The sequence below is a fragment of the Gadus chalcogrammus genome, chromosome 4 (assembly GCF_026213295.1).
Source record: "Gadus chalcogrammus isolate NIFS_2021 chromosome 4, NIFS_Gcha_1.0, whole genome shotgun sequence".
Lineage (NCBI taxonomy): Eukaryota > Metazoa > Chordata > Actinopteri > Gadiformes > Gadidae > Gadus > Gadus chalcogrammus.
In genome coordinates this window covers 19,295,543-19,367,631 of record NC_079415.1, presented here as the reverse complement: position 1 = coordinate 19,367,631, position 72,089 = coordinate 19,295,543, and the positions used below count along the sequence as shown (strand labels likewise).

Genomic DNA, 72,089 nt, shown 5'->3' with positions numbered 1-72,089 from the left:
GTGAGCCCTGTAACCCAAGTACTCTCCTCTCCCAAACAAACCCAAGGTATACAGACCTCCTCTCCTAGACAAACCCAAAGTATGCAGACTACAACACAATCACAGGACGGTGAAAGTAAAGACAACGTATGCAGTATTCTCCAAAGGCAAAATTATATAACGAGTATTCTTGTTAGACAGCAACAACTCTCTTTATTGCCCCAAAAGGACATTGCTATTTTTGATTGGGACGTATTACAGTTCCAGTCTTTTATACTGTCATTCGAACATGCTATTGAGTCTAAAACTGATAACAACAGAGACAGGCTGCATTTCCTCCAACAGTACACTAAAGGTCCGGCACAAGAACTTGTGAGAAGCTGCCAACTTATGAGTGAACAGAGGGGATATCCTAAAGCAAAAGGTCTGCTGCATGAACATTATGGTAATGAGTACAAAGTTGCCAGTGCCTATATTGACAAGGCGCTCTCATGGTCTAACATCAAGTCTGAAGACCCAAAGGCACTGCAAACATTCACTTTATTCCTCAGAAGTTGCTGCAATGTCATGGAAGAAATAAACTTTATGGAAGAACTTAATCTCAGCTCAAATATAAAAGCAATAATCATGAAACTTCCGTACAAAATGCGGGAAAGATGGAGAAACATAGTATGTGAGCTACAAGAGAAGCGGTGCAGTAGAGCAACACTAATGGATCTGGTCAAATTCCTGGAGAAGCAAGTGAGAATATCCACTGATCCAGTGTTTGGCAACATTCAAGATCAAACCGTCTACGGAGCTAAAAGAAAAGTAACCCCCCCCCCTCAAGTTAAAAGCAACAGGTAGTTTTGCAACAAATACTGACACCATTGAACCAAAATTCACATCCAAAATCCCCAACCAGTCACAAGGCCTTTGTCTCTTTTGCAACCGAGGTGGCCACACATTAGAGTCATGCTACGCTCTGAAGAAAAAGCCACACAGAGACAAAATTGACTTCTTAAAGGAAAAAGGAATATGTTTTGGCTGTCTTATGAAAGGACATATGAGTAAAGATTGCAAAAGGCGTCTAATCTGTAACGTATGTGACAAAACCCACCCTGGACTCCTCCACATTACAAGAGAAGAAAATGGCAAACCAAGAGAGCAGTCGTCAGAGGAAATGGTGAGCTCTCTTCAGGCATGTGGTCATATTGGGGCCGGTAGTGATGAATGCAGACTTTCTATTGTGCCAGTCAAAATCAAAAGTAACACCAGTGACAAGACCATAGAGACATATGCCTTCCTTGATAATGGAAGTACTGCCACATTTTGTACCGAAGGGTTAATGGAACAACTCAACATCAATGGCAAGAGGACTCGCATTCTACTTCGCACCATGGGCCAAGATAAGTGAATGTTTCCATCACATATCAAGACAGGACTAGAAGTCTCAGGACTTGAACAAGACAATTCATCCCCCTGCCAAAAGTATTCACACAGAAAACTATACCGGTGACAAAGGAATAACATTCCAAACAGGAGGACTTGGCAAAATGGCCTCACATGGATAAGTACATATTCCAGCTATTGAGGCTGAAGTGGAGCTGCTGATTGGGACCAATGTTCCAAAGGCTATGGGAGGCCCTGGGAAGTGATCCATAGCTCTAAAGAGGGACCCTATGCTGTGAAAACCATGTTGGGCTGGGTAATTAATGGTCCACTAGGTGTCAGCGACAACAGCGACAAGGAACAGCTGTCCCACTGCCACTGTGAATAGAATATCTCCTCATAGATGTTAATGTAATGTTAGATCAATCAATACAATCATGATTTCAAAGAGATATCACAGATGACACGCCAGAGATGTCACATAAGATAACGATTCATGAAAATTGCAAATGAATCAATTGTACTTAAAAATGGCCATTACCACACTAGACTTGCCATTTAGAAAGAAAACACTTTAATGCCAAATAACAAAGTGATCGCAGAACAGCGTCTGGTGAATCTGAAAGAAAATTAAAAAAGAATGAACACTTTCAAAAGTGAGTACACTGATTTCCTTTCAGATTAATTGGATAATGGATATGCTGAAGTGGGGCCGCAAGAGCACTGAAAGGAAAGATGGAAGAGTGTGTAGATCCCACACCATGGGGTTTATCACCCACAAATAAATCACTAAGAGTTGTGTTTTGACTGCAGTGCAACTTACCCAAGGAATGTCATTAAACACAGACTGCTACAAGGACCAGATCTGACAATGGACTTGTCGGGGGTCATTTCCAGATTCCGTCAGGAGCCAGATCCGCAGTCATGACTGATATAAAGGCAATGTTTCACCAAGTAAGAGTGTCCCCCAAATGACGTGATTTTCTTAGGTTCTTATGGTGGCCTAAAGGTGATGTGAACTGTAAACCAGTTGAGCATCGTATGCTTGTGCACCTGTTTGGAGCCACGTCCTCCCCCAGTTGTTCAAATTTTGCATTGAAAAGAGTTGCAGAGGACAATAAGAACAATTTTCCCCATGCAATAACTGACATTGTCAAAATAAATTTCTATGTCGATGACATAGAAATGTCTAAAAGCCCTACCCTCTGATCAGGAGGCCATAAAGCTTGTCACTGATCTCTCAACTATATGCCACAAGGGAGGATTTCACCTCACAAAATGGATGAGCAACAGCCGAGCAGTGCTCTCCGTCATTCCAGAACAAAACAGGGCAAAAGGAGTAAAACAACTGGATTTAGACAAAGATAAACTTCCCACAGAAGAGCACTTGGTTTGCAGTGGTGTGTTGAAAACGATGCATTTAAGCTTAACATCAAAGTCAAAGAAAAGCCACAAACCCGAAGAGGAATGCTATCTGTAGTGAGCTCAATCTACGACCCTCTTGGGCAACTTTGCAAACAAAATCATGGCTGGGATCAACTTATACCTAAAGCGACATCTGAGAAATGGCTAAAATGGACTTCTGATCTTGTCAAGCTGGCAGTCTTAAAGTAGACCGCTGCATTAAGCCAATACACTTTGGGAAACCAGTTCATGCCCAACTACATCATTTTTCAGATGCAAGTGACTATGGCTATGGTACAGTTAGCTACCTCGGTTAACTAACAAAAGAGGAGAGGTCTCTCTGGCCTTTATGATGGGAAGAGCCAGAGTTGCGCCGCTGAAAAATATCACTATCCCAAGAATGGAATTGACAGCTGCTATGTTGTCAGTCAAAGTGGACAAAATGCTCAGAGCAGAATTGCAGTTGCTACTGGAAAATTCTGTTTTTTGGACTGATAGTCAAGCAGTAATCAAGTACATTGCAAACGAGCATACCCAATTCCATACTTTCATTGCAAATCGAGTGTCAACAATCAGAGATAACACAAAGGTATCACAATGGAAGTATGTGGAGACAAAGTTAAATCCAGCCGACGGGCGTTCTAGAGGACTTAGTGCTGGAAGACTTGTGGATGGAAAAAGATGGATACAGGGACCAACTTTCCTGTTGAGGCAATGAGTGAATGGCCAAGTGCAACCCTGAAATCCCATGCACTTAATCCAGATGATCCTGAAGTCAAAGTAAGGTTGGTTGTGCATAATATTGTTTTGAAGGAAACGGAAAACCCTACCAACCAACTGCAATTATTTCTCCTGTTGGCTGAAGTTAAGAAAGGCTGTGGCATGGATATTAAAGTTAAAAGGTGTCTTGCAATCTCTAGTAAAACAGAGAAAAGAAAAGGAATCCTGTGTCAATCGCCCATACACACGATCACAAAGTAAAGTGACTCACTCACAGCAGATGGGAAGGAAGGCTATAAGTGAACAACACATAAATATCGATGATCTTGAAACGGCAGAAAAATGTATCATCTGTTTCTGCCAAAGACAAATATTCCCAGAAGAGATGACCAGATTGGAAATGGCGCCATCTGGGGTCAAAAGGTCAGGTCCCCTTTACAAGTTGGACCCAGTATTGGAGGATGGGATTTTGAGAGTGGGAGGTAGACTTGACAGATCAGCTATGCCTCAACAAAGCAAACATCCTATTATTCTGTCAAAGAAACATGCATATTTCCTCTCTTATCCTTCGCCAAATCCATGAAAATGTTGGTCATAATGGAAGGAACCATGTTCTCTCGGCAGCTGCGCCAGAAATACTGGATTACAGGTGCAAATGCCGCTGTAAGAAAGATCATCTCAAAATGTGTTGAATGCAGGCGCGTAAGAGGAAGACCAGGAGAACAGAAAATGGCAGGTTTACCTGTTGAAAGACTAATACCAGATAACCCTCCATTTACAAACGTTGGACTTGATTATTTTGGGCCCATCGAGGTAAAGAAAGCAAGGAGCCTCGTGAAAAGATACGGTGTCATATTCACCTGAATGTAAAGCAGAGCAGTGCATTTGGAGGTCGCTCACTCACTTGATACAGACTCCTCTATAAATGCAATAAGGAGATTTATCTCCAGAAGAGGACAAGTGGAACATCTAAGATCAGATAATGGAACCAATCTGGTTGGAGCGGAGAGAGAGTTAAAGAAAGCTCTTTTAACACTGAATCAACACCAAGTCCAAGAATCCCTGCTACAACATGGAGTGAAGTGGAGTTTCAACCCCCCTGCTGCCTCTCATCACGGTGGAGTGTGGGAGCGACTTATCAGAATGGTGAGATGCATACTCTGTTCAGTTTTGCATAAACAAACTCTCGATGATGAAGGCCTGTGTACTGTGTTTTGCGAAGTGGAAGCAATTCTTAACAGTCGGCCTATAACAACTGTCTCAGCTGATCGACACGATCTTGAAGCACTGACACCTAATCACATTCTTCTCCTGAACACCAAGCCTGCTTTGCCCCCAGGACTCAGATCCAGTACATAGCAGAACTGTTTTGGAAGCGCTGGACGAAAGAGTACCTGCCCTTACTGCAGGAGAGACAAAAGTGGTGTGCAGTAAGAAGGAACTTTCAAGTTGGAGATGTGGTGATGATAGTGGATTCAACAGCACCCCGTGGCTCTTGGTTGCTTGCCAGGATAAAGGAAACCATTGCTGACTCAAAGGGTCTCGTTCGCTCTGTCAAACTACAGATGAGGACAAGTGTTCTTGAGCGGCCTATAACCAAGATCTGCCTGCTGTTGGAGACAGAAGATTGAAATGAACTTGAAATAATTTATTAATTTTGATGTATTTCGGCACATATAGTAGCTCCTTCTTATTTAGATTGATATAATTGTAATTGTTACACACCTATACAATTAGGGGCCGGTGTGTAGGAGCCATATTCAGTTTAGTATTATTTGTGTGCAATGGTTGTTTTTGGTGACCTCTACAGGTCTTGAGTGCCTGTGTGCATATAATAGGAGATCGATAGAGTGCCAGGTGTGGCTGATTACACAGCAAAAAGTTTTTCTACAATGGCTTGGCCCGCATCCTGCTCTTTGTTTGTTTTAAGTATTCTCAGTCAGTTTTCTTTGATTTTTGTACATAATAAACCACAAGACCTTTTTTGCAAACCCAACAAACTTCTGGACATTATCGTTTTTGGACTCAAGCATTGTTAGAATCTAGTCTGCAGTCAGTCACCAGTGATGTTAATTGGAACAAGGAAAATCTGAGAAACGTCACTACAGATACTTTAATCTACCGGACTCGTTCGCTTCTTCACTAGACACACACGCTACCGCTCGCCCTCCTCGCTCGTCCACTCACTCGCTGACGTCACTCACACACACACAGTGGCGGACTCAGACTGTTTGAAGGGCAGGGGCGAAAAAATAAAAAGGGCACATTCTGGACAACATGGGGCCCCACTAGCGGACACAGTGGCTTTTCTAACTTGATGGTGTTTTTTTCCCCCAACGGAGCCTTAAAGGCAGCGCTGCCTGGAAGGTCCTATCCCCTAACCTTAGCAAGCGCTGCCTGGAAGGTCCTATCCCCTAACCTTAGCAAGCGCTGCCTTGAAGGTCCCATTGGGGGCACTTGTTACATCTCCATGTAGCACTTAAAAGAATAGTTGGGCTCATAATTTAAACGGGGGGTCTGGGGGTCCTCCCCCATCAAAAAATTTGCTTCAAAGCAGTCCGGCCGACCGGGAAATCTCCCGATCGTCCCGACGGCCACTCCGCCTCTGCTTCAAAGACACTGTTTCCCCTTATTCTAGCGACTTTATAAACACCAAAATTAGTTGTTCACATCATTGTGCACTTTCACATTTTAGCCAAAGAAAGGAGGATGCCTTACTGCTTTCATCTTTACTAACATTTAAGTAAAAATTAGAATGGAGAAAATTCAGTGTGCTGCTACCAGAGTCTTTGACCGCTGACAGCCAGCTACGGAAGCATTTAAGGAAGTTTCCCTTCATGTTGAGCTGATAGCTGACCATTATCGTCTCTCTTGCACGAAATGACCTACACTTGAATGATCTTGAACGCTCAAAAAATGTATATACATTTTAAACGGATTATGCAAACTGAAAATATTAAGTTTTTCTAAATATCAACTTTTATCTAATTGCGCTTTTCCACTATGGGTTCTGACATACTCTTTATCCGCTTTTTGCTTCATTATCCAGTGGAGATTTAAGTATCACTCGATGTAGCTGTTTGTCATGGCGACGCCACATGAAAGCAACGCCCCGCATTCCCCGTTCGTCAGCTACCAAGGAGAGGAACGTCTGCACCTCAATAGCTAACCACAACATGTTTTTTTCGGTTTGCCATATTCTTGATCCATTCTTGAACCATGGGGGCACCAGACGGGCAGAAGGGCACTAGAAGGGCACCAGAAGGGCAGAAGAGCACTAGAAGGGCACTATAAGGACCCGACGAGCAGAAGGGCACTATCAGGGCACTAGAAGGACCAGACGGGCAGAAGGGCACTATCAGGGTACTAGAAGGGCACTAGAAGGGCACTAGAAGGACCAGACGGGCACTTTCAGGGTACTAGAAGGGCACTGGAAGGGCACTAGAAGGACCAGACGGGCAGAAGGGCACTATCAGGGTACTAGAAAGGCACCAGATGGGCAGAAGGGCACTTGAAGGACCAGACGGGCAGAAGGGGACTATCAGGGCACTAGAAGGACCAGATGGGCAGAAGGGGACTATCAGGGCACTAGAAGGGCACCAGACGGGCAAAAGGGCACTATCAGGGTACTAAAGGGGGCACTAAAAGGGCACCAGACGGGCAGAAGGGGACTATTAGGGCACTCATTAAGGCATGTCATTGATTTCTCTTGCTCTAGAGGGCACATCATCATAATTGATTGTATGAAGGAGCACCCTAGAGGGCACCTAATCATGTTTTGCACGTGAAATGGGCAGCCAATAAGGCATTTCCTCTCGTTTTCGACACTCTTGAAGGGCACTTTAGCGCGCTTTTTCAACCATTGAGCCACGAGGGGGGACGGTCGGTAATTGTTAGATAAGAAAAAAATCGTGGGACGTATCGAACCGGGGGTCGAAAATCGTGATACAAACCGAATCGTGAGTTGGTGTATCGTTACAGCCCTACTACACACTCAAGGAGATTAATTATATTTAAATTATTATGACTGTTACGGCTCCAGGATGTTAGCTTGCTACGTCTAGGGGGGAAGTAGGGGAACCATAACACATGTTACTGTAAGGCTGACTGGGAGAACAACAAAACAGGGCACAACAGCAAACTGGGTACATAAGTGTGTTTATTTGGCGAGCGTTCCGCCAAGGGGAACAGGGAACTATAAGCGGAGCCAAATCAAAGAAAACAAGATAAAGTGACAACTGACTAGTGCACACATACAACCTAGCTAATACATACAGAGGGTGGCCCCGCTCCTAACCTGATGGGATAACAGAGTAAATCTACGTGATGGCAGTGTAAACCCAAGGGTGTCTTACCTATTCACCTAAACCCCTATGGCCGCTCACAAAGAAAAGGCAACAGCACGACACAGACACACACAGGCAGACAATGGCTTTTTCAATGGAGACAAACAGGTGCAAGTTATCAAGGCCTGATGACACTGATTGGCAAACAGACAGCTCCCAGATTGGACAGGGGGTTGGACGATGGTGGAGGAACAGCCAATGGTGTGAGACCTACAGAGAATGAGAGGGGAGACACAGGAAAACAACCACACACGTAACAATGACCATGGAGCCTTTATTTGCATGGGGTTACATTTCGTTCTGTGTATCATGGAAAAATCTGAGAAACACTCCCATTCAGAATGCATTGGTTTACATTTCGATGTTTGGAGCACCGTTATTTTTTATTATTGATTTATTTTCAGTTTTTGAGGAGGTGCTTCAAAAATGCAAAATTTTCTGCAATCATCCAAAATCCAATGGAAAAACCCATTGGCTTGTTGTCAAGGGAACCCAGGGCGACGCTCACTTCCGGGTTGGCCAACATACGTCATCCCTCCACCACTCTATACTGTAAAAACACATGTTCAAGTTGAATGATAATGCATGAATTTATTTTTTTATTCTGCCATAGTAACACGGTAAATAAATGGCAAAAAATAGGCTGAGAACGAATTCGTAATTACGATATGTTCAATAAAACGTAATCACGGACAAAAAACGTTTTTGAGGATGCTGAATAGTTCTCTGGGAACGTAATTTTGATGAGATAGGGTTGCTCTGTCAGTTGTCAAACAAAGCGGACGGACGTGGTCTCTATAGCTTCGATACACATGTTGTGTAATTAACAAGGACACGTCTGTGTAGTTGTGTTGAGTAATGTCACAGATTTCACTGTAAAATCGCCGTTAATGTGCAGCCATCGGGTCTTCCGTTAGCCAATGGGATGAATGCTCATAGCTTCATATTGCCATGGAGGGATTACATTGTAATGAGTTGAAAACCCCCTGCGTCGAAAAAAGCAGCACAAGGTCCTCCGTTAGCCAATGGGATGGATGCTCATAGCGTCTCTATATGCAGCCATCGGGTCAAACCCCATGCGTCGAAAAAAGAAGCACAAGGGTACCCTTTTGCGTCAGAAGCTGAAGCCAAAGTCACTGACCGTTGGTCAAAAAACCGACGCGCTCAGAGTTCGAATGTGTTGGTTTGGCTGAAGTCCGGTCTGCATGCATTTAGAATTGTTTACATCTCTCTCACCGGTGTGTGGCCTGGCCGACGCGGCAACACAGAATGGGCTTCTCTCTACAAAATCGGGGACCTCAGTCAGCAAAGTGGCGAGTGGCGAGTGAGACTTTTCTTCTTTTCTCCTTACAACTTGGCTTGCATCAGTTGGTTTTCTCATTGGTGTGTCCGGCGGGGTGTATAGGTTGAAGCGGTCTGACTTTCCGATCCCTCCTTCAGCCATCTGGGTCCTACGGTAGCAGCTAGCGGTGATAGCCCGCGTGTGTGAGGGGAATGGAGGCTTGGCTATCCCACTTCTGACACCAGTGTAGCGTTTGCGGCCCGACACTGCGGGGGCTAACTAGCGCAATGATGAGGACACGGAGGGGCTTACGTTTAACCGGAGAACCAGGCTTTATTATCCTTTCTGTACAACTAACCATGGGGTTGGAGGAGTGCCCAAAACAATATGGTGAACCCGAACACTGGCTAGCTCTTCCCGCCCACTATCCCAACTGGCCTATCAGGCTGAACTAGGGAAACTCCTACCCCCACAAACTCCCTATCCATCCCCCCTATAGTCCTGCTGGGTCGCTAGAGTATATTGTTATTGTTTTTCATTTGCAATATAGTGCTGTTACCATATTATTCTTTCATGTGGTAATACACAACGCAAGTACTAAGCCTACTATTATGGCTGAGAAATCAGGTTATAGCAATGTAGCAGGCCATTTTGCCAGTCCAATTCTGTCCAAGGGAAGGTGTTTGTTGAGAGCGTGGCAGCTTTGATGGCAGTGCTGTTGGAGGTAGTTTGGAGAGCGGGGAGGTAGGAGAGTACCGGTCATTAGCTGACAGCGGTAGGGGCACAGAGTTAGGTTAGAACCCAGGTTGTACTCCGGCTGAGCAGTTAATGAGGGAGGGTCCTGAGGCATCACACCGAACAGTATTGATGCTGTCGCTATCCACCATCTAAATCAGGGGTGCCCAACTCCTGATCTAAATGATATGGTAGAACAGTTGGGTGCCCAGATTGGGGAGTCCATTGTAGCCAAGTAGATGTCCTCTGGTGTAGTTAATATGAGTAGTGAAGACCAAAGCAAGTCATCACTGCACACATTACCTGCACAGACAGACACAGATTGTAGTGCTGTGAGACAGGAAGCCTCCTGTCATCATCCTGTCTCCCACTGGCATACTTCTATGATACCTTGCCCAGACATGGTGAGAGCCAAGTTGGTTTCCTGGTTGAGGGTTAACAGAGTGGCTATTGTGGCTGACAAAGGATTCCGCAAGCAGGGTAGACAGATGGACAACTCTGGTGAGGAAGTGGCACGTATGTTTGTTAAGCATTGCCCCGACCCTAAACTTTCCTGTATTTTTAAGTGCAAGCCTTTCCAAGAGTGTAGTCCACGTCAAATACAGATGAGGATTGATGACCATCAGAGGGAACTGAGAACATCAGGTAGTGCCAGTGGAGCTGTGAAGCTAAAGGGTCACAACACAGCACTTATCGATCTGCAGTGTAATTCAGCTACTTATGGCACGCCGTTACTTGAGCAGTGCCACATTCAGTACCCCCCTCTCACTTCTGCTCCAGATCATAGTCCAGTGTATCACACTCAGTGCCCCTCCCCTGTCACTGTTATGGGCCAGAGCCATGCCTCATTTTAGACTCCATGCTCTCCCTTGTGTCTCTGTGTGCCTGTTGTAGCTCAGAATACTCAGAGTGAGGAGAGGACTCTCACTCCCATGGAGACAATGATGTAACAGATGATGGGTAAAGTTCTGCAGCGCAGAGGTGCTCCACGTGGTGGAAGATTTCAGGGTAACCGTGATAGAGCCTGTAAAGTCCGTAATGACAGCAATCACACCACCATCACACACTGTATGTCAGAGAGGCTGTGCTTTGTGTGCCTGTCTCCCGGTCACACAAAGATGGAATGCCCCACCTGGTCTTCCACTGAGCAACAGCCTGAGGGAAACTTTTTGATCCACATTTAGAGGGCGAAGGTGTGGGTCATAATGTCAGCTCCCAAAATGAAGAACCATCTGATGCTGAAACTGTGTATATAACGCACAAGAGCAGGTGTGATGCTTTGAAGTTGATGTGTTTCAAAATACACATACAATCTGTGCCAGTCTTCGCTCTATCTAGTCTGTGGCTTGTACCATCAGCGAGAGAGCAGAAATTAAGCTTAGAGAAGCTGGAGTAGTGACACAACATGACCAGTTTATTTCAAATGACGTTCTTGTTGGCTGTGGTGGTCGTCCCGTAGAGCCAAAGTCAGCTTTCAATTTAGAAATGGAGGTGTACAATCAAGCAACACAAGCAATCCGGAGCAATACAAGCAATCTGGAGGCTGAACATTTCTTGTCCATGCTTGATGGTCTGGACCATTGGAGGGACAAAGAGGGCCGAAAAAGTAGGCACAGTGAGAAGCAACTCGGCTTTATGCCTCGAGCCTGGCAGCTTTGTTGTGGGGAAAGCTGACTAAGGCAACTGCCGTGTCTCCTGGCAGCGCTGTAATGACAGAGCTCACTTCTTGCTGATCAGCTCCAAGAGGAATTCTGGTGGCGAGGATAGAGACACCCTTATGGTGAGACAGATGGGTTCCGTTAAAGGTGATTAACACATCAGACAGGCCTGTCTTGGTGAGACACAATGCTAAGTTAGCTGACGTCTTCCCCTGTATTGCGCTTGAGGAGATGAGTGGGAAGTTATGCAGAAGTCCCACTGGCGGCGAGTTCTCTCATAACAAGACCCCCTGAAGATAGTGCCAGTTTTACTGATGAGAAGCCTAAGTCAGTTGAAAGTGGGCTTGACATAGACTCCTGTGATGTGAGTGAGTAGTGTAAAGGCAAGCTTACTGAACTGATTATGAGCTACAGTGATATCTTCTCACAGCATAATTTGGATTGTGGAGAAGCGAAGGGATTTGTACATTGAATCCACCAGATCACAGGCCTTTCCGGCTTCCATTCAGGCGAGTACCCCCAAGGTCAGTATCAGAAGCTACGACAAGTACTGAGTGAGATGGAAGAGAAGGAGATTATCAGAAAGTCAACCAGTGAGTATCATCTCCCTTAAAAGAATGGGGATCTTCAGGAGTGCACAGATTTTCGCTGGTTGAACAAGCCGACACTGAAAGATGCTTACCCTCTCCCTCATCAGGCAGACTGCTGAAGAAAGAGTGAATTCTTCCTTCAGTTCCATGAACTTAACCTCTGGGTTCTATAACATGCCATTACACGAAGATGACAGAAGGTACCCTGCATTCACTACGCCTATGGGTTTGTACGAGTATGATCGCTTTGCACTAGGCCTCTGCAATAGTCCTGGGAGTTTCATGCGCATGATGACTAGCATTTTTGGAGATCAGAACTATCTCAGTTTGCTAGTTTACTTGGATGATTTGCTAGTTTTTGTGCCTGAAGAGGAGAGTGCTCTGGAACGCATGTGCAAGTGCGTTCACGATGAATTGCAGGCCGACACTATCACTCAAATTTAAATATTTTAACTTTCCCACGACATTCGCGTGATGACAGCCAATCAGCGTTCACTCCGAGTGACGTAGCGTTCACTCCCTGATCCAGATCAAACTGTATAATGGAGGAGAAGCTTATACTGTCGGTGTCTGCATTCCCTGAGCTTTTCAACGTGACGAGAGCCAGCTAAGTTTTAAAAATGTACTTTACTTTAAAAGTTACTTTATTCCAGCTATCAATTGTACTTTACTGTGAACCAAGCTAGTTAGTTAGCAGTTAGCATTCAACAGTTCAGTTCGGATTTCACTATGTAGGTTTGTTTCTTGTCAGGGGAGGCATCCCGCAAAAAATGGAAGGGCCTGAGGGACACCTACCTCAGGGAGAGGTAGGTGTATGAGGCAGGAAAGAGGAGTGAGTCAGCAGCATGGTCATTTAAAAAGTGGAAGTACTCTGCAATCCTGTCTTTCCTCGAACCATTTGTTACTCCGAGGGAGACCAGTAGCAACATGGGGCTGGGGGTCGAGGAAGACGGGAGTGCAGAGTAACCAGTCGAAGACCAGTGCCGTGTTCCAATACCCGTACTTCCATGAGTATACTTAAAGGAAGTATACTATCCGCACTATCTACTACGTTAATTTTTCAGATGTGAGTGCTGTTCCAAATCGAGTACTCCGTGGTGCACAAAAAAAAAGAAAAGAGGAAAGAGGAGTGAGTCAGCAGCATGGTCATTTAAAAAGTGGAAGTACTCTGCAATCCTGTCTTTCCTCGAACCATTTGTTACTCCGAGGGAGACCAGTAGCAACATGGGGCTGGGGGTCGAGGAAGACGGGAGTGCAGAGTAACCAGTCGAAGACCAGTGCCGTGTTCCAATACCCGTACTTCCATGAGTATACTTAAAGGAAGTATACTATCCGCACTATCTACTACGTTAATTTTTCAGATGTGAGTGCTGTTCCAAATCGAGTACTCCGTGGTGCACTAACCGGAAATTACGATCACGACTGCCGCCGTGGCTCCTCCCCCACAATAAACATCCCGCTTTGAACGGTGAACTCTTTACGCCTAGCAGCTATAAAAAGCTATAAAAACTACAAAATGACTCTATTAATGCAGGCTATGTGGAAAATGCGCCGACTTTGGCTCAGCCTGGCTCCGCCTCTTCCGCTACATAGCTAAGATGTCTGCCGTTGAGTACGGGGAGTGTCCTTCGATCCACACTTCACGATTAGCCCGTTTTGAGTACGGCATCCGGGTCCTTGAAGTATACTTATTTTCGCCGGATCTGAATTGGAACGTACTGCGTACTCAAATTTTGGCTAGTAAGTACGGACAGTACGGGTATTGGAACACGGCACAGGGTTCAGAGGCAGCAGCAGGGACAGCGAAGACATAGGAGGTTGGTCGATAGTGAAGACACTAGGCCTGCAGCGGATTCGAATTGTATCCGAATCCGTTCGGTTCGTTTACCACAGTTCGGAGCATTCTGGTGATCCGCGGATTTCGGTTTCATGAAGGCATTGCCTTATGTAGCGTATTTTGCCTACTGTAGCCTACGTCCGATACAAAAGGGTGTTTAGGACCCAGCGGAATGCATTCTCTCCAGTGCTGCCCGAGCCAATGAGGTAGCTGTAATAGGTTGTTTTCTGAAGTTGAAGCGCACGATTCCTAAATTTAAAGAAAGTAATTGATACAATTATATTCTAAATATACGGGAGATAAATACAAACGGGTGATAGCGGGAAAACGGCCTTCGAGGTCGACCGGTTCGATGGAAATAATGGACAGGTAGAGGCAACTCTGGCTTCATGCTGCGCTCGTCGCCAGAGTTCTAAGCCTCGTCGGCCGTTATCCCTTACATGTTACACTCAGTGCACCATGTTTTCAAATGCATTTAGGGGAACATTTATTGCACAAAAAAGCCTTGCAAGTTGTCTGATTGCAGTCAATTAACACATTGCAAATAGCCTGTGGGTCTCATTCATTTTTGTGTTTCTCCCCCAAACCCTCCGTCAAAAAAAAGTCCGCCTTTTTACTACCACGGACATGATCCTAATCCGAACCGTATCCGAAACCGAGGCCCAAAACGGTTATCTGAACCGAACCGTGGACACACTGATCCGTTTCACCCCTAGAAGACACACACACGCATATACACAGTATGACAAACTCATGATTTGTTCTATAGATTGATAACTACCTCTTGTTACCTCAGAAAATCGAAACTGTTAAAGCTCGGAGGAGCCTCTGAACCACCACCACCAACTGTTGCCGACACCACTCCTCTTATTTCCCCAGATATGTTATTTCACATGAGAGAAATTCCATACATTTTATGCTACACTTCGTTTATGTGTTCATGAGGGTCCCTACGCAGGAATTATAATATGGGTATGACTAGTTATGTATTCATAGCCTTTCATGTTGAATGTATTTTTGTCTGTTACCTGACCCAAAAATGTTGTTTCCGTTAAAAACAGTGAGGACACAGAAAAGGAGAGTGGGGGGGAGGAATAGAGAAAATTAAATCGAGAGGGGCCTCCTGGAGGTGTTGAAGAGGCCGCCCCCACCTGCTCCAGCGCCTCGACCTCCTCCACCCCTCCCACCGCCCCACTTTTTTAAAGGGAAACTTCCATCCAGTGTTCACGTTAGCCGGCAATAGCCGGACATTGGCCGATTGCACGCACGCATGGCCGGTATAATAAAATGTAAACGGCCCACATGTCCGAGAAAAAAAAGAAAGAAGTTTGCATTTATGTATGAATTAATCAGTAGCATATGAAAACCAGTAGCGGTTCCTGGCAGAGCTCACCAGGGAGGCAAACACGAACGTGCATTAATGAACGCGCGCAGTGCACCCGCACATGCATACACATGTCACTCAGTGGCCACGCTGTTGAACGCAGATTGGCTGTCATCACGCGAAATTCGCGTCAAAGTCTAAATATTTCAACTCGAGCGAATTTGTCGCGGCACAAATCCTCGTGAACACACTCGCTTGTTCACGGCGAAAGTGTGGCGCGACAAATAAAAACTTGTCGCTGGTTTTCTCTCGCGAAAAATTCGCCCTATACGCGTCTCTACCTTCACTTTGTATGGGATCTTGTCGCCCCGTCGCGTTTGGTGTGAACGCACAAATCTTTCCCGACTGGGCAAAGCTGGCCAAAATCGCCAGTAAAATCCCTGTGTCCAGTGTTCCTGCGGAACGAGCCTTTTCTCTCCAAAACAGGATTAAAACATCTATCAGAAACCTAGCTGAGGAAAAGGTGACGAGGATAATGCGCATATCGAGCCTTGGGCCGGGGTTGAAAACTTGAACTTTTCGCGAGCAGCGGAGCACTTCCATGCCATGAAGTTGCGCCAAAAGTAGCCTGCAAGAATTGCAATTATTGAATTCATTATTTTTTACCCAGTTTTTTACCATTTTTGCCGAGAATGGCTGTTATGTTTTTTTTTCCTAGGCTATTTTAATAAATGGCATTTATTGAAGCAACTTAGTTTGTGTCGTTTGTCGTTTAAATGTGGACTTTTGGTGATTATTTAATGATTAGTGAATAACGTCCGGAAGATATTCCAAATGTCAGATATTCTGGAATAGTGTCGGACATTTGTCCGCCCAAGAAAAGGTCTAGCGTGAACGCTGCTTCCATCCCTGCAATTATTGCCACCCCATGCCAAAGAAGTAAAATTTCAAATGTTTTGATTAATACATGAGGCAAATACTTATTATATCCAGTAATGCGCAATTTGGAAAATTAGATGAAAAGGTGCACTGGGCTGACAATCGTTGCAGCGAAAAACCGCCCACAGAATTTGGCCCGTCAATGAGACAATGAGCTATGACCGTGCGAGCGCCACGTGTGTGTGTGTGTTTATGTGTGTGTGTGTGTGTGTGTGTGTGTGTGTGTGTGTGTGTGTGTGTGTGTGTGTGTGTGTGTGTGTGTGTGTGTGTGTGTGTGTGTGTGTGAATACACACTCTGTAACGCAAGTGTTGTACACTTCTTGGCTATTTGGATAACCATTCTGCTCTTTGTGTTATGGTGCATAACACGGCGAGTTCTCTGTCGTCTCTGGTATTTCCAAAACTAGACTCGTAGTGGGGGTTATCTCAGCCATGGTTGAGAAGGATTGAGTGGAAAGAAACTTTGGCTTTGACTCCCTGAAGTACATGAACCGCGACATGGAGGAGAAAGGGATTGTTAACTGCGATTGTCTCCCGCCGTTGCCCCGCTGCCCATGCCTCGCTACAGCGGGCAGCGCCTCGGCAGCGGGGCTCCGGCAGGAGACAATCGTGGTCAACAATCATGAGCAACAAACCCTTACTACTCCATGTCGCGGTTAATTTGTAGGGTGCCAGACTGATGCGCTGCACCAAAAGCAGAGTTGGCCAGAATCCCAACAGCAGCCACCGATATCAATCAACCGGAAACAATATTCTGCATGCAACTGCCAGGAGAACAAGAGAGAAAGTTCCCTTGATGTTGTAGAACTGGGATTCTGAGTGAGCAAGGGTTATGATGACCACATGCTTGCCATCCAATGCTCCACAACAAAGAGGAAAATTAAACCTCTCCTCAAACCTCCCTGCAATGGACCTCCACTCATCTGTGGTGGGCACAGCCATGAACTCCTCCATCAGACAATCCCAGATAGCAGTGGCAACATCAGGGATAATGCCGGAGACAGTGGAGACCCCAAAACGGAAGCTATTCGCAATGGTCCTGTAGGAGTCCCCATTGGCTAGCTATCTGCAGAAAACATTTACATTTTTAATTGAAATGAAGTGAAATATTGTGAAGATACTATAGGTGTAAAAATCCTAGTTTATATATAAAAATTGAAAATAATTACAAAGGCAGTCATATTTGATCAACATAATTAATCTATTTATTGTATTGGACCACTAAATGGAGCTGTCTACCATGGAAGCGCCTGCTGTGTGAACCTGTAGTAGCAGAATGTTTATGTTCCTAGCACCGATCCTAGCTAGCAGGTCATCAAACTGGGATTGTCATCCAGACGAAGCTCCTGGAGAAGACGGTGAAATTCACTGAGCTCTGTACGGCTCCGAATGATATCATAAACCCATGAACGACGTACATTGAAACATCTCTCCCTCTTCCACAACAAGTAAAGACATGCAATGGTGGTTATCTCAGCCATGATTGAGAATGAATTGGCATGCAGCACCTTAAGCGTTCAAAATATGTTGCGCGACAACATTCGTCTGATAAAACTTGCACAGCGATCATGATTTGTCGTGCGGCAAAACTTTGGCGACAACGCGAACAGGCGACAAAGGTGTCTTTTGATGTGAACGCAGAGTAAGGCAACCTTAATCGTTGATACATTTTTCATCAGCTAGATTTCTGATGGTGAAACTGATACAGACATAAATATGTCAAATTATGATTTATTTGATCATAATACAACATACTTTTTACATTTGTACACTAATTTGATCCTCATTAAAACAACTTTTAAGTGCCTGGGATATGCAGTCCCCTCCATCAGAGTTCAGAATTTCAGCTTTCATTTGCTGGTATTTACATTTAGATGTATTAAGCAACTTAGGATATATCACAGTTTGTATTAGGCAAGGCAAGGCAACTTTATTTATATAGCACTTTTCATACACAAGGCAGACTCAAAGTGCTTCACATATAAACATTGTCATACAATAAAATAAAATAATAGATAAGTAAAAGAAAACATATGCAAAGAAATGGGGTAAAATAGAAAGTTAAAAAGGCATTTTAGTATTAAAATAGAAAATAAAGGCAAAGTTAAAAAAGCTTTTTAGAAAGTGCAATGTATTTAAGATTTAGCAGAAAGCTAAGGCAAACATAAAAGTCTTCAGTCTTGTTTTAAAGATGCTCAGAGTTGGGGCAAGTCTTAAATCCTCTGAGAGTTTATTCCAGCTATTTGTTGCATAGTAACTAAATCCTGCTTTCCCATGTTTCGTGTTTACTCTGGGGATAATTAACAGATTGGTCTCAGAGGATCTTATTGGTCTAGAAGGCTTATGTAGTGGAAGCATACCAGTTAAATATTTTGGGCCTAAACGATGTAGGGATTTATAGGTTAGCAACATGATTTTAAAATCAATTCTCTGGCGTACAGGAAGCCAATGTAACGATTTCAGAATTGGTGTAATATGTTCCAATTTGTTGGTCTTTGTTAGAACTCTAGCAGCTAGGACTGTAACGATACACCAACTCACGATTTGGTTTGTATCACGATTTTCGACCCCCGGTTCGATACATCCCACGATTTTTTTAAATTTAAAAAGCATTTTATTTAAACAACACTTGTCTAACAATTAACTTAATGTAACATTTAATAACAAATAATTTGGAACACTGAACAGATTTGAACAGAAAGAATACTATTAAAGTATAGCTAAATAAATAATTAAATAACCAAAGATTGCAGTTGGAGGATGCTTGCAGGTAGGCAAAAACCCTCAACTAGTTTGGTTGGTTTAGTCAAATATCCTATTTGCGCTTCTTATTAGGCTATGTAGCTTAACTAATGACATAATCAGGCCGTATAGAATGCAACATGTTTAATAGCCTAACTTTCAATAGATGGAAGAAAACTTGAACGCCTAACATGAACGTCCCTATAACGAGGCATGTGTTACGAGTAGCGTGTGTGCGAGAATTGCAATGTGCGCATGTGTGTGTGTGAGTGACGTCAGCGAGTGAGTGGACGAGCGAGGAGGGCAAGCGGTAGCGTGTGTGTCTAGTGAAGAAGCGAACGAGTCCGTTAGAATAAAGTATCCATCCTGTCAATAATCGGTGGCCGCTTCATTCCGACCTATAAGCAGACAAACTGCCGGTCAAATCACCCAAAAGAGACAGGGATCACACAGGCAATTATTTTCACGCTTGGCCCACTCTGGATAAATGTCATTCATATCGCATGATGACTTCGACGGCTGTGGAGAAATGCAATCCTCCGTAGCCACAGAGAGCTTTCATCACAAAGAGGGCATCTCGTCGCATACTTACGGCATCGATAAGAGGGGGCGATGTCAGCAGACTATTATTCGACAAGTCATTAGCAAATTTCAATCTGACAATTTGACCGCAGAGTTAGAAAGGGCGTATCGCGCTTCTGCCTTCTCACACCGAGAGACAGGTTTGTGGCTTTGAGTGTCGCGATTTCGGTTTCGATACACGTATCGTTACAGCCCTACTAGCAGCAGCATTCTGAACAATCTGTAGCTTCCTCAGTTTGTTTTGGGAGACCTGTAAGGAGACCATTGCAGTAATCAAGCTTACTAGTGATGAAGGCATAGGCGTCGATTACGCTGGGGACGGGGGGGACATGTCCCCCCCACTATTTGAAAAACGAATTTTGTCCCCACCACTTTTAAAAAAGAAAAAAAAAAAAAAAAAAAATCCCCACATACTCAACCGAAATCGTCGAGTCTAAAATCATGTGATAGGCGCGCTCGAAGACATCATTTATTAGATAGGCCTACCTAATAAACCGTTGGAAAACACAAGACCGGAACCCATGGCAACGCCGGTAAACAAACCCCGACTCCCGAGAAGCCCAATCCCTATGAGCTCCATGCGCAACGGCCATCCGGAGGCAAACAGAGCTTTTGGCCGTGATTGATATTATATATACAATTATATTATATTATATACTATTATTTATAGAGCTCCGAGAGTCGCAAACGGCAACAATCACTTTCTCCTCCATGCTGCAGTACACCCCGGACTGCACTGCGCTGAGTTTGACGGTTGAACGCTGATTGGCTGTTACGTTACACATGTCACTCAGTGGCCACGCTGTTGAACGCTGATTGGCTGTCATCACGCGAAATTCGCGCCACAAATCCTCGTGAACGCGCTTGCCTGTGCACGGCGAAAGTGTGGCGCGACAAATCAAAAATATTCGCCCGATACGCGTCTATACGTTCACATTGTATGGGATCTTGTCGTCCCGTTGCATTTTGGGGTGAACGCACTGGAGAAGTTTCAAGACAGACAGCCAAAATTGACATTTTTATTCAGAAAATAGCCGGTCCTTTTGCTTCCTATAAAAAGCATGTTTGTGACACTGGATATCGATATGGATACGTCATCTAGCCTGCATGTGGAGGGCCACATAAGGTAAGAAATTGGTTTACGTAAACTTTGCTGCTGGTTCTGTTTGCTCGTGAATCGTGATGACCTGGCCAAAGGTTACTAACGGTCCCAAGCGATTTTGATCTGATTCTGGTTGGTGCTCCAGTTAGTATGCGTTGTATATATAGATTGCAGCTAGTAGCAGCTACACACGGTGCGATTGCTATGCCAATGTGGTTATAGTTGGTTTTGTCTGATTGAGATATGTGACGACTTGGAGCCTGGTAGGCCTATCCTGACATAAATATGTTCTCGCATAACCTGTGTGATTATCCTAAACTGAAGGGGATTTTATTTGCGGACAATTTTCTTATGATGTTGTAACGAGTGAAGTCTACATTGGTCCTTCGCAAGTGTTTACTGGTGGTCAGGATTTGGCAGATGCAATTCTCCTCTGGGTGCTTGTATTTTTCTTTTTTTAATGCAGCATAACATATGCTACCAGCAGCCCTTGCGCGTCTTCAATAGGCTGATGCTCAGTACCTCGTTTCATTTCGTACCCCCTTTACAGTCTGGCATTGTTTGTCTGGTAAACTCTGTCGATGTCAAGATAAGTGTTAAATTGCCAACACTGTTCTTTGTCCTGTGTGTATTAGTATTAGGCCTACATATCCCGAGCCAATACCCTGGTGTTTCCAACGCTGTTTTGCAAAACAAGCCAAAACACAAACTGTGGTTCTCAACTTTTATTGTTCGAATAGGATCTTCATAGGGCTGGCCCGAATGCCATTTTTCAGGCTTCGAATACTCGTTGGTTTTTCCGAGCGAATATTCGAATACTCGTTCCAGAAAAAAACACCATCAAAACAACATTAATACTCCTTATATACTCCCTGGAACCGATTTTGACAGTATCTGCATATTTTGTTTAATAGCTTTTTGAACGTTAATTAGTAGGCCTAAGTAGGTTGAAGTTCCTTAGTTTTTTCCCGTGAAAGCGAACAGCTGTTGCTCCGTTCCAAATCAGCTGTTCTCTGTCATCTCAGCCCTTACGGGAGCTTTTCAATTCATCCTGGAACGTGCATCTTTTCAGGGAATTTACAATAAATCCATAACAAATACCGAATATTGATTGTCTTATGTGTCCATATTATATCCATTATATTGACCGGGTATTCCCAAGACGCTCACGCTCTGCAGCAAGCCAGTCACAGTTGATTGGCGTGGCGCTGTACAGCGAACGTAAACAAAACTAAGCTAAGGTTTTAAGTATTACTTTTCCTCCAGAGATCCCGCTAATGTTGTGTTATAAAGTAAAGGGAAACAAGATATATATTCTTCCTCCACCTCTCTCGCTTCTCTGCTTGGTGTCGTTGACGCTTATAGTTTGCCTCCCTCGCTCTGGTAAAGTCACCTACGTGGAAAAAAAAAATAACGAAGCTCAGAATACTGATTTAAGCTTCAAATACTAATTTTCCGAACCAGTATTCGAATATTCGAATAATTTCAACACCTGACAATACACTGTAGAGCATATTGTAATGCAGCGTTGAATGGATGAATAGCTTACATAAGGGTACCCAGCACTTTTCAGACCACACTCAAGCTTATGGTTATTGTCCCCACCACTTCTAAAAACAAACTGACGCCCTTGGATGAAGGCATGTACAAGTTTTTGTAAGTCTTCGGTGGACATGAGCCCTCTAAATCTTGCTACATTTTTAAGGTGATAATACGGAGATTTTGTAACTGATTTGATGTGACTGTCGAAATGTAAGTCTGAATCCATGATAACCCCTAGATTTCTGGCTTTGATTGAGGTTTTCAGGGACAGAGAGTGAAGGTGTTGGGTTACTTTAAGCCTTTCCGTTTTAGAACCAAATACAATTATCTCTGTTTTGTCCTCATTTAGTTGAAGGAAATTTCGGCACATCCATTCTTTCACTTACTCAATGCACTGGCACAGCAGATCTATGGGCCGATAGTCATTTGGTGATAGCGATACATAGATTTGCATGGCATAGCAATGATGGTCAATATTGTTATTTTGCTTGATTTGCCCTAGTGGGAGCATGTAGATGTTGAATAAAGAGGGTCCTAAGATCGAACCTTGTGGGACTCCACATGTCACGTTGGTTGATTCTGTTACAAAGTCGCCAATGGAAACAAAGTATTTCCTATTTTGTAGGTAGGACCTGAACCAATTTAAGACTTTGCCTGAAAGCCCCACCCAGTTTTCTAACCTGTCCAGAAGTATTGCATGGTCTACAATGTCGAATGCAGCACTGAGGTCAAGTAGCATTAGTATTGAGGTTTTGCCAGAGTCTGTGTTAAGATGGATGTCGTTTACAACTTTAATAAGGGCGGTCTCAGTGCTGTGCAGGGGTTGAAATCCTGATTGGAAGGTGTCATAGCAACCAGTTGATGCCAGGAAGTGATTAAGTTGCTGGAGGACAACTTTCTCAATGATTTTACTTATGAAGGGTAGATTTGATATTGGTCTGTAGTTGTTACTAATAGAGGCATCTAGGCTCCGCTTTTTTAAAAGGGGTTTAATAACTGCAGTTTTCAAAGCTTTTGGGAAATTGCCTGACTGGAGAGAGTTTTTAACTATCTGCAATATGTCTACTAGGGATGGGCATAATTAATCGATGCTCGATAATCGATCGTTAAGAAATGCGCCGATCAATTTATATTGTTATCGATCAAAAGGACGTTGTGTTGCATACTGTGAGTCTTGAAGCATTTAATTGAATATCACTATGTGGGAGAAATACCACCCTGCCGACTGGTGGAAAGTGAATGGAAGAAGGTTCCTGTCAAAGTTAGAGCGACAATACCTCTGCATCCCCGCAACTTCGGTCCCGTCAGAGCGGGTGTTTTCTGCTGCTGGACTGACAGTTACAAGGCTGCGTTCGCGTCTGACCCGCGAGCATGTTAACATGGTTATATTCCTAAACAAAAATATGTAGGCTGGAGTTATGCTATGGACAGTAGGGACAGTCACCACCGTATGTGAGTCGCTCTTTTTTTTCTTAATGTGTTGTCTCTCGCTCCGCTTTTCTTTCGGCTCGGTGCCTCTTGGAGTCGTTACATTTTGCCAAAACTGTGATATTTTAGCAACAAGTTTAGCCTTATATATGTTCAATAAGGTAATGCTTTTAGATAGACTAGTTCATGCAATTGTTTGTAAATGGGTGGCTCATCTTTTTGTTGCGAGCCTTTTCCGCGCGCCGGCTGCAGCCTATAGGAATTATATGTCGGCCTTTTTCCCCCCGTTTTTTCAAAACAGTTATACCGTTTAATGCCCACTTTTAGCCTACTGCCTTTGTTTGATTATTGTTGTCCGATAAGTTGGCTACTTATTGTAATTGGAATAGGCTACAGATTTAGTCTTGTTGCATCGTTTGCAAACCTTTAAGAGCGCATTGTTCGGACTTTACGAGCGCCGCATAGGCCTATAACCTATAATGCCTGTATTTATTATTTTAAAACTGTTAAACAGTTGTAGGTCTTCAAGTTAACTGTATTGTATTAATGTTGGCCATACATTATTGTTGGAATAAAGATTTCATTGATAAAAACATGCTGCATTTTCTACCAACGGGAATTTCAATATAGCCTAGAAAAAAGTTAATGATTAATCGATAATTGATCGATAACTCTAGCGATGCTCGATCAAGGAAATTTCTTCAAATGCCCATCCCTAATGTCTACTGCTAGGCAGTCGAAAACATTCTTAAAGAGGTTGGTAGGTAAAGCATCAAGGCAACAGGTGGATGGCTTTAGTTGTGTCACAGTTTCCACAAGAGTTTGAGAGTCTATAACATTAAAGCATTACATCCTTGCCACGTTACTTTTGCCTTAACATGGTGGTAGTCCAACATTTTGTTTGTAGTGGAGATTTTGATGGTGCGTCTGATGCCTTCAATTTTATCAGTATAAAAAGCTGCAAACTCATTGCATTTCTGTGTGGAATGGAGATCAGGGGGAATTTGTGTTTGGGGGTTGGTCAGTCTGTCAACAGTTGCAAATAGGGTTTTTGCATTATTAGTGTTGGTTTTAATGATATTGGAGAAAAAAAAATTCTCTAGCACTTTTAATTCTAAATTGTAGGCACAGAGGCTCTCTTCATAGATTTCATGGTGAATATGAAGTTTTGTTTTACGCCAGATACGTTCAACCTTCCTGCATTATTTTTTCTGTGCTGTTACAGAAGCAGCTTTTCTCCAGGGTGCCTTTTGCTTTCCAGAAATCGTTTAAACCTTATAAGGTGCAATGACATCTATGACTTTCCACCTCCACCTCCACCTCCAGATCTACATGCATCAAATGTAGATCTGGAGCATATAATTAGCGTATCCTCCACCTCCTTTTCCAGATCTACATGCATCAAAAAAGTTATAGTTTGGAGGAGCTGTCTCTATCAGAATGGTTGCACTGTTATTTTGTTCCAGCCATGTTTCAGTTCAAAAAATAAAATCCAGTTTAGAAGTGGCAATAAAATCATTAACTAAAAATGATTTGTTATTAAGAGACCTAACATTATGTAGAGCCATCCTGATGGTGTTGTTGATAGGCTTTAAGGTTTATTTTTTTATTTTTAGACCACATAATTTTTAGGTGAGCAAAAGTAAAGGAACAATAAATCTTAAAAGTAAATAACATTAATATTTGGTGGCATAAACCTTGCTTGCAAGAACTGCCTCAAGCCTGCGATCCATCGACATCACCAAACGGTTGCATTCCTCTTGTTTGCCGTGGGCTTTGGCTCATTGTCCTGTTGCATGATAAACCTCCTCCCGATGAGGTTGGATGCATTTCTGCGTACATTTCTGTATACTCCAGAATTCATTCTGCTGCTACAGTTACATGATCAATAGATATAAATGAGCCTGTTCCAGAAGCACGCCCAAGCCATGACAAGAGCAGTTCCTTCTTTCTCCACACTTCGGCCTTCCCACCATTTGGTAGAGATTAATCTTGGTCTCATCAGTCCATAAGATTGTGTTCCAGAAGTTTTTCGGCCCATCTCTGTACTTGGTGGTTTGCATCTTGTGGTATGGCCTCTATATTTATTCTCTCCAGGGTGTGTTCGAAACCGCATACTTGCTTACTACGCTTACTAACTATGACGTCAAATGAGTAAGCGAGAACTTAGTAAGCGAGTTTAGGTAAGCGAGTAGTATCCGAATGTCTTCTACTTCCGGAAAGATTTTGAGTAAGCATCGCTAGCTTACTAGACGTACTAAACCGCCCCAGAATGCACTGCGTCTATTCAAAAGAACTTCTAAAAACAAACTGACGCCCTTGGATGAAGGCATGTACAAGTTTTTGTAAGTCTTCGGTGGACATGAGCCCTCTAAATCTTGCTACATTTTTAAGGTGATAATACGGAGATTTTGTAACTGATTTGATGTGACTGTCGAAATGTAAGTCTGAATCCATGATAACCCCTAGATTTCTGGCTTTGATTGAGGTTTTCAGGGACAGAGAGTGAAGGTGTTGGGTTACTTTAAGCCTTTCCGTTTTAGAACCAAATACAATTATCTCTGTTTTGTCCTCATTTAGTTGAAGGAAATTTCGGCACATCCATTCTTTCACTTACTCAATGCACTGGCACAGCAGATCTATGGGCCGATAGTCATTTGGTGATAGCGATACATAGATTTGCATGGCATAGCAATGATGGTCAATATTGTTATTTTGCTTGATTTGCCCTAGTGGGAGCATGTAGATGTTGAATAAAGAGGGTCCTAAGATCGAACCTTGTGGGACTCCACATGTCACGTTGGTTGATTCTGATACAAAGTCGCCAATGGAAACAAAGTATTTCCTATTTTGTAGGTAGGACCTGAACCAATTTAAGACTTTGCCTGAAAGCCCCACCCAGTTTTCTAACCTGTCCAGAAGTATTGCATGGTCTACAATGTCGAATGCAGCACTGAGGTCAAGTAGCATTAGTATTGAGGTTTTGCCAGAGTCTGTGTTAAGATGGATGTCGTTTACAACTTTAATAAGGGCGGTCTCAGTGCTGTGCAGGGGTTGAAATCCTGATTGGAAGGTGTCATAGCAACCAGTTGATGCCAGGAAGTGATTAAGTTGCTGGAGGACAACTTTCTCAATGATTTTACTTATGAAGGGTAGATTTGATATTGGTCTGTAGTTGTTACTAATAGAGGCATCTAGGCTCCGCTTTTTTAAAAGGGGTTTAATAACTGCAGTTTTCAAAGCTTTTGGGAAATTGCCTGACTGGAGAGAGTTTTTAACTATCTGCAATATGTCTACTAGGGATGGGCATAATTAATCGATGCTCGATAATCGATCGTTAAGAAATGCGTCGATCAATTTATATTGTTATCGATCAAAAGGACGTTGTGTTGCATACTGTGAGTCTTGAAGCATTTAATTGAATATCACTATGTGGGAGAAATACCACCCTGCCGACTGGTGGAAAGTGAATGGAAGAAGGTTCCTGTCAAAGTTAGCGCGACAATACCTCTGCATCCCCGCAACTTCGGTCCCGTCAGAGCGGGTGTTTTCTGCTGCTGGACTGACAGTTACAAGGCTGCGTTCGCGTCTGACCCGCGAGCATGTTAACATGGTTATATTCCTAAACAAAAATATGTAGGCTGGAGTTATGCTATGGACAGTAGGGACAGTCACCACCGTATGTGAGTCGCTCTTTTTTTCTTAATGTGTTGTCTCTCGCTCCGCTTTTCTTTCGGCTCGGTGCCTCTTGGAGTCGTTACATTTTGCCAAAACTGTGATATTTTAGCAACAAGTTTAGCCTTATATATGTTCAATAAGGTAATGCTTTTAGATAGACTAGTTCATGCAATTGTTTGTAAATGGGTGGCTCATCTTTTTGTTGCGAGTCTTCCGCGCGCCGGCTGCAGCCTATAGGAATTATATGTCGGCCTTTTTCCCCCCGTTTTTTCAAAACAGTTATACCGTTTAATGCCCACTTTTAGCCTACTGCCTTGTTTGATTATTGTTGTCCGATAAGTTGGCTACTTATTGTAATTGGAATAGGCTACAGATTTAGTCTTGTTGCATCGTTTGCAAACCTTTAAGAGCGCATTGTTCGGACTTTACGAGCGCCGCATAGGCCTATAACCTATAATGCCTGTATTTATTATTTTAAAACTGTTAAACAGTTGTAGGTCTTCAAGTTAACTGTATTGTATTAATGTTGGCCCATACATTATTGTTGGAATAAAGATTTCATTGATAAAAACATGCTGCATTTTCTACCAACGGGAATTTCAATATAGCCTAGAAAAAAGTTAATGATTAATCGATAATTGATCGATAACTCTAGCGATGCTCGATCAAGGAAATTTCTTCAAATGCCCATCCCTAATGTCTACTGCTAGGCAGTCGAAAACATTCTTAAAGAGGTTGGTAGGTAAAGCATCAAGGCAACAGGTGGATGGCTTTAGTTGTGTCACAGTTTCCACAAGAGTTTGAGAGTCTATAACATTAAAGCATTACATCCTTGCCACGTTACTTTTGCCTTAACATGGTGGTAGTCCAACATTTTTGTTTGTAGTGGAGATTTTGATGGTGCGTCTGATGCCTTCAATTTTATCAGTATAAAAAGCTGCACACTCATTGCATTTCTGTGTGGAATGGAGATCAGGGGGAATTTGTGTTTGGGGGTTGGTCAGTCTGTCAACAGTTGCAAATAGGGTTTTTGCATTATTAGTGTTGGTTTTAATGATATTGGAGAAAAAAAAATTCTCTAGCACTTTTTAATTCTAAATTGTAGGCACAGAGGCTCTCTTCATAGATTTCATGGTGAATATGAAGTTTTGTTTTACGCCAGATACGTTCAACCTTCCTGCATTATTTTTTCTGTGCTGTTACAGAAGCAGCTTTTCTCCAGGGTGCCTTTTGCTTTCCAGAAATCGTTTAAACCTTATAAGGTGCAATGACATCTATGACTTTCCACCTCCACCTCCACCTCCAGATCTACATGCATCAAATGTAGATCTGGAGCATATAATTAGCGTATCCTCCACCTCCTTTTCCAGATCTACATGCATCAAAAAAGTTATAGTTTGGAGGAGCTGTCTCTATCAGAATGGTTGCACTGTATTTTGTTCCAGCCATGTTTCAGTTCAAAAAATAAAATCCAGTTTAGAAGTGGCAATAAAATCATTAACTAAAAATGATTTGTTATTAAGAGACCTAACATTATGTAGAGCCATCCTGATGGTGTTGTTGATAGGCTTTAAGGTTTATTTTTTTATTTTTAGACCACATAATTTTTAGGTGAGCAAAAGTAAGGAACAATAATCTTAAAAGTAAATAACATTAATATTTGGTGGCATAAACCTTGCTTGCAAGAACTGCCTCAAGCCTGCGATCCATCGACATCACCAAACGGTTGCATTCCTCTTGTTTGCCGTGGGCTTTGGCTCATTGTCCTGTTGCATGATAAACCTCCTCCCGATGAGGTTGGATGCATTTCTGCGTACATTTCTGTATACTCCAGAATTCATTCTGCTGCTACAGTTACATGATCAATAGATATAAATGAGCCTGTTCCAGAAGCACGCCCAAGCCATGACAAGAGCAGTTCCTTTCTTTCTCCACACTTCGGCCTTCCCACCATTTTGGTAGAGATTAATCTTGGTCTCATCAGTCCATAAGATTGTGTTCCAGAAGTTTTTCGGCCCATCTCTGTACTTGGTGGTTTGCATCTTGTGGTATGGCCTCTATATTTATTCTCTCAGGGTGTGTTCGAAACCGCATACTTGCTTACTACGCTTACTAACTATGACGTCAAATTGAGTAAGCGAGAACTTAGTAAGCGAGTTTAGGTAAGCGAGTAGTATCCGAATGTCTTCTACTTCCGGAAAGATTTTGAGTAAGCATCGCTAGCTTACTAGACGTACTAAACCGCCCCAGAATGCACTGCGTCTATTCAAAAGAACAGTGGAAGCAATGGCGCTAAACGGGGAGCCGCAGCAGCAGTGCTTTTAATAATTGTTTAATAATTGTTTTAACATATCACCGCAAATCCTTAGGTTGAAGGTGTACTGTGACGTTAAATGTGACGTTTATATATTTATTTATAATATTTATTAACGGCGCCCGGCCGTTAGGTTATTGACACGTCATTTGATTCACGTCATCTGAGGTGGTTAAGTAAGGACGGTCTTCTGAACGTCGATTACTCAAATGGATTACTCAATCATTATTTAAGGATTCGAGAAGTAAGCCAAATATTTAGTAGGTAGTAAGCAGTAAGCAAGTAGGCGGTTTCGAACACACCCTCAGTCTTGTTGAATTGTGATGCATTCACCCCTGCACTCCGGAGGTCGTTTGTGATGTCACCTACTGAGGTTTTTGGTGATTTCTTCACAGCCCTCATAATTAAAAAAAGAAAGAAAAAAAACAACTAATCAAATCAACTTCTGTTTTCCTTGGCCGACCTGTTCAGTGTCTGTTGCTCAGTACACCAGTAGTTTCTCTCTTTTTCAGGACAAATTGTTGTGGTTGCCTAATGCTTGTCCAATGGCTCTGATTGATTTTCCTTATTTTCTCAGCTTCAAATGGCTTTTTTTTCTTTTCTCCCATAGCTAGCTCTCAGCTCTCAACTTCCTCAACGTGAAGCTTTGAGGAAGCTTCACGTTGGTTTACCATCTTTAACAAGAAATGGACTCTTTACAGGTTTAAACGAAGGCTAAAATCCTAGACTTCAGCACTATGCAAAGCTATTTCATGCTTGAGGAATCAACCTGTCAGTCACTTGTTCCTTTACTTTTGCTTACCCAAATATGCTGTGGTTTAATCCAAACTGTGATTTATCCTAAGTTGTTTAATACCTTACAATTAGGGCATTTAGAAGACGCTTTTATCCGAAGCGACTTACATCGGTTAATACACACAATGACACACCGACGGCAGAGTCAACCATGCAGGGCGACAGCCAGCTCGTCAGGAGCAGTTAGGGTTAAGTGTCTTGCTCAGGGACACATCAATACTCAGCTAGGAGGAGCTGGGGATCGAACTAGCAACCTTTCAGTTACAAGACAACTGCTCTACCTCCTGAGCTAAGCTGACCCTGGAGGGCTTATGTCCATCGAAGACTTACAAAAGCTTGTACATGCCTTTATCACTAGTAAGCTTGATTACTGCAATGGTCTCCTTACAGGTCTCCCAAAACAAACTTTGAGGAAGCTTCAGATTGTTCAGAATGCTGCTGCTAGAGTTCTAACAAAGACCAAAAAATTTGAACATATTACACCAATTCTGAAATCGTTACATTGGCTTCCTGTAGGTCAGAGAATTGATTTGAAATCATGTTGCTAACCTATAAATCCCTACATGGTTTAGGCCCAAAATATTTTACTGATATGCTTCCACTACATAAGCCTTCTAGACCACTAAGATCCTTTGAGACCAATCTGTTAATTATCCCCAGAGTAAACAGGAAACATGGGAAAGCAGGACTTAGTTACTATGCAACAAATAGCTGGAATAAACTCTCAGAGGATTTAAGACTTGCCCCAACTCTGAGCGCCTTTAAAACAAGACTGAAGACTTTTATGTTTGCTTAAGCTTTCTGCAAAATCTTAAATACATTGCACTTTCTAAAAAGCTTTTTTAACTTTGCCTTTATTTTCTATTTTAATACTAAAATGCCTTTTTAACTTTCTATTTTACCCATTTTTTTGCATATGTTTTCTTTTACTTATCTATTATTTTATTTTATTGTATGACAATGTTTATATGTGAAGCACTTTGAGTCTGCCTTGTGTATGAAAAGTGCTAGATAAATAAAGTTGCCTTGCCTAAATGTAAATAACAGCAAATAAAAGCTGAAATTCTGAATTCTTGTCCCATACTCATCTTTTGATCTTAAACCCAAATGTCTTCAGTGAACAACAAAATCAAAGAAATTGGCCTTCCTGTTCCGATACTTTTTACCATATACTGTACCATCACAAACTCTGAGAACATCTCATCTTCCCTTCACACAAGTATTGGTGCGGCATTCCAGAAATGGAATGAATTGAATTATTTTAATGGACAAATGCATACGACTGGCTACTAGAGTGAAGTTTCGAACTACGTGTGACCGATCTCGCCTCCTCTTCAGTGTTCAAGCCTGGGAACTAACAGAGTACAAACTTAGCAAGGTTTTGGTCATATGGCATGTTTTTCTGAGAAAGTTGGTACGAGGTGGATTTGAACGGAAGAAAGCTCCTATTCTGAGTGACAGAAGAAAGTATTTTGATCCAAAATTACAAGTCAAAGGAGGCCTGGACTGGAGTTTCAATTTTTCTAAGGAACAGCAGCGCTATATAACTGACAACCTCCCAATATGTGACTTTTGCTACCTACAACATCTTAAATATGTAGGTCATGTATGTAGACTGGACAAAAGTGAACTACAGAAACAGGTTAGATTTGACCTGAGGTCGCCAAGAACTTGTTTTATCTCAAGGATACAATTTATTTGTATGGATATAGCCCTTAATCACCGGTACAGTCTCAAGGGCTTAACAGACCTTATATGTAGCACACCCCCCTGACCTTAACCCCCCTCCGGAGGGGAAGAAAAAACTCCCTGAATTAGCAAGGAAGAAATCTTGAGAAGGAAGGCAGAGAGGGGAAGCCCTCCTCCAAGGGATGATCAGGAACGTATTGGGTGCCATAATTGGCAGGCATATATATCAGTGCTGACAAGGGATTCAAATATTTAATCGTGATTAATCGCATTAATGTCATAGTTAACTTGCAATTAATCACACATATTTTTCTATCCTAAATGTCCCTTGATGTCGTGCTGCTAACCTTTTTGTGAGATCAGAGTGTTGAGAGGGACATTGATAAAATATATTTGGTAAGATGGATATAAGAGAGACCCGCAGTGAATTCAACCCGGTCCACTTGACATCGGGTAGGTGCATGACAGTGGTAGGCCTACCGTAAATCTTCAATGGCCCAGGCTTTTATTTGTTTCAATCACTGAACTTTCAAATAAAACTCTTGCTCGGCAAAGATGGGAAATACTATAACATTTATTATTTAAACCTGTTTGAATATTACTACCTTACGTAGGCCTATACACATTACCAGGCTATCGAATAACACCTACACCTACACACACACACACACACACACACACACACACACACACACACACACACACACACACACACACACGGTGGCGGAGTAGTAAGTCCAAGGTGATGGAGAGGAGGGTTCGGCCGATCGTCAAACCTCAGATTGAAGAGGAACAATGCGGTTTCCCCCCCTGATGTGGAACTACGGACCAGCTCTTCACTCTCGCAAAAATCCTGGAGGGTGCCTGGGAGTATGCCCATCCGGTCTAAATGTGTTTTGTGGATCTGGAGAAGGCGTATGACTGGGTCCCCTGGGAGAAACTGGGAGGAGGTGCTGCAGGAGTGTGTATGAGTATGAGTACTCCTCAGGGCAATCCAATCTCTGTACACCCAAAGCGAGAGCTGTGATCGCATTCTCGGCTGCAGGTCAGTTTCGATCCCAGCGGGTGTTGGCCTCCGCCAGGGCTGCGCCTTGTCACCAATCCTGTTTTTGATTTTCATGGGCAGGTCACGAGGCGCAGGGGTTGCAGTTCGTTGGTCTGAGGATCTCATCACTGCTTTTTGCAGATGATGTGTTCCTGATGGCATCATCAGTCTGGGACCATCAGCACTCACTGGATTTGTTAGCAGCCGAGTGTGAAGCGGCAGGGATGAGGATCAGCACCGCTAAATCTGATGTCATGACTCTTAGCAGGAAACCGGTGGATTGCTTACTCTAGATAGGAAATGAGTCCTTAGCCCATGTGAAGGGGTTCAAGTACCTCTGAGTCTTGTTCGAGAGTGAGGGAACAATGGAGCATGAGATTGGCCGGAGAATCAGAGCAGCGGTATTTTGTTTGCTTTACCGCAACGTTGTGACGAAAAGAGAGCTGAGCCGCAAGGCAAAGCTCTCAGTCTATCCTCACCTATGGTCATGAGGGATGGGTGATGATCGAAAGGACGAGATCGCAGGTACAAGCGTCAACCCCCCGTCAGAGCTGGTCATTGTGGCCTGGGAAAGGAAAGTCTGGGGCCCCCTGCTTGAGCTGCTGCCCCCGCGACCCGACCCCGCACAAGCGGATGCGAATGAGGACATACATGCATACAGGCAAAAAAAAAATATTCGGTGATGGGGTGCTGGCCTGTTAACCATAAGGAGAGTCCAGGCATCCAGTTGCAGTCATTGCAACACGCTAAAACAGATAGAATCTTGAATTAGAGGGGAAAGTGCATAAACTTAGACATGTTGAGTGTCAGTAGTATTTTCTTTCTTTTCTGTTTATTAAAATTATAATTTGATTAACATTAACTTTTTTCCGGATTATGTAACCACAGATTAAAACATTAAATGAAAAGGTGCTTAGAACTCTACAGTTTGAGTAAAAGCAGAAGCCAGCCGTAATAGCTACCTTTTAACCACCAAGTGAACCAAATCAAATGGAATTCTTTTTTTTCTTCTTCTTTTTGCTAGCAACAAAAATTGCTTAATTGTTCCAGATTGAATAGTCTAATAACAGGTATCTAATAAATCCACTTAATTTAAATCAATATTAGAGGGTTTGTTGTACTATTCATGGCGTGGTCGGAGTAGAGGGTCAACGCGAAGCCCAGCAGGTAGTAGCGGAGGGCGCCGACCACCCATCTGATGGCGAGACACTCCTTCTCGACCGTGCTATACCGGCCCTCACGGTCTGGAAACTTGCGGCTCAGGTACGGCACCACTCGGTGGGCCCCCTCCACCTGCTGGGTCAGGACAGCACCCAACCCCCTGTCTGATGCGTCTGTCTGCAGGGAGAAAGGTAGATCAAAGTTAGGAGCACACAGGACCGCTTCCTCGCAGAGCGCTGTTTTAATACCCTAAAACGACACTTGACGAGCTTGTCGATCCGGGGCATTGGGTAGGAATCAAACTTAGAAACTGCGTTCACCCTACGGTAATCCACAGAGCCAGACAGACCCATCCGGCTTTCCCACAAGCACGATGGGGCTGCACCAGTCACTCAATCAGTGCGTTTACATGTGACAGCTAGGTCGGATTAAGCCTTATACCGATTTTGCTACACGAACGGACAGTTTCAATTATCCTAGCCGCTGTAGCCCTTTCAACAAGTGGTTATAGAGCCACTTCCGGTTGACCTCTAGGTCCCAGCAACAACAAACACAAGCGGCATTGGAGAAAGTTGTTTTCAGTGGACAGCTGTCAGTTCACTTCGGGTTCATGTCATTTCTCCGACGCTACATTGTTCCTACCTCTCGGTCGTATGCGGACTCGAGCGGTCCAGTCAAAATAAAAGTTTTTTCTTCTGACGTGTATACGATCTTTCTTCATCCATTGCGCCGCGACAGAACCGACGGGGATATTCTCTGATATTATGAAACTTAAAGACTGCGTCTGGTTCTCCGACTCTCATGTACTTCCACAACAAGGACTCGTAGTGGGGGTTATATCGGCCATGGTGGAGAAGGAATTGGGTGAAAGGAATTTTCCCACACAGCAGGAGACTCCTAGGCGGAACCGCCTATGAGTCACCAAACCAGCGTTACTGTCACATCCATTTTGGCGCTGCCAAGAGGCTCGGGTCCGCCTCCAAAATTCTACAGTCAAACAGTGGATCCTGAGCGGACCTGTGTCGGATCAGTGAACGCGGACGCGCCTTTACTTATAACTGTTGGAAGTAGCCTACACCAAGAGCCGAGATGATCATATAAGTTGAGTTTTTCTTAGCTCAAACATGGTTGCGTAAGTATGATTTATTATTGATTTATTATTATTTATTATTTTGATTTATTTATTTGATTATTTATTGATATATTGCGGATCCTGAGCGGACCCGTGTCGGACCCGTGTCTGATCCGCGAACACGGACGCGCCATAACGGTTGGAAGTACACCAAGAGCCGAGACGATCATATCAGTTGAGATTTTCTTTGCTGGAACACGGTTTTGTAAGTAGGATTTATTATTGATTTAGATTCATTTATGTGACTATTTATTGATATATTGTGACATTCACAGTCTGGTCTTTTTGTTTTTTTATCATCATTTACGTATGATTGTAATGATGTTTGATATTATGACTAGCTGGGCCTAAATCATTTTTCAGTTATCACTTTTTGCAACAGGCTATTGTTAGCTGAGAGGTGATAATCATGAGTCTGTAGCCTATTTGATTTAAAATGGAATAGCATTTTCGGCAGTATATGTTATGGTAGTTAAGTTAAGCTAAGTTAAGTTATCCTTCATTGTCCCTTTTTGGGGAAAATTATTTCGCTGCTTTTGACCCAGTGAACACACACACACACACACACACACACACACACACACACACACACACACACACACAGTCTGATTAAAAAAACACACATTGTTATTTGGTCTGTCCTGGTCTGTTTTAATGTGTCGCTGTTATGTAAAGGAAAATGTATAAAACGCCATTATCGGGAAAATAAGCCCAGACAGGGTGAACCGGACACCGACGCGAAGCGGAGGGGTCTTGCTTCGCCCTGAAGGAGCTTATTAGAACATCCTGGGCAGGCTCTTAACTGATGAGGTGTCCCATCAGATAAACTGGAAGGGTGTCAATAACAAAAAAGCCTTTTAGTAGGATGGCAACAAAGAACTTGCTTTTCAGTAAGTATATAGTAATATTAAATACGTTCAAAGTCAATAGTTTGTAAATGTTGGGGCAGCCTTAAAAATCATAGCAACCGTCATACCATTATTTTTTAGACTGTAGGCTATACTATACCAAAGACCTTTTTTTGACGTTTGATGTCTTTTTCTTTTTTTTACTCGAAATCAAACATAGTATGACCATGACAACCTGAGCCCTGTTTCAGGTAGCTGGTTTTGAGGCAACCCCGAGTTTGTTCGCTCTGAGTTAGTGGGAAACTCTGGGTTTTCCGTTTCAGGTAGCAGGTTCAGCGCAACCGAGAGTTAGTTGCTGCGGCAACATACGCCGTGGACCTAACCTGCTCGGGAGGTGGTTAGACCTACTCTAGTTTGGTTGTCTACAAGGCTGAAGGCCAGCTCTCCGACAGAAGGAAGTGTTTAGAAATGGCATGTCCTTTTCTACGAGAGCCTGTGGACGTAGAGGCTGCGATCCTCAGAAGGAATCTCCGTGAGGAACGATTATTAAAGGGACTCTTACCTTTGTTGCATTTTTACACTTTTTTTGGATAAGATTAAATTGGTATTAATAAGGTAATAACACTCTAAAATGCAAGACAGACCCACCAGGAGTAAAAAACAAACATTATTTCACCCTCATAATATTTAGTGAAAACTTCAAACCAATAAGATTCTTCGGACCGAAGGATCTTATTGGCCGACAGACCTGTCTGTTTGCTAGATGGACATGCAGGTTTTTCGCGGTTTTCCGTCTGCTTCTTGTGGCGCATTCGGGCCCGCGTCATCAAGGCGACGTCCTCAAATAGAGGGTTTTGTTTTGATTCCACGCAGTCAGTAAGTAGAGAGTAGCGGCTGATGATGGCGGACCAAAGTGGTACAACCACGTACTGAAACAACCGCTCCCAGGGGGAAAAAACAAAAGTTTAGCAGAGATGGTCACCCGAAAAAAAGAACTCGACACTGCAGAGGAAAACGTCGAGTAAACATCGGCTCTGCTTTTGAGCAATGGAGGGAACTGATGAACCTGCAGCCAGAGCTAAAATCGGATGAAATGGTCGCGGAGTTTCTGCTGGAAAGGTACTTTTATTTTGCATAACATAACCAAAAACATCATATAACCTTACGATTGACTATTTGTTGCAGACACTTACCGGAATCACGTTTAGCATAATGCTAACGGACCTACCGTTAGCTCCAGCTACTTAAGCAGTTTGCTCGGGAAATAACGAAATATTCTCCACTTATAGTCTTCCTCACCGTTTTTACCACAGTACTAGTGTGCTGTAAATTGTTTTGGCTCATTCACACACACATTCATACACCGAAGGCAGCAGTTAGCAGGGTGCTAACTGTCCATGTGTGTGTAAATCATAGGTGTAAGTCATATCATATCTGTGTTTGTCGCTGTTCCATGTTCAGTACAAGGTACAGTTTATCATATTTTAACTTTCTGCTGGTACAACCCGCCCACTCACGTAATATTTGTGTGTGCAACTGCATGTGCATGTTTGTGTTTTAGTTACGGAAAAAAAACAACGTCGACGCCAGTAAAAACATGGTTTTCAAGAGGCCTCACTCCCGCCACCATTGTCCACCATTGCCCGAATCTTTTCCAGAACGGTAAAGCCCTTGTTTGTTAATGTTATCGTTTTGCCCATAGCAACGTGGATCACACATGCGTTGTGTTTTGCTGGATGGCATGAACAAGTACATGTTAAAAGTGATACGTTATTGGTGTGAAATCAAACCTAGAGCTGATGCTATACAGTTTCCCTACCCCATCAGAACATGAGAATGTAACTGATGTTTCCAGAACACTATAGTCGTCTCTACCTCAGTGCTGTGTGGCAAGCAACTTATCTAATGTTGTGAAAACATGCCATTATTATTTCATGTATACATCTGTAGAGAGGAGGGATTTCTCTGTTCATGGAGTGGAGGGTTTGGACAGCTACTTCGGCTGAGACCTCACTTCTCACAATACAAGGCAAGGTAAAGTGGTACCTAGGTTTTACTGTCAAATGTTAACAATAACATATTTTTAAAGTGAAGAGTCCTTTTATTCACTCATCCAAATGTATAATTATGTAATACTGACTTCTTTCTGATTTCCTAATGCAGTGTTACATCAGCAGATGAAAGATTGGGTGACATCAATGAGGACGCATTTAATGATATAACAAACTCTATGTAAGTGTTTTCAAGGATATAAGATGAGACTTTTCATGTTATTTTATGGGTTATTATTTCTGTAAATTCTGTGTATGTAACATAATGTAACTAGCTGGGGTTGTCTGTCATCAGCATTGACCACGATGAGGACGAATACGATCCTTCTTGGCAATCCAGACATGGAGGCGCAATCAGATTTGCTGTTGGAAGAGGAGGACACTGTAGAGGAAGACTCTGACTGCAATACAGCGACGACCCAGATTACGTGCCAACCTTTTTTCGTGTGTGGTATGGTTATTATCAATCTTCATAACCAACCCTGTTTTGACATTTTTTACCCTGATTTTATATTTCGCTTATGATTATTAGTATTAATAATAATATGAAACACTATAGAAATATTCTTTCATTTTACAGCAAAGGCAAGTCTCTGAATACTGGGTTCATCCTTGAAGAATGTCCATTCAGTCACCATGGAAGACACTGTGCATGACACGGGAGACGACACAGATCAAGATGATCATGAAGAAGATCTCTCTGTGCTGGAGCAAGAGCAAGAGACACAACATCTTCCCCAAAAAAAGCAAAGAAGGCAACCATATAGATCAGAGATAACTGTTGAGGTGGAAGAGGATATAATTGGCAAACCGGCTTCTATTGCTTACCATGACTGTCTGAGGCAGCTTTGTGAGTTTGTTGCTTTGCCAATAGATTCTTGTAATGGGAAGGACCCCATCACCCAAAAACAATGTCAGGCAAAAGGACCTTTTGAGATTAACATCAAGTCAAGGGTCACAGCTGCCGTCATTGAATGGGTAAGTCATGTTTTGGTAGCACATGTAATTTCGTTTTTAATACAAAATATTATCATTGTTTTATATTACTTCACTTATTACATTTTTTCCATGTGTTTTCTCCTGCCCCTTTTTCAGCTGTGTCCTCAAGGTCATATCGTGTGGCGGTGGTCTTCCCAACCAACTTTAAAATTTGGCAGTCAGTTAGGAGACTTTCTAATGGCCACCAACATTTTGCTCACAGGCAACAACTACACAAAGGTGAAAATGCTTTTCAACTTCATGAATATGGGGATGATCAATGAGAGATACTTTGCGGGCATCCAAGACAACTACTGTGTGGACACTATAAAGGCGTTCTGGAATGCGAGAAGAGCCAAAGTGATTGCCAATGTGAAGACATTAGGACCAACTGTTGCTCTCGGTTAGTTTCACCGACACACACACATACATCAACACACCCATAGTAAACTAAGAACATAAACAATTATGCAAGACGCATCCACATTTTCATGCATGTTCTGGCACCACAAACTTATTTATCATCATATTCTGTTTTGTCGTCTGTATTTTAAGGAGATGGAAGGATGGACAGTCCAGGATTCTGCGCCCAGTACTGTACGTACACTGCCATGGACAATGCCACAAGACAAATAATTTATGTGGTGAATGTGGACAAGCGTGAGACTTCGCGGAAATCGACCAACATGGAGAAGGTGGCCTTTATAGAGACATTAGACACGCTGAAGCAAGATCTTGATGTCATTGAGTTCTGCACTGATGCACACAGCCAAATATCGGCCCTATTCAGTAAGTGCTTCTGTAGATGCATCTAATTGGGTTTGGAAAAACAATGTATGATTTTAAGAATTATTGGAAGAAAAACAATAACAACAAAACAGTTGGCAATTATACTGAGATATTATACTGTGTATTTTTGTAATCATTATTTTCCAGACAAAAACAAAGGGCTGTACAAGGACAGTGGCGTCAAGCACACGCTGGACATGTGGCACGGAGCCAAGAATCTTGGCAAAAAAATCCATGCTGTAAGTTACTGCTATGTAAAGATGGATTACTGTATTTGTTTTCAAAAATATTTTAGAAATGTCATATATTTGTTAGTTATCATTCTGAAGCAGAATCATTCTCTTTTTTTCAATTTAGGCCGGCCTCCAAAAAGGCTGTTCACTATTACTTGTCTGGAAGAAGGATATCTGCAACCACTTTTGGTACTGCTGCAAGGCAGCAAATACAGTGGAGGATTTCTGGGTATGTTTTTCACTGTAATTTCTATAAGTAAGTGTATTGTCAATGTATTGAAATTATACATTATAACAATTTTTTTTTCATATTCATCTGAATTGCCTATTCAGGACATGTGGACAGGATTGCTGCACCATGTCACTGGAGAACACCAGTGGGGACTTGGCGGCTGTTACCATGGCCCATTGGAGGAAAATAGCAACAAGGAGCTTATTCCAAAGGGAAGCACTGCACACCGCAAAATCACAGAACTGATCATGGATGAGAGGTGGTCAAAGACGATTCCAAAGTACTTGACCTTTAGGTAATGAGTCAGCCTTCAATATAATAAGCTTTTGTTTAGATGTGTTGTACTAGTAACATTTATTATTGTGCAATACATACATAATGGCCTTCTACAGAATGACAAGAAATGCAGCTCTTGTGTACTTTGGGATAATAGATTGAAACTACATTACTATTTAGTAATAATTGTTTTTGCTGAAGTTATGTAACCAATCATATCTTTAATTGTTCCTCCCTCTCTGATGCCAGATCCACTGGTGCCCTGGAGTGTTTCCATGCACACCTTCTGATGTACGCATCAAAACGAATCGCCTTCGTACCACCTGTGTATGCGGCCCGAACACTTTTAGCTGCCCTCGACTACAATGAACACTGCAGCCGACCCTACTATGTGAAGGCAGATGGCAAATACAGGTATGTTGATGTTTAAAACACAAAAAATCATAATTCTGACTCCCCCGTGAACAGATAATTAGTAGATTTGGTGTGTAATTGGGTGCTGGTCAAAAAAATCATAGCAAAGCAAAAACCTTTACAGCAAGTCACTTATAAGTGTAATTTGCAATAAATAAGATTGCACAGCTGTGCAATTGCATTTGTGGAAGGTATAACCCCTAGTAGTGTGTGTTGTCAGATTTTTAGCTTTACCACATTATAGGGGCCCACCAACCTACTGGTCATGCCGAAGTACTGTGTCTGTGCTGCACTTTAAAAAGTCGGTTGACCGCTGACAGGGCCTACCACCTCATGTCATAATGACATTTTTTTCCCCACTGGGCGTGACATGGTTGTGGAGGGTACAACGACAATGAGGTCAAGTCTGAAGTCTGTTTGAACATTTATTTGAGGAATTCAAAATACACCCTTTATATACTATATTGTTCTTTGATAGTCTATCTTTTGTTTATTCTCCTTATAAAGTGAAACACATCTCATATCAACTTACCACATTTTTATTTGTTGGTAACTGTACTTTTTGTGTCCTGTCAGCTACCACAAAATGTACAACAAAAAAAAGCGGTGGCTTCTGTCTGTACATAAAGAAGGTCAAGAAGAGTTATGAGTACATAAAAGACCTCCAGTGTGCCATCCTACGCTGCAAGTTGGACCAGTTGGCGGCAGGGAGGGGCATGCCTCGGAAAAGAGCGATGAGACCAGATGACCCCCGACGACTTTGGGACTCTCAGTGGTGTCCCTGCACCATCAACGGAACAAATTTTTGGAGAACTCAACGCAGCAGAGGTCGTGGTGAGTTGACATGTGATTGTGACACCTACTGTTTTTTTTTAATAACATCTCTCATTGGAGAAGGAGCATAACTTCTCCTTATATGTTACCTGTTAGATTGTCCATAAACGCATAATCGATGGAAGATAAAGTTAAATCTTTTATCTGGCTAGTAATACCTAACTTTGCAATTTGTCCAATGTTACATTTTGATTTTTATTACTCTCTGTCAAGGTGAACCACTCCCGCAAAAGTAGAAGACGATCTGCACCAACCAGGGCTTGTCCTGGCATCAAACCTGCCGTCTTGTCTGAAAGGACTACCAGAGAACTCCGGATATAAAGCAATATTTTGAAAATGTAGACTTATGTCATTGGTTTCCATAATGTAAGATGTGTGTTTTTGGGATCACTGAATTCCCTCAGTAAGATTTTAAACATTAAACTTTTTTTCATAAATCAAATTGATTCTGAAGTTCATACAGAATATGTGGAGAAATTAAACTAAGGCATTCTGTAAGCATTCAGTTGAAATTCAAAGAATACACTTCCTATATATACACTACTAGAATACACTAACTTATAATATTAAAGACTTTCTGCAAATCAGATGTAATGGTGGGAACGAAGCGCAGGAGCAGCAATAAGTCGTGTGATTTTCTGCATAGTGTAACCAAAGCATAAGAAAAACATATGATGTAAGTAAAGGAAATGGCAGTTCGACATTTTTAAACTGAATTGACTTGAAAATTGACTATAATTGGAATTTCACAGATGTAAATCAACACAACAGAGTAAATATGTATTTTTAATTTAGAAACATGGGTCACTAACTATGGCCAAAATATACAGTAATAAGACAGTACCATGTACATAATTCACAGGGCAGGGTACACTGGGCTGGAGTCTATTCCTCATCTATACCATTTCGGCTAGGGATAAAACCTTTGTAGATCCCATTGGGGTCTGGGTATGTTTCCCGTATTCTCCAAACACAGCAACTTGGTATGACAACTCTGTGGCCTTGTCCAAGTTGACCCATACTGCCAAATTATATACTGTCTATATGCAGAAAAGCGGAACTGCCTGTGGCTTTCCCCCGGTGTTTGTGCATCATCTAATGCTCGGGAGTCATTCAGATGCGTCTAGCCATGCGGAGGACCCCCGGCTGCAAGATGAAGGCATCCATGTGAGGCAGGACAGAGATGCAATTTTCCAGCGTTTGTCGGCAGCACACCTTCTCAATGTCTCTAATCATCTGCCTGCATCTGCCACAGACACACCACTCTGGTTGCCCGGGTGTTCGAATAATTTGGGAATCATCCTGAACCTGTGAGTGTGCCATCAGGTCAAACAGCATGCTTGGGTCCCTTTCCAGGCAGGTCAGAAGCAGCTCATGAGACTGTGTGATGTCTAGAGCTTGAATTCTAGCCTGAAATAGTAGATATTTTCATGTCAATAGATGTTGCAGAGGTCATAATTTTTAAAACAAATAGAAATATTGGCTGCTGGACATCTAATCCAAAGACGATAATAATAAGAAAATACTAATATGGTGCTGCTTTACCTGCTCAGCGGCAATCCTCTCCTGCTGAAATTGCTGAACTCTTAGTAGATCATCATGAGTAAGAACAGCAGGTCCACGTCCCCGGCGACCTCTTGCTCTTCTTCTTGCTCTGCTAGGAACATCTCTGCTGGTTCCTGGTCTCTCCTCATCACAGTCCTCTCCAACCTGTGTCACACCACGGCCCCCCCTGCCTCTGCCTCGGCTGCCTCTAGAAGGGCCTGTTCTTTTTCTGGCTCCTCTGCTCGTTTCCTCTGCCTCCACAACTTGTTGGCCTGATGTGTTTGGTTTTTTTTGTGTTGTGGAAAACCACGGCCCCTGCCTTTCATTCCCCTGCCATGGTTTCCTCTGCCTCCACTTTCAGTCCTTGCTTTCTCCTTGAGGTGTCTTCGCCTGGAGAATCCGTCATCATCATCGTCATCAATATCAATATCATCTTCCTCTGTGTAAACTTCAATGCTGTAGTCAGGATCTACTACACTGTCGTCCTAGAAGCACCAACATGTAAAAACAAAGACAGAACATGTTTTACTTTATAACAATATCAGGGTGAAGAGAGACATAGGAACACTTTCTGAAAGTACATGTTTTGCATATTTTAATTTGACTATAAATCATATCTCTGTGAAATTATTGTAGTGAGATTCGTGAGATCAGACAACATAAGCTGTGTCGAGTCTGATGATGGGGGGTGGGGGGAGGGGGAGACAGTCTGAAGTCAATAGGCTGGTTGTAGGTGTGAATCCACATAGTAGGCTACGTGAAGAGGGGAGATTTCTAAAATGCAGACAATGTTAGAAACAGCAGCAGTTTGCAATGTTACAATGTTTCCAATTGCAGATATAAGCATTCTATCATTTGAGATCATATTGCAATATTTCCCATTACAGTATGCTGATGAAGCTAACATTCAAGATCGAAAGCATAGCAAAATGTGTTTCCATTATCTCTGCCAACCTTTCTACATAATTAGGGCAGTGTGTTATTACTCTTGATGTGGAGAACTCCCCAGGGTCCCACAATGTCTATTTATTATAAAGTTCGAGCTTTCGACATTGAAGAATACTTTTTTGAACAGAGTGATAAAGTTAACCACCGCTGGCCGTTAGCAGACAAAACCGTAACCGACGTTACACTGAAAACAAAACAGCTGAGACTGCTTATTATAAGGCCGCTATAACGTTAGCCGTACAGTGTTTGCAAGAAAATACGACGAATTCTACAAAAAAATGTATGACAACTAAAAGAATAAAGCAAATAAATGGTGCAAATAACCATTGAACTGAATATACATGTGTATGTAAATGTATATAACTTACCGGTGCTTCTGAATCCGATTCCATTGCTTCGGTAAACAAAAACTCACGTGCGTGCGCGGAGGCAGTAGGTTGTAAGTCTGCTTGTGTAAATAAAGTTTCTTAAATAAAAGACCGCGGATGGGAACGAGGGGGTGGGGCATTGGAGGAAGGCGGGATGATTTGAATGTGCTGTAATTCTCAAATGCAACAAAGGTAGGAGTCCCTTTAAGACCCCGGTTGGATATACTTTATTTTCCTGATAATTTTCTCCACTTATTTAGACCACCTTCTCAGCCCCCATGTTAACTGTCAAACGCACCGGGGGCATGCTTTAAGTTTATTTTTTTATTTTTTATCGCAATTAACAGAATGCATGTGCAGAATGATCCGCCCCGTGCATCCCACCCGCTCTGTACTACAGTCACTTCAACGTTGTGGCTTTCCCATGATCAGAGTAGCTGACTAACCACGGACCTATAACTGCTGCAAGTCAAGAAACTCATTTTAAGAATGCAAGGCAGAAAAGACCCTGGTACTGCTTTTAACCAGATGCTGTTCTATTTCATGTAGGCTACGCCGTCTAGGCTTCGCCTTATGGGCTTGTCCCGTGCGCGCGTTAGCGCGCGCTGAAAATTCAAACTATGCACCTATCAGCGTGGGCACCGCCCACATTTCCCACGGTATCGTGTATATAGCGCGGTGAATACCGTCGCTCATCCTCCCTTTTCTTTCAGCACTTGTGCTTATCAGCGAGAAATTGAGAACTACTATTAAGAAGAAGATGAAGACTTAAACACGGATCTCCCGAGCCGGTGGCAGCGGCTCGGGCGAGGCCGCGGACAAACGGCCCCTTTTCAGGGCCACCTGAGAGCGCTCCTGGAGCTAGGTCCTTTTCAGGACTCCTATGCGCCTCCTGTCCCGCCTCCCTGGCACCGGGTGACGGGCACTTGGCGTGCTCTGTGTGCCTTGGCACCGACCACGCCGAGGCTGCTATGGCGGCCCCCGTCTCCTGTGTCGCCTGCCGGGAGCTGCCTGAAGAGGGGATCCTCTCCAGGCATCTCTTCTTTTCCCCTGCGGTGGACCTGACGCGATGGCATCATCGACGCCGACGACGACGCCTCCATGGACGGCGACTCGGCGTCCGGTTTTTCCCCGCTCTCGGGTTACAACCGCCACCGTCGCGGGGAGATCATGGGTGAGGCGGCGGCCATCAAAGGGTTTCCCATGCCGGCCCCGCCTCTCGCCCCCGTATCTGACGATATGCAGGGCGAGTGCTTTCGCACCCCATCTGCTTCCCGGCGGGTTACCCCTTGTTCCCGCCTGTGCAGCACTTGTTTACTGCTGCAGGTGGGGACCCTTCTACCCTGAAGGCTCCGGTAAGCGAGGGGGATCCCTCGCCTGGAGCCTCCACTGGCAGCGCTTCTCTGTCCGGGCGCCGGATGGCGCCCTAACGAAAAGCCGCTGCCCCCCGACCGCCTCCAGAAGCAGTCCGTTAGGCCGACAATCCGCGGCGGCGGTCAACAACATCGCCCTGCTCTCCTCTGCCATGGTCTCCTTGTTTGCTGACAGGGAGGCCTACGGCCCGGAGGAAGCCGCGAGATGGCTGGCTGTTTCCCGCTTTTTCCAGCGCCATCCTCCAGCTATGCCAGCCGATAGCCGTTTCGGCCGGCCGGCATATGGCGTGGGCTACCATGATTCAAAGGGTCATATGGCTCTCCCACACTGCGGTGCAGGAACGAGAGCGGGCCAGCCTCGTCCAGGGTCCACTAGCGCCTGATGGCCTATTTGGTCCCCGGTTCTCCGAGGTGCTCGCGCACCAGCAGTCAGTCCGTGAGAATCGTTCCCGGTTCGGGGCGATTCTCACGTGCTCCTCCCACCAGCAAGGCTGGGAGGAGGCGGGGTCCAGACCGGTCCCAGCGTTCCAGGGGGCCGCCTCCGACTCCAGCCCCGGTGCCGCAGCAGCCGGGTAGAGCAGCGCCACGGACCGGTAAGTTCCGGAAGCTTGCTCCTACTTTTTCTTTCCCTATTAAAAAGAAAAAGTAAAGACCGTTCGGCCGAACAGCGGTAGGCTACATGGTACCTAAAGAGCGATATTCCTCAGGCCACCTGCGTCCTACGCTTGTGGTGCGTTCCTCCATGTTGCCTCTTCCCCCCTCTCAGCCCTGTGGCTGTAGGGTGGCGGTCGGACGGCGTGTTCACATGGCCTCTGGTTCACCTGCTTCTAAGAAGCGGCGTCCCTTGGAGCCTTGTGGACGGATCAGAGACTCGTTGCACGAGCCCGTGGATACGGCCGCTTGTACCGGTCTCCCAGTTCCCCACATTATAGGTGAGGAGACGAGTCCGCGCGCTGTGGCTACAGCCTGCGGACAGCGCATGCGCACAGGTGCGGCGGCCGGACGGCTCGCTCCCTGTTCAGCGGGCACGAGCGCGATGTCTAGACAGCTCGTTGTTTTTACAGCGGCTGGATCTGGTACGTCTCCTACGCTCGCTGAGCCTCCTCCCTTTCATGGGAAGCCCCCCTTGGCTCACACACAGTGTGGAGGCGGTAGGTGCAGAGGAATACGGGTTATTCCTGGACAGTCTTCCTCAGCTGTCGGCTCGCCCTCTCTCCGACCGCTCTGCGTGTTGGCAAGAGCGGTGCGTTCTGCCATCGTGGTTGGACACCACGTTGAGATGGGGCCATCCCATGCAGTTCAAGCGTCGTCCCCCACCCTTTATGGGGTTGGTGGAGACCACGCTACGGGACCCGGCTGCGAGCAGGGCTCTGGCAGCAGAGGTGACACGTCTCTTGGTAAAGGGGGCCATCACTGTCGTTCCCCCCCACGAGTCTCACCTAGGGTTTTATTCCCGCTACTTCCTGGTTTCCAAGAAGCCAGGGGAAAAGAGACCTATTCTGGATCTTCGCGTGTTCAACAGATCCGTTGCCACGAGGAAGTTCAGAATGCTCACTGTCGGAGCGTTGTTCCGGTGTGTGAGAGAGGGCGATTGGTTCACATCCCTGGATCTCAAGGATGATTACTTCCACGTCCGTGTTCGGCAGGCGCACAGGAAGTTTCTCCGCTTTGCCTTTATGGGGATGGCATACGAGTACCAGTGTCTGCCGTTCGGCTATTCCCTGGCTCCGCGCACCTTCTTGAAGTGTGTGGAGACGGCGTTGGAACCGCTCAGGCGTCAGGAAAAGAGGATTCTCTTCTACCTAGATGACCTGCTTCTTCTGAGCAACTCAGAAGAGACCGCGAGAAGGGACACCATGTTGGTGATAAACCATCTCGCCTTCCTGGGTTTTGCCATCAACTGGGAGAAGAGCTCCCCGCTCCCCAGCCGGCAGACAGTCTACTCGGGGCTTTGCCTAGACTCAGCCACCATGACTGCGATGCTTTCGCCTCCTCGGCGAGACGCCATCCTGTCGACGCTCTCTCGTTTTCGCGTTCGCAGAAACGTGACCGCACTGTCCACCATGCGCCTGTTAGGGCTGATGGCAGCTGCCCACCCCGTGGTCCCCCTGGGTCTGCTTTTTATGCGCAGACTCCAGCGGTGGTTTGCTCGCCAACGGTTAGACTCCAGGCGACACAAGCTCAGGGTGCTCCTTGTTTCCCGTTCGGTGTCACCAGACCTGGAATATTGGAAAAGACCCTCCGCCCTTCTCAGGGGTGTTCCCTGGGCAGGGTGGCGTCCTACGTAGTGGTCTTCACGGACGCCTCATTGACGGGTTGGGGAGGAACGTGCCTCTCTCACTCGGTCGGGGACGAGTGGCGCACGCCCACTACAGCACACTTAAATGTGTTGGAGCTCGACGCTGTGAGGAAAATGCTGTTGCATTTCTTTCACCTGGTGCGCGGCCGCTCCCCTGCTCTCCACCGAAAGGCGGTCGAGCTCTGGCTTTGGGCTCATCAGTATCTCCTCAGTCTGAGAGCCCTGCATATCGCGGGCGCTCAGAACTTTGGGGCCGACCTCATGTCTCGAGGCGGTCCCCGCCGAGACGAGTGGCGGTTACATCCCGACATTGTCAGACTGATCTGGCAGAAGTTCGGGACAGCACAGGTGGACCTCTTCGCGTCCATGGGAGAACACGCACTGCAGGTGGTGGTTCTCCCTCAGCCCTCGGGATCTTCCCCCGTTGGGGGTAGATGCGTTGGCACACACACCTTGGCCGCGGGCTCTCTTGTATGCGTTTCCCCCGCTCCAGCTGATCCTTCCTCTTCTGGAACGGGTCAGACAGGAGAGTCTGTCCCTGATATTAGTGGCCCCGGAGAACCGTTCAGCTCTGTGATTTCCATAGCTGGCCGCGCTCTTGCGGTCAGCGCCGTGGCCAGTACCGTTCAGGCCGGATGCGCTCTCACATGCCCACGGGACGGTACACAACCCGCCCGATGTCTCGGGACGGCTGTTGGTTTGGCTCCTGAGAGGATGATTCTGCAGGGCAAAGGTTTGCCTGAGACGGTTATCAACACTATTCAGAGCGCTCGTGCGCCTTCTACTTCTTCCCTCTATGCGGCGAAGTGGTGCGCCTTTCTCTAATTGGTGTGAGAGGAACCACGCTGTCCCATCTCAATGCGAGGTGGGAAGCGTGCTTTCGTTTCTGCAAAACTTATTGGAAAAAGGTTTGGCCTTCTCCACTATCAAGGTCTATGCGGCAGCCGTTTCGGCTGGCCATACAGGCTGTGATGGTGGACCGATCTTCAGCCATCCACTGGTCAAGAGATTCTTGCGTGGGGCTAGACGGGTTAGGCCTGTTTTCACGCGTGCTTACACCACGCTGGGATCTCCCCACCGTGTTGCGCGGATTGTCCAGGGATCCTTTCGAGCCTCTTTCTCAGGCCCCCTTGGATGCCTTGTCATTTAAGACGGCACTCTTGTTGGCCTTGGTTTCTGCCAAGCGGGCCGGTGAGCTAACCGCTCTGTCTGTCAGCCCGAGTTGCTTGTTGCTAAACGAGGACAGCTCCTTTGCGTTGCTCAGACCTAATCCTGCGTTCCTCCCGAAGAACATTAATAGTTATTTTCGGTCGAGGGATATTGTGCTTAAGGCTTTTCACCCCCCGCCTCATTCTGATGAGGCGGAGGCGGAGTTGCATCTCCTATGCCCGGTTCGGGCGTTGGCTATGTACGTGAATCGCTCGGCCGCGTTCCGCTCCACACAACAGTTGTTTGTGTGTTATAGCGACGCTAGCAGGGGCCGCGCTCTCTCTAAGCAGCGGTTTTCTCGCTGGGTATGTGAGGGTGTTTGCTTAGCCTACTCTCGGCAGGGCTTGGCGCCACCGTTGGGCGTTAAAGCTCACTCCACACGGAGCGTGGCCGCTTCAACGGCTCTACTCAAGGGCGTTTCGGTGGAAGACATCTGCGCGGCTGCGTCTTGGTCTTCCCCCGGCCCCTTTGTCCGTTTGTACATGTTAGACATGTCCAGGGGCTCACTCTGCAACTCTGTGCTAGAGTCCGGGACCCCTTTTACGGCTTAAGAATATAGACATGTTCTTTAAAGCGGCGTGGTTGAATTTCCTCTCGCCGGCTGGCGAGTTGGACTTGATTACCAGTCTCACTCTCCCACCTTTTTTCAAATGAAAAACAGGCTACGGAGGTTTTTCTATTGGCTCGCCAATTGTCAGGTGGCTTTGTTTGCCAGTGGCACTCCCGCCGTTTTTTCTTCCAAAAACGGCCGAGAGAGTCCCCTATTGGAGAGCCGGATTCTGTTGCTCCGCCCCCGGTAGTAGCGGACCTAATGGAAACCGTTTTGCTCTGGTTTTTCTTTTCCTTTTCATGGGTTCCATGAAGCACGGATTAGAGCCGGAGTCTTTACAGACTCACTTTTTTCTCCCTTGATCATTGCCTTGCTTGATCTAGGAGGAATTAGTTTTTTATTAAGCTGTTGTGTTTTACACTTCCTTGGCTTTTTTGAGTCTTAATGTGTTCTGGTGACTTAGGTCGTTTTGACTGGGGTCCAGCAGGAGTACATTGATCGGGCTCCGCTCGCAGCTTCACCTTAGCCCATAAGGCGAAGCCTAGACGGCGTAGCCTACATGAAATAGAACGATAGTTATGTTATTATAACTCTAGTTCTATGATTGTAGGCGTAGCCGTCTAGTTTCCCACCTGCTGTACCCTCCAAATGCTGAAAGAAAAGCGTGGAGGATGAGCGACGGTATTCACCGCGCTATATACACGATACCGTGGGAAATGTGGGCGGTGCCCACGCTGATAGGTGCATAGTTTGAATTTTCAGCGCGCGCTAACGCGCGCACGGGACAAGCCCATAAGGCGAAGCCTAGACGGCTACGCCTACAATCATAGAACTAGAGTTATAATAACATAACTATCGTTCTTCTCTACATGCACATGCTCAGCATAATCGTCTGTATTGTTCACTGAAGTAAAACCCTTTGAGTAAACTGTTCAACAAAATAACTTGTCCCACCACAGCCCGTGTTCTAATAAAGACAATCTACTTATTATGAGGATTTTTTTATTTCCTGAAAGCACAAAAAAAAAAAAGTCATTTATATTGGGTATGTTTTTAGAGCAGGGAACAGTAGCCTATCCCAGTTTGCACCTCACCCACCTATAACTTATGTTCCAAAATGTGGATCTCCAAAGCATCCTTTTGCATCTTTTGAATTGTTACACTTGCATGGAGGTTGGTGAGGGCATCTGGTTCAAGTAGGGCGATGACGCCATCAGTAACTGGAAGACGATGATTAGACAGTGCAATTATTACTTGAGCCAGAATATTGCCCCATCTAATTTGCAACGCGCTGGGTTGCGTGTACATATTTAATTATTTTGAATAACCAACCTCTTATACTGTAAAGGCACTTCTATCCTGGGGGGTGGGGGGGATCAGAGGAGCTCCCCCCAGGGATGCCCTCAGCCACAGGACGCATACTCTGTTGGCTGAGGGCCATCTCCTCAGCCTCTGTGAGGGCTGCAGGTGGTGGACCCCCTCCAGTCTGCCGGGCCTCTGCATTTTTTCGATTTGCTAACATGGAGGAAAATGTTACCCTAATATTCAGTAAGCGCTATTTTGAAGACACATATATATTTATAATGCATTTTGCCTCGGTGTAGCCTTCTAATATATCTAAATCCTATTAAATATTGGCAGTGTTGGGGTGGCTGGGAAATGTAGGCCTACTACTTACATTTACTGCTTAAATATAGTATTCAAATATATAATACATGTTGAACATAGCTGTTAAATTAGGTAGAGCAGGCAAAACAGCACAATTGATTTGATTTCAATTAAACATTAGTTTACCTGTTTAAACTATATTTTTGTACTTCATTTGCTGCCAAGTCCTCGTGGGGCAACTCGGGGTTGCGTAAATTGACACACACACACACACACACACACACACACACACACACACACACACACACACACACACACACACACACACAATTTACATATTGAATAATTGGAAGATATTAAACTTTCCTCTTATTTTATTTTATTTTACTAATTTATTTGACTCACGCATTGACTTGTTCAGCTATTTCCTGCCAAGCTCTCTCTCGCGCTCTCGCTGCCGCGGCGGTATTGCTTTTTTTTGTTAAAATGGGTAACTGCTCGGCATACGCGTTCATTAGAATTTCCAATTCCGTGGGGGAAAAGTAAGTGGATCTACGCTTTTGGTCCATGTTTGATCATGTTATCAGAGATCCATTGATGATGGCTATTCATAGTCAACAGGCACGCCCTCAACCCAGAGTGAACATACTCAGAGTTGATTAACCCAACGCTGATCACCTGTTCTGAAACCGAAAACCCAGAGTTGCTTTTCAACCCTGAACTCTGAGTCAACCAACTCAGAGCGCAGGATTAAACTCAGAGTATGTTAAACCAGCTACCTGAAACAGGCCTCTGAGCAGCTGATGGCTACTTAGCCTAGGCAAATTTTCATTCAGGTAGGCCTATGCATTATGTTATGTTTAACCCAATGCAATAGCTAGCTCATCAGTGAAAACCTGACACGGTAATTTATTTAGTAGGGACAATATGCTAGTGAAAATGTTCCTGTTTATTATCAGACAGTGCAATAATGATAATAACAAAAATCCTACCTTTCTGACGTGCACTCTGCTGTGAGACTTGCTCTTTTTGATTCCTTCAGTTTGTCGCTGGCACTGTAAATGGCGTTGACCATGGATGCAATTCTAGAAAGTGGATGCCAATTTACGGCACAATCCTGGGCAAAACAGTGGCGTACCTGCACTTGTGCACTGCGAAATAGAGCGCGTCAAAGTTTGGGGATTGGAATCACAATTGATTGTCAATCATGTCAAGAGAAACGCACCCCAGGTGTCATCATGTTATCGAAGTAAACGCACGCAAACGTATTGGTTGCCTGGTGGTTGTGATAGCTTTCAATAATAATTCTCTGCCGTATCGATACACAAATACCAGCTGCGCTTTCTCGCTCACTGCTCTCCGACAGCGAGTTAACGGATCCACATCAGCACCAACAATGCCCCGCCTCCCCTCACTCCCGGTCTCTGGCAGTAATTCTGCCAAAGTAACGCGCCTGGTGTTGCCACGCCCATTTGGGGCGATTTCTGTCAAGCCCAAATTTGCACCAGAACTCTCCCATTGACATTCATGGTACGTCCGTTTTTTTCAAAAATCATGCTCCCAATACATTTTCTATGAGGGTTTATGTGCTCGCACAAACGACGTGCTTACGTCATCTGTCTGTTGCTAACCCGCGGGAACATGAACATTCTACGAAGAAGATGGCGAGTGTCAAGTGCAATACTGTAGTATCTCTGAGAGAAGTGCCCTTTAGTTGTCGTACTAATGCGGAGAAGGAAGCGATAAAACAACTAGGACCCCCTAGACCTGATTTAAACATCAAGCAAGTGTCAACGAAAGGGGCGAAGGCCTACACACGATCTTTTAAAAATAACTGGTACCACAGAAAAACCTGGCTAGCCGGCTGTGATGTAGCCAATGCTCTTTTTTGCTACCCCTGCCTTCTCTTCCACCCAGAAAACAACACGGCAGACGGTACAGCGTGGACAATAAAAGGGGTAACGGATATGCAACATCTGTCGGACAAAGTTAAAAAGCACGAGAAGGCAAAAAACCACATGGACAGCTGTCTGAAGTTTTCAGCTTTAGGGAGAGTGAACATTGCTACACAGCTGGATGAGGGGTATCGGCTAGCAGTGCTTCGTCACAACGATGAGGTGAGCAAGAACCGCCACATACTCAATCGGCTCATCCAGTGTGTGAAGTTTTGCGGCATTTTTGAGCTAGCTTTGCGAGTCAGAGACGAAACCGAGGGCTCCGCCAACCCTGGTATTTTTCGGGGCCTTGTCGATTTTGTGGCACAGTTGGATGAGGTGTTTGATGAGCACCTGAAAACGGCAAGTGTCTTCAAGGGCACATCCAAGACGATTCAAAACGAACTGCTGGGGTCTATGCTGGGTGTGGTGAAGGAACGGATTGTCGAGGAGGTGAAGGCTGCGAAGTTTGTAGCCATCCAGGCTGACGAGACCACCGATGTCAGCACGCAGACTCAGCTGGTTCTTGTTCTCTGTTACGGCTCCAGGATGTTAGCTTGCTACGTCTAGGGGGGGGAGTAGGGGAACCATAACACATATTACTGTTAGGCTGACTGGGAGAACAACAAAACAGGGCACAACAGCAAACTGGATACGTAAGTGTGTTTATTTAGCTAGCGATCCGCCAAGGGGAATAGGGAACCATAAGCGGAGCCAAATCAAAGAAAACAAGATAAAGTGACAACTAATTAGTGCACACATACAACCTAGCTAATACATACAGAGGGTGGCCCCGCTCCTAACCTGATGTGATAACAGAGTATGGTCTACGTGATGGCAGTGTAAACCCAAGGGTATCTTACCTATTCACCTAAACCCCTATGGCATCTCACAAACAAAAGGCAACAGCACGACACAGCCAAACACACAGGCAGACAATGGCCTCCTCTTGGAGACCAACAGGTGCAAGTTATCAAGGCCTGATGACACTGATTGGCCAACAGACAGCTCCCAGATTGGACAGGGGGTTGGACGATGGTGGAGGAACAGCCAATGGTGTGAGACCTGCAGAGAATGAGAGGGGAGACACAGGAAAACAACCACACCCGTAACATTCTCCGATACATCGACGGCAAGTATGCAGTGCATGAACGTTTTTTTGAGTTTCTTCCCCTCACCGAGTCAACGGCGACCTCTATAGCGAATGTGATCCTGGAGCGACTGAACAGTCTGTTTTCCGACGACGAGAGAGAGAAACTAATCGCTCAAGCGTATGATGGTGCCAGTGTGATGAGGGGAGAGAAGGCTGGTGTGCAGCAAAAGGTGCGTGAACACTTCAAAAATGCACATTATGTGCATTGTTACGCACACCAACTGAACCTGATCATGCAGCAAGCCACATCCAACATAAGCAAAGTGAAGGTTTTTTTCTCTGAGCTGAGTGGGATTTCGAGTTTTTTTTCCCCAAGAGGACCAGCATTCTCGATCAGGTCGTCGCCCGGAGACTGCCGAGGGCTTCAGCTACAAGATGGAATTTCAACAGCAGGATCGTCAACACTGTCAGTGAGAATCGAGCCGACCTCATTGAATGTTTCGAAACCATCAAGACATCATTTGACCAACCAACAGTGAGAGAGGCATCTGGGTTCATCCGAATGCTGCAAGATGAAGACTTCGTTTTTTTCTTGAGCGTTTTTCACAACATCATGCCCCATGTGGACATCCTGTACCAGCAACTCCAGCAGAAGGACATCGATGCAGTACTCATCCAGCGGGCCCTCCAGAGGTTCACAAGCAGTGTGCAGGCCATAAGGTAAGATTATAAAAATATGTTGATAACTATGTTGTACCAATAATGATTAATTAAATTATGCCAATAATGATTAATTAAATGTAGCCTCTGTGGTGTAGTCTAGTTTGTTGAAATGACTGCACTAGCTTAAAATCCTTTGCAATACTAAAGAAAAGTTGTGAACTAAAGAGTTCTGTGTGTGTTTTATGTTGTTAAAAGGATACAGTGAAATAATGCTGTTTCAAATGGATAAACAGCCTGTAGCATGTAGACTACACAACAGCAAATGGCCCAACTAACAAAAAATGTTGTGTATTTTCTCAGGGGCTCCCCCTCACTTCAGCAGGTCCAGGGAGAACCAGCTGCCAAACGAAGGACAGCGTTGGGAGAGGAAGAAAAGCAGAGGATGGCTAAAGAGATCTGTGACACCATCTTGGCTCACTGCAAGGAGCGGTTTTCCTTCACCGACCACCTAGTTAGTGCCACCTTACTGCAAGGAGATCTGTTTGGAAGGTACTGCCATTCATTTCCAACCGAAGCGCTGCATGCCACTGTGAAGGCATACCCCATGCTGGATCAAGCAAAGCTGCACACAGAGCTCTCCCTCATCTACGAAAACCCAGAGTTTAAGGGATGTTGTGGTGCACTGGCACTTTACCAGCTGCTCATGTCCTACAACCTACAGGACACGTTCTCAGAGACTGTTGCTCTGTTGAACATCATTATCACCACACCCATGACCACCTCTGAAGCAGAGAGATGCTTCTCAACTTTGAAGAGGATAAAGACCTTCCTGCGCAACTCCATGGGCCAGGAACGTCTTAACGCCCTGGCCATGCTTTCAATGGAACGGAAACTTGTCCTTAGCATGCCTGACTTCAATGAGAGAGTCATTGACTGCTTTGCTGCATTAAAAGAGAGACGCAGCAAATTCCAGTACAAGTGATTCTCTCTCTCTCTCTCTCTCTCTCTCTCTCTCTCTCTCTCTCTCTCTCTCTCTCTCTCTCTCTCTCTCTCTCTCTCTCTCTCTCTCTCTCTCTCTCTTCCCCCCCCCCCGTCTTTCTCCCAGTAACAATATCAAGCTCTTTTCACCTGTTGTGTATTTTGTATGAAACAAAGCAGTGTTAAGGTTGCTTTTTTCAATTGCAGTATAACATTGCCATGCTTGAATATTTCAGTGTGAGGTTAGTGAGTCATGTTTTCTTTTAGAGTAGACCTTGTTCAGCAAATTGCTTATCACATGTACCTCATTTAGTTTCCCTTCAAATGCCTCCTCAGTTTCTTTGCCAGTGCTCAGTCTTGGGATTGTCACCTGCAGATCACTTGACTTGTAAATTGATGTTTCTCTTGTACTCTGTTGTCTTTTTGGACTCTGAATGTTTACACCTTGCTAAGACTGTGACCTTTTTTTATTTTTGAGAAGAAGCTTACTTGTGGATGTTGGATATTCTTTGATATTTTTCCATTGTGACTTTTTTACTGCTACCTACTGAGCATTTTGAACTGTGGCAAAATATTTTGGACATCCTTCTTTTTGTATCTTGCTGGTCTACCATCGTGCCTTTGTTCAAGCACCTTTTTGACTCAGTAAAACATTTGAACTTGACTTCCCTTGTCTGCCTCTCTGCAATTGAGTCTCCCCTTTGGTCTTTTGGTAAACTGTCAGCCTGCTTAATTGATATCTGATACCTGCATTTATATGCACTAACAAGTTAGGGAAATGGTCTTGCTACCTAGACAAATATACCTCAATCCTATGGACTTTTATGGTACTTATGGACATAACGGGGGGAAATTGCACCACCTGAAAAAAATGTCAGGAGCCGCCACTGCCTCTACCTCCAGTGCAGTTTGGGGGGGGGGGGGGGGGGGCTAAGGATCACCCTCTACATTAGGGCTCCTCAAATAATACCGGCTGCGGTTGTTCAGCTGGTTCTATTTGCCGTTAATTCCTTTGTTTTTCAAAATGCTTCAAGGAGCTTGCTCCAGTAGTCTTCTCCTTGCTGCTACAGTAGGCCCAAAACAAAAGTCTGTGTGTCTAACGGTTGACATTAATGCACCCTGTTGTATGGGGCGCCGTTTGTAAAAACTCTGTTACAATTTTTTAGCTGATACATTTTCAACATTTAGCTCACTTTCCTCACATTTAGCGCATTTTCCTCACATTTGAGAGAAATTCATGTAAAACAACATGTTATATTTAATTGTCAACAATATGTTCAAATGTACAAAATCCATGTTAGAAATTATATCTAAATGTTAGATCTAAATCTAAATGTTAAATATAAATATAAATGTTAAATATAAATCTAAATGTTAAATTTATATCTAAATGTTAAATGTTAAATCTAAATGTTAAATCTAAATCTAAATGTTAAATTTATATCTAAATGTTAAATCTAAATCTAAATGTTATATATAAATCTAGATGTTAAATGTTAAATGTAAATGTTAAATCTATATCTAAATGTTAAATGTTAAATCTAAATGTTAAATCTAAATCTAAATGTTAAATCTAAATCTAAATGTAAAAATCTAAATCTAAATGTTAAATGTTAAATCTAAATGTTAAATGTTAAATCTAAATGTTAACTCTAAATGTGTCGCCAAGTGTAAAGCTAAATATTTAGAAAATATTCAAATCCCCAATGAAACCACGCCCGCTTCAAATCGCGCGGCAAAGATCGAGCGGCAAAGTCAAAGACAAAGACAAAGACAAAGTCAAGCAGGCATGGCCGGTTCTCTCGGAGTCCTGGACATCGAACGGGTGGTTGTTGCAGCTGTACGGGCTGCACTCCAGGGTGTAGCTCCCCCGGTCCAGTCCACATCAGCAACGGTAAGTTAAGTTGTTTTAATTTGAGTTCTTTATGCAGACGAGGGGGTTAGCCACTGTTAGCTAACCCAGCCAGTTAGCTGTGTGATATATGCTAGCTGAAGTTTTGTTATCCACTCCACTGTAAGGACTCTCTGTAGCCTAGTTGACTTAGTGATTACCAGTGACAAAACCGACCACTTACTCTATGAAGCCTGTGCTGTGGTTAACATGTGTAATATTAACGTACTTTGCCGCTATATCTCGCATCTAAAATGCGGGCTCTTGTTTCAGGTTTCAACACCAGCGGTGCCCAGTGCCTCAGGCACTTCCAACTTTGCCACCACCGTCACATCACTGAGATCAGTAAGTTGTGATATAATAGCTGGTTAACGTTTATTACCCTGAGAAGAATACAACTATTGATATAAAATAACTGGTTAATATTGAAGTTCAACACTGGTAATTTGAGGATTAGGGCTACAACTAACAATTTGTTTCATAATCGATTAATCTGATGGTTATATTCTCGATTAATCAATTCGTTGTTTGGTCCATAATATGATAAAATGTTGATCGCCGAAGGGGCCGGCCATGTTTGCTGATGGCTGAACTGAAGTGGTTCATGACAGTTTCAGCCCGATTGTTGTTGGAACACTGGAGAAACGTTAACATTCTACTGTAACCATCCATTGCCCCATGTACAACTAATTTCCATCTTATCAGTTTATGATTTCCATCTATGTGCCATATATAGTTTGGACAAGGCACAGTGTATACTCGTCTTTGTATAGTTGTTGTTCTCCTGGACTCAACACCAGCACCATCAACCCGTTGAACGGAGTCTCTGAGACGACGTCGCTGCACCACAATGTTTCTGGCACGCAAATGTCCATTCAGCATAACTTCTCCTACATGTGGATGTTCTGCTTTTATCTCACATATAGTTGCATCCAACTCCTCATCAGAAAGGTTACAAACTTTTGTGCTTCTTATGTTATATACCCGCATGAGCTTGTATAATGTGGGTCTGGAGATCCGCAGGATTGAAGCTACTTCAGAAAGTGTTGTACCTAGCAGCAGCAAACCCTCAATGTCTTCTTTGGAGATTAAAGTATGTTCACCCTAAAAAAAAGAAAAAAGGAAAAAACAGATATGACAATCACTAATATCATAACTTGTTTTTTTGCCATGCATAGGATGTAATCATAATATTCCACACAAGTTACTACACATCACATTACAATTTACATATTCCTACTTACAGCTGCAACGATTATTGATTAGTTAACAATTAAACTAATTGCCAACTATTTTCATAATTGATAATCGGTTTGAGTAAAAATGATCTTATTCCAGTATCTCAAATAATAATAACACCAACAACCTTTATTTATAATATGTATTGGTTTCTTTAGTCCCGTTTGACAGTAAACTAAATATCCTTAGGTTGTGGACAGAACAAGACAACGAGTATGTCATCTTGAACTTTGGGAAATAGCGATCAACATTTTATCATTTTATGGACCAAACAACTAATTGATTAATCGAGAATATAACCATCAGATTAATCGATTATGAAACGAATTGATAGTTGTAGCCCTAATCCTCAAATTACCAGTGTTGAACTTCAATTTTAACCAGTTATTTTATATCAATAGTTGTATTCTTCTCAGGGTAACATAAACGTTAACCAGCTATTATATCACAACTTACTGATCTCAGTGATGTGACGGTGGTGGCAAAGTTGGAAGTGCCTGAGGCACTGGGCACCGCTGGTGTTGAAACCTGAAACAAGAGCCCGCATTTTAGATGCGAGATATAGCGGCAAAGTACGTTAATATTACACATGTTAACCACAGCACAGGCTTCATAGAGTAAGTGGACGGTTTTGTCACTGGTAATCACTAAGTCAACTAGGCTACAGAGAGTCCTTACAGTGGAGTGGATAACAAAACTTCAGCTAGCATATATCACACAGCTAACTGGCTGGGTTAGCTAACAGTGGCTAACCCCCTCCTTGCCGCGCGATTTGAAGCGGGCGTGGTTTCATTGGGGATTTGAATATTTTCTAAATATTTAGCTTTACACTTGGCGACACATTTAGGGTTAACATTTAGATTTAACATTTAACATTTAGATTTAACATTTAACATTTAGATTTAGATTTAACATTTAGATTTAGATTTAACATTTAGATTTAGATTTAACATTTAGATTTAACATTTAACATTTAGATATAGATTTAACATTTACATTTAACATTTAACATCTATATTTATATATAACATTTAGATTTAGATTTAACATTTAGATTTAGATTTAACATTTAGATATAATTTCTAACATGGATTTTGTACATTTGAACATATTGTTGACAATTAAATATAACATGTTGTTTTACACGAATTTCTCTCAAATGTGAGGAAAATGCGCTAAATGTGAGGAAAGTGAGCTAAATGTTGAAAATGTATCAGCTAAAAAATTGTAACAGAGTTTTTACAAACGGCGCCCCATACTGTTGTTCACCAAATGTGTGCATTCTTCTTAAAGTTAGTAAAAACCTATTACATAAAATCTGTCTGTTTGAGTGCAGGTGAGGAAAAACGTGGTGACAAAGTCAGCCATGGACGCGGAGGTCACCAAACACGCCATCAGGTGGTGCAACCTGGCGGCGGATTGGTTGGTGAGGATACGTGTCCCGTCTTCATCGATTCCTTAAAACGGAGTAATACAGATAATAACCATCAAACAATCTTTTGATTGAACTTCTTGTGGTTCACCGGTTATTCATTTTCTGATATTTTAGCTGTATATAGCGCAGCATTTCATGTTGTAGCATAATCGATAAAATATTTTATGTCTGCATCGACCTATGCCTATAAAGCACTAAATTTTGACCACAAAATTAATGTAAAGTAGCCTAGCCAACGTAGACTTGTCCTACTTAACAAAAACAGAATAGGCTATAACCTATAATTTTCCATAAATGTAAATTTTATATTTCTATTGAGTAGTGATTACTTTTGTACAGTAAATTGCGGTGGATGTCTATATAAATTTGCGGGCCCCAAACAGACCCGCCGCGGTGGTAAGGTTTTAATCGCGGATGCAGTGCGGAGCCACTGCGGGTCCGCGATCTGCCTTCGTAGCGGATCCGTCACTGAGGGCAAGTGGACGCCGATACGGGTCAGTTTTACGCAGGGCTGTAGTGGTCAAATTAAAGGTGGGTAAACTATGAATTTTGGGATCAGACCGACCTTGACACAACGCAACGCAACGCAAAGTGTTGCGACTATAAGGCTAGCCTGGCTATATTCCATTATGTTATCAATTAAAGTCATATTAAATCAATCAGTCAATGAATGTGTTTGTAGTTTATTCAAGTTATTCAAATTTCAACAGTAAAGAAAAGTATGTGTAGATTAAGAACTATCTATATATGGCATGTGTGTATGTGTGTGTATTAGTATGCATGCTTTTCACAATAGTGCCCAGAGGGCCTCCTTGTCCTCCACGTCAGGTCCTGCCTTGCAGGGGCGTGTTCTGGGGTTCATGGCTCCCCTGTGCTTCACCAGACAGGACTTCACATACGGTGTTGGATGAACTTTGTGAGTGGTGGGCCATTCAGTTGAATAAACATCAAGGACGACACTGTGACCATGTGCTGACTGCATCTCACTATGGCACACTATGATGTTAATTAAGCTGAACCCCCTCTCACACTCAGCAGTGCTAACTGGAATGAGATGGTGGATATTCAGGACTAAGTGGTGCAAGGTTTTCTGGAATGATGCTTGAGTTATCCTTGAAATACTAGTTCCTCTAGTCTAAGGGAACAGGCCAGTTTGCTGGGAAAATAACTTTAAAGTGGTCCAGTAATTCACTGTACTGGGCTTTGTTTTCAGCTGACACACTCTATTGCCTAGCTGAACCTGTAGTGAACAATCTCTCCTCCAGGTTCTCCATGAGTGAGTGAAGGAACTCTGAGTTTATCTGCCTTGCCCTTGGGGTGCTTCTTAGTTGAATTCCGTTAAACTCGTGTTTTTCTGCAGCTTGAAGGGCTTCCTGCCTTCTATCACCTGGACAGGTAATCATTGATGAAACCATACGAATTGTTCGTCTCATTAATGTGTCTCATTAATGACCCTCTTGTGAGGGTCATTCCTCTTTCTTGCAAGTTTAGAGAGAGGTGGGAAATCTCCTCTAATGTGTCATACATGAGGGCTAAATCACATAGGAATTCCTCTTGCTCCATTTTGGTCATAAGACCCCTGTACATGGCCTTGTCATTTGTTTGAAGTTGATACACCTAAACCAAAGTTTGATATGGATAGTAAAACTCTGACTTTCACTCATTTTGACATGGGCAGTACACGGATAGCATGACTACGCATTGGCCAATCTGAATGCTCATAGTCATTTTATAGTACGTCAAGTAAAATTGATTTATAAATCACAAAAACAACTCATGTGAATTGATCATCTTCAGTCTTACTTTGTACTTGAGGCCTTTTTCGGGCATCTGTTGGAGTGGGAGCACACAAGGTCTCTTCAAATATCACCTGATATCCATGGCTAATTAATGACAGGTAGGCAGGCATGATAATCCACAACGCGTAGGGCCATGTGTTTACATACTTCCTGTTTACATATTTTCCTGTTTACGTGTTTTTACCCTCCACCACAGCCCAGTGCCGTGTTCCAATACCCGTACTTCCATGAGTATACTTAAAGGAAGTACACTATCCTTTTAAGTAGTGTACTAAAAGGATAGTACACTACTTACAAAATTTCTTTGTCTTGTACAATGACAATAAAGATTATTCTATTCTATTCTATTCTATCTGCACTATCCGTACTCACTTGAGTACGTTCATTTCTTAGATGTGAGTGCTGTTCCAAATCGAGTAGCCTACTCTGTGGTGCACTTACCGGCAGTAGGGCCGAGCTCTTCGAGTGGCCAACGACGTGCGTCGCGACCTAGGTCGCATTGGTCGCGAAGTAGGTCGCATTGGTCGCTGTGTTGGTCGCTCGTCTGGCTGCCGTTTTCTCGTCTGGCTGCCGTTTTGGTCGCTGGCTGGCTCGGTCGCTCAAAGTCTATGGGCGGTCCTTAATCAGTTAATTTGCATGTTATTAACGTTTTTTTTGCGACAGTTGAAGTACCAGAAAGCCATGCTCTCTGGCGAAAGCTACCTACAGCTCTTTATTGCTATATTGTTTTAATATTTTTATATTGAAGTACAGTTTAAAATGATGAAATCGTTGGTCTATCAGTATCAATAAAATACATAAGTTGTAATTTGGGGCGTATTTATTTAATTTAATTTTATATCTTATATATAGCCTATAGGCCTATATTTGTTTTGTTAAATGTCATTGAGCCTAATAAGGTATATTATGCACAAAGTTCTTCGTTATAGAGCGATATACTTTAATATAAGAGGAATAGTTTGAAATCAATGCTACAGTGGCGCAAGCTGTGGTACAAGTGGTAGTGACGCTAAGTTATCCTGAAGGCCGGTGTTCTATTCTCTCCACGGACTGATTCATTTTAGCTCTTTTAGTCAAACTTATTGACGCAATCGGCCTCTTTCATTTAACATTTTTGTATGATTTAGTACGATGGTATGGTATGATAATTATATGACGGGTTGCGACGCTGGCTGGTGTCGGTTGGCTGGCTGCCGCTGGCAACTGCCGCTGTTCGCTGCATGGCCGCTGCCACTGGCTCTGGCAGGCTGACCGACTAGGTCGCGACCATAAAAGCGTCGCGACCCTTTTGGCGGCAAATAGGTCGCAACCAATCAGAGGTAGGCTATGGCTGAATGAGCGACCTGTGGCAGCCAGCCATTGTCACCATGGCTGCTACCACAACCAAAAGCCTATATGTTATCAGTTAACATCTCATTGAACAGAATAAATATAGGTTACGTGCGTCAGTGTAATAAAAACGTAGGCCTACATGCAATAATATATAGCTTAGATATTGATAGACCAATATGCCTTTTTATAATATAAAAATAAATATGCCTTTTGGTCTATCCATCTATAATTCATTTTAATTTAACTTTGTAATACAGTGATGCGTATGAATTGGTATTGATTATATTGTATAGCCTTTTCTTTTTTAAATGTCAAAGACTAATAAAATATCATCTGAAGCAAATTATAGTGTAGCCTAATATAGTTCTATAAAAAGTGTAACGTGTCTATCATAAAAGCCACAGCGGTGTAATTGTTTATAAGTGTAACGATGTTCTTCATGTTAGCCACAGTGGTGTAAGTGCAGCGATGCTAGATTAGTAATCAAGGGGTTGTGGGTTTGAATTTATTCACAGTTAGATAGATTTTTGCTCTTTTAGTCAAACTTATTGACGCAATCGGCCTCTTTCATTTTAGCAGGATTTAGTACAATGTTATGATAATTATACGACGTAATGACGGGCTGCGACGCTGGCTGTCGGTTGGCTGGCTGCGACGACAGGCCAGCCGCTGGCTGCCGCTGGCCGCTGGCAACTGGCGCTGGTCGCTGCCGCTGCCGATGGCTCTGGCAGGCTGACCGACTAGGTCGCGACCATAAAAGCGTCGCGACCCTTTTGGCGGCAATTGCAAATAGGTCGCAACCAACCAGAGGTATGGCTGAATGAGCGACCTGTGGCAGCCAGCCATTGTCACCATGGCTGCTTTCATAACCAAAAGCCTATGTTATCAGTTAACATCTCATTGAACAGAATAAATATACGTGCGTCAGTGTAATAAAAACGTAGCCTACATACAATAATATATAGCTTAGATATTGATAGACCAATATGCCTTTTTATAATATATATAAATAAATAGGCCTTTTGGTCTATCCATCTATAATTAATTTTTAATTAACTTTGTAATACAGTGATGCGTATGAATTTGTATTGATTAGCCTATTGGTTTTTAAATGTCAAAGACTAATAAAATATCCTATGAAGCAAGTTATAGTGTAATATAGTTCTATATAAGTGTAACGGTGTCTATCATAAAAGCCACAGTCAGGGGCGGCCCCAGCACATTTGGCGCTCTAGGCGAGCTTCACTCCTGGCGCCCCCCCCCCCCCCTCCGCAAAAATAAAAAAAATAATAATAAAAAGATTGAAAAAAAAAAAAAATAGTTTGTTAATTCCCCACGAAAACTGAATTGCAACCTTGAAAAACTGTTTTGCCCTGTAACTGCATTTCTTTCACATAAACACAACAACGATCGCAACGATGAACAAACATTAATTCAAGAATAAAATCCACGGAGGAAATGGCAAGCCTGTGCCCTGCTGAACTACGCTCCGACCACGCCCCCCTGTGAGACGGTTTATGGACACATGCCCCGTTTTGGGAAAGTTCACTTGACCAGTTCAGTTCATAGTTCACACATTTTAAAATGAACGAGTTCAGTTCATAGTTCATTATTCAAAAGTTTGAACTAAGTTCACAGCTCTCAATATGTTGCGAGCTATAATGTTCTACATCTCTATATGTCTGCAATACCGCTCTCGGCATGGCATCTAAGCAATTTCGGCGCTCTCACACTTACCAGCCGTGTTTGTCTTCCTTAAAGGGTGTACTATGCAACGAGTAATATATTTGAAGTGCTGTTGCACTGGCTATGGTCGTTATACAGTGCGCCCCTATTTTAATCATGTCTTTTTTTATATAATGTAGAATAAATGGACATATCATTTTTGATATACCCGCCTCTGTAAAATCTTGAAATAACTATATGACAGGGAGTAGGACAACTTTGACTGAGGTACATATTTTCTTCTTAACTCAACTAAAGTGCCCGAAGCAATTCACGCATTCATCAACCTTTCCTATGTGGAATTCATTATAGGCAAAGAACAGGATTTAAAGATTTACCTTTCTCCTTTGCACGTTTCTCTTCTTCTTCCTTTCTCTTCTTCTTAAATTGCGCCCCGGATGGCTTTTGCCTCTTCATTTTCTTGATTTCGTTCTTGATTCTCGATTCTTGAAAACACTCTAACCAAACGTCTTATAGTACTAGCATGTTCTGACGAAACCAAGGAGGTAGGTTCCCCTTCCGTTTTCGATTTTTGGCTAATTTTACCCTAATGTTAGATTTATTTTTTTTAATGTCAAAATATTGGTTGGAGATATAGAAGGGGCGCAAAAATATGTAGGAAAATAAAAAATATATATATAATTGTGTTTTTTTTTGTTTTTTTTTGGGCGCATTATTTTGCGCTCCCCCTCTAGATGGCGCTCTAGGCGGCCGCCTAACCCGCCTGTAGGGAAGGCCGCCCCTGGCCACAGTGGTGTACCTAATTGTTTATGAGTGTAAGGTAGCGATGTTAGGTTAGTAGGCCTAATCAAGTGGTTGTGAGTTCGAATTTTTTCACTGTCAGATAGATTTTTGCTCTTTTAGTCAAAATTACTGACGCAATTAGCCTCTTTCATTTTAACATTTTAGTAGGATTTAGTACGATGTTATGATAATTATACGACGTAATGACGGGCTGCGACGCTGGCTGGTGTCGGTTGGCTGGCTGCGACGACAGGCCAGCCGCTGGCTGCCGCTGGCAACTGGCCGCTGCCACTGGCTCTGGCAGGCTGACTGACTTGGTCGCGACCATAAAAGCGTCGCAACCCTTTTTGCGGCAAATAGGTCGCAACCAACCAGAGGTATGGCTGGTTGCTCATTCAGCCATACCTCTGGTTGGTTGCAACCTATTTGCCGCCAAAAGGGTCGCAACGCTTTTATGGTCGCGACCTAGTCGGTCAGCCTGCCAGAGCCAGCGGCAGCGGCCAGCGACCAGCGGCAGTTGCCAGCGGCCAGCGGCAGGCCTGCCGTCGCAGCCAGCCAACCGACACCAGCCAGGCGTTGCTGCCCGTCATTACGTCGTATGATTATCATACCATCGTACTAAATCATACAAAAATTTTCAAATGAAAGAGACCGATTACGATTACGAGTTTGAGTAAAATAGTAAATATAGGCCTACCTGATCGTGATGAGTAGGCTATCGAACAGCCATTGTGATGATTACCAACCTATAGGGCCACTACCACTTGTACCACTGTGCCATTGACTTTTCGTCGTTGCACTTTTATTAAACTATATAACTCTATAACGAAGTGCTTTGTGCATAATATACCTATTAGGCTTAATGACATTTAACAAAACAAATATATAGGCTATATATAAGATATAAAAATCATTATTTGAATACGCCCCAAATTACAACTAATACATTATATTGATACTGATAGACCAACGATCATTTTAAACTGTAGGCCTACTTCAATCTAGAGATATTAAAACAATATTAGCAATAAAGAGCTGTAGGTAGCTTTCGCCCTTTCTGGTACTTCAACTGTCGCAAAAAAAACCGTTAATAACATGCAAATTAACTGATTAAGGACTTTGAGCGACCAAAACGGCAGCCAGACGAGAAAACGGCAGCCAGACGAGCGACCAACACAGCGACCAAAGCGACCTATACGTCGCGACCAATGCGACCTACGACCAATGCGACCTAGATCGCGACGCACGTCGTTGGCCACTCAGAGAGCTCGGCCCTGCTCCTTACCGGAAATGACGATCACGACTGCCGCCGTGGCTCCTCCCCCGCAATAAACATCCCGCTTTGAACGGTGAACTCTTTACGCTTAGCAGCTATAAAAAGCTATAAAAACTACAAAATGACTCTATTAATGCAGGCTATGTGGAAAATGCGCCGACTTTGGCTCAGCCTGGCTCCGCCTCTTCCGCTACGTAGCTAAGATGGCTGCCGTTGAGTACGGGGAGTGTCCTTCGATCCACACTTCACGATTAGCCCGTTTTGAGTACGGCATCCGGGTCCTTGAAGTATACTTCTTTTCGCCGGATCTGAATTGGAACGTACTGTGTACTCAAATGTTGGCTAGTAAGTGCGGACAGTACGGGTATTGGCAAGGGCGTAACCATGGTTTAGACATTGGGGGGGTTAAATTTTTTATTATTATTTGTTAATTGCATTGCCTACAATTCTATATTCATATATGAAAATGTGGACATTTAGAACATAGTTTCGAGGACTACATTGACCATTTGAATTCACATCTAAAGGAATAGTGTAATAATGTAATGTCTGCCCCGCCCCCCCCCCCCACACACACACACACACACACATACACACACACTTTGTTTTGGTTAGCTGCTTACTGACCTTAAACACACCTACCAATTACAATTATGCTCTTCCAGTAGTACTGTAGCAAAAAGGATAGCTTCCAATGGAAAAATACCACATACCCATGACCACATGTCATTATGTTATCAGAAGAACAGTGGCTGACCTTCGTGATCCTTTTGGTCTATATATTCTGCTTGTATTAGAAGTAGGCTACTTTTATGTATTGCTGACATGTAGGCCCAGGTTATAAACAATGTTGTAAGGCTGTCTAGTCTCATATTCAAAATTCTCACCTTATCACCTGCATGTCCAGAGCATGTCCCTGTCTGGCCACTGCTTTCAGCATGCCTGTCAAGTTACTTACTGTCTGAAAAAAACTGCGTATGCTTGGCTGTTGGTCCAGTTTCTTCTGCTTTTTAGGTAACCTCAAATCCTCCATTACTCAACTTTACTTTCTTGGCTCTCACTGAAGAAAGAGTGTGGGGTAACCATGACAACGCAGAAAGTCGCGAGGTGGTTTCAAACTAAATCGCACAAGTGTACAATTAGGAGGGGGGATTCACACACTCAACAAACGGAAATAAATTGAAAATAAATAAGACATAACCAGTGATGTTGATAGGTTTTCAATGTAGTGAGTCCCCGGGACCCACAGGTGGCGAGTTGGGTGGGTCCCTGAGAAATTCAATGGGTCCCGACTCCCCAGTTTAAAAAATGTGTTTCTTTTTTATTATTATTCTATTTCTTAAATTAAATTAATAGTGTTAAACTCCTTGATGGTGGTATGATATGGTTAGAGCTGGAGTACTCAACCGTTCATGTTTAACACTAGAAACGCCGGGCCATTTTTACTTACTCCTAGCGCCGCAAGAGGGGTCAAATGACCCCTAAGTCATTTTAATGAGAGGCTGTGCATTTGCACATAATGATCACTAGGTGGCGCCAATGAGCTATTACCGCGCGAGCGCCACATTTGTGTGTATGTGTGTGTGTCACAAGCCTAGTCCTCACGATTTTGTCATAAATGTACATATATTCAATCAGAAGGATTGCAAAAAAATCCTGTTGGATTTGCTCATTCGACACGAATGAGCACAGCATCGAGCAGTGGAAACGTGGGTTTATTTACTATGAAGTTCGTATTTTTAATTGTTGAAATGAAATCAGCGGTGACGAGCTAGTTGTTTTGGTAGCGGCTAAATTAGCATGTTGCGATACCTTGTACAGGGGATCACGTCTGCGCCGAGTAGATGCGCAGAGGGTTGAAACAGCGCTTGTCCGATCTGCTCACAAGAAGGTTTCTTTGGCCAGTTACTGTGATTAAACACGAGTTGTTTAATGTTCACAATGTATCGTTTTTCATGGGGAAAATGAGATGCGTCCCCGGGACGCATGGATAGTGAGTTTAGTGCGTCCTTTCAGATTTTAATGCGTCAGGGACGCAGGACGCGTACCTAGCAACATCACTGCATAACAAGAGACCGATCCATTGACAGGGTTCATAAAAAGAGAACATATATTTTACATTTTATCCTGCTGTATATTGGGGGGGACAGGTTAGTATTTTCTCAACATTGGGGGGGACACGACCCCCCCAAAGAATGCGTGGTTACGCCCTTGGGTATTGGAACACGGCACTGGTTTTACGGATCCGTTCCGGAAGCCGCAATACCTCCATAGCGGATCCGCCGCGGATAGGGTTGCCAACTTTCAGAAATTAAAATAAGGGACGCCCACCACGGGCCGACTCCTGTGGGGCGGGGCGCCCGCATTAGTGGTATGTTTTATTTTGTGCTGGTGTTTTTAGTAAAGGGTTGATCAAGAAAGCAATTAGTCATACTTAAAGCTTGAAATGCTTTATTACCACATAACATTCTCTTATAAAGTGCAGTCAATTAAATCTTGAATGAAATCTCTTTGTGTGGCGTGTGCAGCAATGAACTTTTAAAATATAAACTAAATAAACTGAGAACTTCATGTTACTTTTTAAGTGCATAACTATAGGGACTCTCTTTGAAAAATTTTACAAAAAAAACCAGTACAAATAAACAACAAAAACACTTATAAACTTATGTAAAAAAAGAAAGTGCCAATCATTACTCCTTCCCTCAACATTACTCCTCCCCTCAAAACTGTTACTTCTTTTTCCAGGTGTACTTCTTGTTACTCCTTGCAGCACTGAGTAACTCTTTGTCTTTCAAAGCGCTGTTATAAAACTCTGAACAGGACTGCTCAAAGTTGAGAGTGATCAGGAGCTCACTTCTCATGAGCTCTGTGGAGCACCTGTTCCTGCATTCACTCCATTTGTTGGCCATTCTGGAGAAGATCCTTTCCACACATCCAGTGGATGCTGGGATGATCTAGGAAATGTATGTATATTAAAGAATAAAGGTTTTCTTTTAACAAATGTATTTATTTATTTATTAACTGTTAATCCATTAGTATGATTTGTTCTTTAAGTGGCCATATATAATATTTATATACTTCTGTATATTAAATAAATGGTCGTTCATTCAACTTTTGAAACTCAACATCCTAAACATCAATCAAACCACAACAGTTTACTAAAATAGGCTCTGCCCATGCACTGCGATGTTCTGGCAAAAGCACAACCAGATAGGAAATCAATCACAACATAATGTCTCATACCGTATCAACCTCAGGAGATGATTGGGGTATGAAGAACTGTGACACTGACGCTTGGGTCTTCTGTGATCTTTCGTGTCTGCAGTGTTGCTCTCCTGTTGCATGCTGTCTGATGTCAGACAGACCACCGTGCGCCACTGAAAACACTCGCCGACATATTTTACAACTTGCCTTGTAAACATCTCCACTGACGCTGTCCAGCCAAGGATGTGCGTCTTCCCACTCACGTCCGTATTTCTGCAAGCGTTTACGCTTTTGAGGACGTGGTGGAGTACCGGGTGTAGTGGGCATTTTTAAAAGGCGCGGGTTTTGTGAGCAGCGCCGGTGTGTGGTGTCTGTCGCTAGGCAACCGTGACCACCACACGCATGCGCATACACACAGATGACCGGAGCCGGTCTTGCGTAGATCCCGCCGCGACAATTTTGCTGACCGTAGTACCGTATTCCCTGTGTTTTGTTTTGATCATTGTTAGATTTAGTATTTGTGTGTGTGACAGACATGTGTATTGGAGATTTATGGAAATACGGAACAAATTACGTCCCGTATTGGTTCAATACGGGACGCAACATTTAATTGCCAAATAAGGGACGATTCCGTATTTTACGGGACGGTTGGCAACCCTAGCCGCGGAGTCCTTTTGCTGTGTGGGTTGGCTTTGACTCTCTGAAGTCAAGATTGAAATGCTACATGGAAGGGATAGGGATTGTTGCCATATGCGGGACAGGTGTCAGTTCACTTCGGGTCCATGCCATTTCTCCGATACTCCATTGTTCTGACCTCTTGGACGTA

General features: G+C 43.7%; 3 protein-coding genes and 1 long non-coding RNA gene across 5 annotated transcripts in view; 3 read left to right on the top strand and 1 right to left on the bottom strand.

Moving 5' to 3' along the window:
• LOC130381783 (uncharacterized) overlaps nt 1-1,368 on the top strand; it is a 2,505-nt gene extending 1,137 nt beyond the window's left edge. The window contains exons 1-2 of the mRNA XM_056589552.1: nt 1-23; nt 57-1,368. The exon at nt 1-23 is cut by the window's left edge and continues 1,137 nt beyond it. Of these exons, the coding sequence (XP_056445527.1) occupies nt 1-23; nt 57-825 (792 nt within the window). The 3' untranslated portion in view covers nt 826-1,368. The remainder of the gene's footprint in view (nt 24-56) is intronic.
• Nucleotides 1,369-38,938: 37,570 nt separating this feature from the next.
• Nucleotides 38,939-41,865, top strand: LOC130380922 (uncharacterized). The gene is made up of 7 exons (XM_056588353.1): nt 38,939-39,675; nt 39,828-40,061; nt 40,209-40,300; nt 40,419-40,523; nt 40,628-40,821; nt 41,052-41,216; nt 41,793-41,865. Exons 1-7 carry the CDS (start codon nt 39,363-39,365, stop codon nt 41,863-41,865), a joined length of 1,176 nt encoding a protein of 391 aa, XP_056444328.1. The 5' UTR covers nt 38,939-39,362.
• Nucleotides 41,866-51,483: 9,618 nt separating this feature from the next.
• LOC130381793 (uncharacterized) lies at nt 51,484-52,734 on the bottom strand. Of its 2 annotated transcripts, none has more exons than XR_008895464.1 (3): nt 52,356-52,734; nt 51,675-51,857; nt 51,484-51,562 (listed from the first exon to the last, which is right to left on the bottom strand). It is a non-coding gene; the product is annotated as an uncharacterized LOC130381793 (long non-coding RNA). The 2 variants fall into 2 exon arrangements; XR_008895465.1 differs by lacking the exon at nt 52,356-52,734 and adding an exon at nt 52,137-52,320.
• A 1,575-nt stretch (nt 52,735-54,309) lies between these two features.
• Nucleotides 54,310-56,622, top strand: LOC130380921 (uncharacterized). Its single transcript, XM_056588352.1, has 2 exons — nt 54,310-55,697; nt 56,001-56,622. The coding sequence occupies exons 1-2, from the start codon at nt 55,540-55,542 to the stop codon at nt 56,620-56,622; spliced, it is 780 nt and encodes a 259-aa protein (XP_056444327.1). The 5' UTR covers nt 54,310-55,539.
• Nucleotides 56,623-72,089: the final 15,467 nt, after the last annotated feature.

Bases quoted from the DNA above. Each gene is read 5' to 3' on its own strand.
- LOC130380922 (XM_056588353.1), top strand. From the start codon at position 39,363: ATGTGTTTTCTCCTGCCCCTTTTTCAGCTGTGTCCTCAAGGTCATATC. The intron at 40,062-40,208 runs GTAAGTGCTTCT...ATTATTTTCCAG, and splicing joins CCAAATATCGGCCCTATTCA to ACAAAAACAAAGGGCTGTAC. The intron at 41,217-41,792 runs GTATGTTGATGT...GTGTCCTGTCAG, and splicing joins AAGGCAGATGGCAAATACAG to CTACCACAAAATGTACAACA.
- LOC130380921 (XM_056588352.1), top strand. From the start codon at position 55,540: ATGCTGCAAGATGAAGACTTCGTTTTTTTCTTGAGCGTTTTTCACAAC. The intron at 55,698-56,000 runs GTAAGATTATAA...GTATTTTCTCAG, and splicing joins AGCAGTGTGCAGGCCATAAG to GGGCTCCCCCTCACTTCAGC.